Source organism: Teleopsis dalmanni, chromosome 2, assembly GCF_002237135.1.
Source record: "Teleopsis dalmanni isolate 2A chromosome 2, ASM223713v2, whole genome shotgun sequence".
Lineage (NCBI taxonomy): Eukaryota > Metazoa > Arthropoda > Insecta > Diptera > Diopsidae > Teleopsis > Teleopsis dalmanni.
Genome location: NC_051847.1, coordinates 165,513,593 through 165,585,681, shown reverse-complemented (window position 1 = coordinate 165,585,681; position 72,089 = coordinate 165,513,593). Strand labels below are relative to the sequence as shown.

The 72,089-nt window shown below is 30.5% G+C and overlaps 3 protein-coding genes across 4 annotated transcripts; 1 reads left to right on the top strand and 2 right to left on the bottom strand.

Annotated features, from left to right (window-relative positions):
* The first annotated feature begins 5,702 nt into the window (after positions 1-5,702).
* On the top strand, positions 5,703-7,273 carry LOC119682174 (synaptosomal-associated protein 25). Of its 2 annotated transcripts, none has more exons than XM_038095537.1 (2): positions 5,703-5,907; positions 5,968-7,273. In XM_038095537.1, the coding sequence occupies exon 2, from the start codon at positions 6,207-6,209 to the stop codon at positions 6,840-6,842; it is 636 nt and encodes a 211-aa protein (XP_037951465.1). In that variant the 5' UTR covers positions 5,703-5,907; positions 5,968-6,206; the 3' UTR covers positions 6,843-7,273. The 2 variants fall into 2 exon arrangements, with proteins under 2 accessions (XP_037951465.1, XP_037951466.1); XM_038095538.1 differs by having other exon boundaries at positions 5,965-7,273.
* Positions 7,274-11,372: 4,099 nt separating this feature from the next.
* On the bottom strand, positions 11,373-13,067 carry LOC119680274 (mannose-6-phosphate isomerase-like). The gene is made up of 3 exons (XM_038093010.1): positions 12,521-13,067; positions 12,148-12,463; positions 11,373-12,088 (listed from the first exon to the last, which is right to left on the bottom strand). The coding sequence occupies exons 1-3, from the start codon at positions 12,791-12,793 to the stop codon at positions 11,481-11,483; spliced, it is 1,197 nt and encodes a 398-aa protein (XP_037948938.1). The 5' UTR covers positions 12,794-13,067; the 3' UTR covers positions 11,373-11,480.
* An 11,832-nt stretch (positions 13,068-24,899) lies between these two features.
* LOC119685835 (homeotic protein labial-like) lies at positions 24,900-66,093 on the bottom strand. Its single transcript, XM_038100227.1, has 3 exons — positions 64,835-66,093; positions 25,788-26,098; positions 24,900-25,521 (listed from the first exon to the last, which is right to left on the bottom strand). Exons 1-3 carry the CDS (start codon positions 66,024-66,026, stop codon positions 25,189-25,191), a joined length of 1,836 nt encoding a protein of 611 aa, XP_037956155.1. The 5' UTR covers positions 66,027-66,093; the 3' UTR covers positions 24,900-25,188.
* Between the last annotated feature and the right edge of the window lie 5,996 nt (positions 66,094-72,089).

Here is a 72,089-nt window from a genome sequence, read left to right as displayed (position 1 = left end):
CTATCCCAACAAAAAAGCAAAGAATCACACATTCAAGTTTACTGCATTATAAGAGATTAAGCGTTCGTTTCGTAACCTCAAGTAAATTCTGTTAATCCCTCTGATAATTAAGAAACTGAAGCCACTTACACATAATCTCATCAACGATTATCATCAAGATGATTAAAGATCAGGTTTGTGGGCTAAAATAACTGTTAAAAAATATACAAATATTTGAACCTAGCATAATTCACCTTCTAAGTGACTATTACAGTACTTACGATGTACATTAATTATAGTTCATGCATTAAGCATGGGACCATTGACGTTACCATACAAACTCAATAAACTTAATGGTTAAAGTGATCATCGACAGTATATCAATCCTTATAGATGGACATAAATTCCTCCGTTTCTATTTTTTAAAATAACTATAGTTGTTTAATTGGGGATAAGTGTAAATAAACTAAAGAAAAGGTATAAAAACCTAAAGAAGAAAGAAGAGTAGGTCTCCAGACAATAGAAACATGATAAACGTCTTCGCAATTGAAAAAGTAAATATCTTTATAAAAGTTATACCGCTTCTAAACTTATTTTTCCTATACTCTGACATTGTCATTGTATGTGTTATACTCATTTTGGTTCGTAGACAGAATTCGAAATTAATATATACTCGAATTCGAACATATAATAAATATTTTGCCAAATTTTAGTAGTGTATACACTAAGATAATTAATATTATCGAGCTTATAGGTAGTGCTTCAAAGTGTTCGAACATCATAATATTGAAGCAGCTCTTATACACTTATATATATTCGAACATTTGTATCAAGTACTATATACTTATACTAATTACTAAATACTAAATAATGGAAATTGTTCGATGATGTATAAGGTACTCGGGCAGCTTATGTGCTGACTCGGCGTTTTCCATGGCTAGAATATAAGACTCTGCTTATATTCGAATACAAATGTATATTATTTTCGAATTTTGTTTGCTAACAAAAATTTGTATACATTAGTGACAAGATGAGAATGTATGTAAAAATCTTGCGTAAAACTCTCCAATGTAGACGATGGATGAAGAAAGGTTTGAATTAGCCACAACACTGACTAGAATTTAGAAAGATTTCATTTTATTTTAATTTTATTTAATACAAAAACATTTAACACGGAATAGTCGAACACAATACAGACTTCGAACTTAATGGAGAGATAAACCGAGTTCGAGAGAACATTTGGTATTTTCGAATATACTTCCTGGTGCAAAAGTGTGAGTCTTGATGGTTCCTAGTTTTCAATTTGTCAAAAAAGAGTTGTTTATAAACAAATCACAAACACTTGTAAAGCAATTTATATTATGAGAAATATAATAGATCCTTAACATGTCATCCTATGTTAGCATCAGTGTCCTTTTAAGTTCCTCACACTTATTACTAAGTTGACAACACTGAATTTTCTGAAAAAGGCCTCTGTCTTCGACTAGCGGAACAGATTTAAGAAAATTAAATTTGAAGAGCTTCATCCGTACAGCTGGAACTATATCTATTGAAATTCACTAGGTAAAGATAATTATAGAGTGAAACTATTAACAATAAACTTTGGAACGGAAACTATATGAATGCATGCTCTTCGGATTGTGAAACTATTGGAACATAGAAGGACATCAATATTTTGATTGAAACAAATAGGATATCCTACGTTTTTGTAAATACACAAGACGGAAGGATTTCAATTGTTTGGAAAAATAATAAAAACAACCGGTTTCCCGGTGTCCCGTTGTCCCTCCATGATTTCTGAGTTGCAAAGCAACAGCATTTGTTGATTCACCATGGAAAACCGAACTATTTCTCCAAATGAAACACACAAAGGGAGGACAAAATGTGTTTGGATATCGAGCAGAAAACTACACTACCGACCCACTGCGGACTGTGCCTAGTCAACCACTAATACGCAATGTGCAACTGGCGGCAAAAATTCCATTTAATTTCCGATTTATTGATGCTCCAAACTTTTAACATTTTGATTCGAGAATAGGTTTTTTCCCCTTTTGTAGTTTTTATTCTAAACAAAGCGCTGTGCCAGCTCAAGCGGTACTGAGTGCGACACCCCCAAGCCAGTGACGTGGGTACAAGCCTCGAACTTAGAATATTTAAAAAATTCGTTTGAAAAATAAAAATGTAAACTGAAAAATTGTTTATATTTGTTGCTTCGCGTCCAGGAGAACTTACTTGCTGCCTCTGCCTCTGGCTCTGCCCCGCACGCAGCAACAACTCAAACACTTGTTTAGGCTTTGTCACTAGAACGGTTTGTGATTACGGAGCGGGCGACGGGAGAACTCACATGTACGCGAAGCGACAAACACTACAACAATTTTGCACTTGACCAGTTTTGCTTTTTTGTTACCACTTCTTCTTACTTCTTACTTCATTTTTCATTTCTTTTTCCTCACTGCGCTTTCATGTCTTCTTCGCCATTTGCTTTAACAATTTTTATACCAACTTTAACAATTTTGTTGATTCACTATTTTGACCGTAATCAATCGAATTTTTTCACACAAGAAAAAGCAGTAATTTGTGTAATTTCGCAAAAGAAATATATTTGAAAAAATAAAGAATAATGCAGTAATAGGAACGCACGGCACAGAATTTTTCTACTTTAAAGAAAAATTACAACAAAAAATGACAACACATCCGAACGACACGACAAACTCGACTCAACTGAGTGTGAATAGGACAGCACATTTTGATATCTGGCAATTCTAATTGCCAACAACAACCATTGAGTAATAAAACTAGAAGCAATAAAATAAAAACTTTATACATTTTCTGAAACACTTTTGTTATAGATGTAGCACAAAATTTACACCAACATATAATAGTCAAATGCTTGGGGAAATTCTTTTGTATGTACAATTAATATTAGGCCTTTTCGGTGGCTCGCAAGTACGGCAAAAAATGCATGTTGGCCTATGTTGGCCACGTGAGGCATTGGCATCACTGTTGCAATCTGTCAAATATTTTGTTTTGACAAACAGCAAAACGGATTTTTTAAATGTTATGAATGTTCGTGTCAAGTAGCACTCTAGAAAACACTTCGTTTCCTTTGTGGTCCATAGTTTGCGTGTATTTCTATAAAAAAATTTTTTAGAAGAACTTCAAAAATTATGTTTGTTTATTAATTTTACGTATGTAAACTACAAATTAAATGAAATAAAATAAATGTTACTTGGTAATAACTAACATAATAAAAAATTCAATGTGCTTAATACTTACGATTTCTCCATTCTTATTATTTCTTCGTTACTTTTCAAGATTTTTCAAATTTTTGAATTCTGTTTGAATTTTTATTTCCTCAATTTTTGACATTTGATTGCACTATTCGTTGGAATTTTCAATGAAGGTTCACAATAGTTCGCTTATTGCGTTGGTAACATTTTTTTTTTTACTGGCCGATGTGGTTGGCCAGCATAACTATGCTGGCCGAGGTAGAGAAAATAGTGTTGTTGTTTTGCATACATTGCGGCCAGTATAGGCCTGCATAGGCCAACAACTTGCTGTTTTTTGCCGTACTTGCGAGCCACCGAATACGCCTATTGTTAATAATAGTTGCATATACAGAAAGTCTTTAAAATATATTATTAAAAGTGTTTATTATTAGAAATATTATTAAAATATGTATCCATGAAAATTTCTGTATTAATTATAAAACTAAATTTCTATTTCATATGTTAGGCCGTGTACGAGTTCAAATAAATTAATGATGAATTGAGGGAAATAGAAAATAATGTCGGTATGGCAGTGAATATTGCTATTTACCATAATTTCAAGTAGAGTAAATTATATAAGAATTATGTTAATTAGGTATTACCATTATTAAAATTTTATAAGATGTTTGATAAATATGATGTTTGATATATAAATAAATTTGAAAACTTTTAACCAAAAATAATAAATAATTGCAATAAATAAATAATTATATAATTGCTCTACAAAAAATCCCTAGGAAATTTGTAGTGGATCTTAAGTCAACAAATACCTAATACAACGAATCGCCTAAACAAAGAATGATCAATAATAGTAAATAAACAACGTATCGAAAATGTTTTACTTTATTGAGAAATGTTCTGTATGAAATGCAATTAAAATCACGAAAATTCTTGACATGTATCTTTCATTATATAGAAAGACTGCTATATAGACGTAAAACGTGTTTTTTGAATTTATGACATATACATACGTAATGTGAGATCAATCAATATTTTCTTTAATAAAATATTCAGCAAGTTTTTGTTATTAATGCAATAATTTTTCTGTTTGATTTGATATAACCAGAGTTCAATATATATACTGTGTGTTGCCAGATCACAGCAACAATATATTAGGACTGTTTCACGTACTACTCATAGTAAAACTCATATAAAACACAAGTAAAGTATATGAGTGCGCAACACGAATAAATGGCAAATTTCGCTCTTCACCACGGTCGTACTTTAGTACTAAAATTGGTACTTTTTTTTTCGTTTGGTACTCATGTTCAAAAAATGGTACAAAAAATGGTATATTTTGTTCATTTATAACACTATGAAAAACACAGAACGAAAAAATAAAAAGGTCCAAAAAAACCTTTTTTTACAGAAATGGTACCTTTTTAAACCAATTTTGGTACGAGAAAAAATTTTCAAGTGGCAGTTGAAAACACCAGTGCCGCGTAAATAAACAATAGAAATATTTAAATTCAAACCAAAACAGCTGATTCACACATCAACACAAATTTTATTTGAAATAAAACTTGTGAGTAAAATCTGTGTAGCATTTTTAAATTTCAACAGAGATGTTACGCTCTCTCTGATCCTCTCATTTACTCGAAAATATACTGGTGGAATGCACTTGTGAACACGGTTGCCACTTGAAAATTTTTTTCTGTACCAAATTTGGTTTAAAAAGGTACCATTTCTGTAAAAAAGGTCCAAAATTTTTCTATTGTCTTTTTATAAGAAAATACAATTTATATAAAATGTACAAAAAGTATAAAACAATACAATATCCACAATAAAGTTGGGTCGCCGAAAATGTACCATTTTTTGAACATGAGTACCAGAGTACCAAACGGAATAAAAAGTACCAATTTTGGTACTAAAGTACCATAAGTGGCAACCGTGCTTGTGAATACACAGTGTTACTCACAGTTACTAAGAGTAGCTGGGGAATATACCTATTATATGTTAACAACAGGACTTATGACACCGTTTTAGCATACTTTTAAATGGCTTTTGTATAGATTTTGTATCCAAAATGTCACATATTAATACATATTCTTTGATTTCAATACTGGTATCTATACATAGTGCAATATAGTAATATTTTTAGAGAAGTTTCCAAAAATAATTAATTAATTAATTAATTAATTATAATAACAAATTATAATTAATTAAAATAACAAAACCACTTTTTTATATATTATTTTTATTAAATGAATTTTTGGCTGACCATACTGTTTCCAGTATTGCTTAATACCCATCTTCAGTGGTCTTGAAATTATTGTTGAAGACCAATTCTGTATAGAATTTTTGTTTATGTAGTTTCACTACCTCACGAAATCTTTTTATTTACTGCAATAACTTTTATTAAGTAAAATAATCACTACTGTCATATTGATGGTAAAATTAAATTTTATAATAATGTTTTTTATTAATTCTGATATGTATATATTATTCCTTAAAAAAATACACAATTCAAAATTTTTAACAGTATGTTGTGTAATTGCGTCCTACATTTTAAAGATTTATTTTGAAATTTTTCTAAAATGCAACCCTGTCAGCATTGCATTATTGTATTATCAAAAAACAATTTTGCATGATATTTCTGGAGTGGGGAGTTAGTATACAACAAGAAATTGCCACTGAGCGGGAGTTGAGTAGGTGTCGGGTAATGTTTTCAAGTTCTTTGCTATTTTCACGCACTTAATAGATAAAATTTTTTCAGTAGTACAATAGCGGAAGGCTGTCCTATGATAAATAAAAGATAAATAACTGGAGAAAATTGTCTAAAAATAAAAATATTGTTTGCTGTGAGTCACGTCAATTTTCGTCATTGCCTAAATCTCAGAGATAATTGACAACCACTTGCTAACTTGTGAGATTTACTCGTGCAAAAACACAACTTCAGCAAATTAGAAAGTGCATTGTATTAATTAAACAAATAAGTTACATAAAAACACATTAAAAATGGCAACTGGCGAAGGTGTACCACGTAGTGAACTCCAAGAACTACAAATTAAATCTGGGCAGGTGGCTGATGAGTCTCTGGAGAGTACACGTCGTATGCTGAACATGATGGAAGAAAGTAAGGAAGCTGGCATACGTACGCTTGTTGCACTTGACGATCAAGGTGAGCAACTTGATCGTATCGAAGAAGGCATGGATCGTATTAATGCTGATATGCGTGAAGCTGAGAAAAATCTAAGTGGCATGGAAAAATGTTGTGGTCTTTGCGTGTTGCCGTGGAAGAAAGTGGCAATGAAAGATGATAGCGATAATGCTTGGAAGACAAATGATGATGGTAAAATTGTTAATAACCAACCGCAGCGAGTTATTGATGAACGTGAGCGTGGTGGTATGGGTGCTCCAGCACAATCTGGCTATGTTGCACGCATCACGAACGATGCACGTGAAGATGAAATGGACGAGAATATTGGACAAGTTAATTCCATGTTAGGTAATTTACGCAACATGGCGTTGGATATGGGTTCTGAGCTCGAAAATCAAAACAAACAAATCGACAGAATCAATGCCAAAGGCGATGCCAACAATATACGCATGGACGGTGTCAATAAACGGGCCAATAATCTACTCAAGAGTTAAACGCACACAGGGTAAATGGGCACAAATCACAAACGTAGTCCAAATTGCACAAAAATATATATATCATGCACAATTGAATCATAAGTCAACTATATATTATATACAAAAGCATATACATTTATTTATTATACGATATATGAATATACGTCAGAGACACTGTAACTAAACTAAACTAAACTGAACCCAACTAAACTACTTACGGAACTATATATATATATATATTTACTAAACGCAACTGAACCATCTAAGAGAGTACATAATTTATAATATTTATCTTGACTAATGTTTACAATAATGTTCGTACCAATCTTTACTATTATATATATTTTATGGATTTTTTTATATTGTGCCGTTGGCTATGACGTTTTTGAGCGGAGCAATACGCATTTTTAATTATAAATAAATACTTCAATTTCTATTAAAGTAAAAAATTGTTAAACAAAACAAAGCAAAGCAAAGCAAAACACTGTAGTCGTAAATTTTTGAGATTTTTTCTTTTATAAGAAATTTTTACATATTTACAATGTGAAGTTTTCTTCGTGTACGCGTAGTTTGATTGTATTGTATTACTTATTGTATTTTTAATGTTTTAAGATTTTAAAATTAAGAGTTGTTAATTAAATAATAATAATTAAATAAGTTGAATTTAGCCTCCAGCAAAGCAAAACTATATTTCCTTAATCAAAGAGATAATGAGAGAAAAGAAAAATTAAATTTTAAAAAGAGTTTGTTAAATTTATTACATATTGAGATTATATTATATTATCATATATACATACATAAAGATATATATATGTGTGTTTAAATTTATTGATAAAATTAGATATTAAAAATAATATACATACAAATATATATATATAAAACGTTTCATTAATGATTGCCGTTGTTAAAGTTTTATGAAAATCGGATTCCAATTATAGATGCTGAAAGCGATTAGAAGAAAATAAAAAATATCATAATCAAACAATTGAATTTTTAATAAAATTATTTAAATTCATATAAAACAATTTATTTATTTTATTGCTATATAGAAAAATATTTTGAAGATAATGGCGTATCTAAAAAAATTAACTAAGTTGGCCCTTATGGACGTGAGTCGTCCTTGGTCTAACGCCCCTAAATCGTTGGTCACCTGGGTCTTCCATCGAATATTCAGACGTTCTCTACCGCGTGTTCAGCCAGCGGGTACCGAATCAAACACCTTTCTAGCCGGAGCAATTTATCCATTCCCACGATATGACAAAGCTAGCGGAGCAGCTAAATTTTTATGCGCTTAACTATATTAATGTCGCTGTATAGTTTATATACCTCTTCAACACAAAAAAAACTATTATAGTTTTCCGATAATCAATGTCCGTTCTATAATGTACACATAATATCCATTGACCTTTATCGGACGTCAATAGTTTTACATTTTTCTATAAAGTCATAGTTTTACCTGGATTCGCGTCTACTAAGTGCAGCTTGTATGCCCGGGTTTTGTTGTTGTTGCTATGGTAGCCCTCTAGGACTTAAAAGTAGATAACATAAAAGGTTTTACAACACGAATACATGGGTTAGGATTTTGATCTTCTGTTATTTTACTTACTATACTACAGTATTTCATAAGTAATATCCTCTACAAGCATAATAAGAATGTGACCAGGTGACTTTTGTCGGTTTTTCTTTCTTAGAGAATTAGTGGTTACTTAGTTCTGAACCATAATTTGTTGTAAAACAGATAATACGACACTGACCCTAAAGTTTCATTCTAAATCTGTTACCGTAGATAAGTTTAGGTTGGGAGCACGTATACTGATATAACGGCCAGCATTTTCACTTGAACACATCTATTACCCATTGTGATGACCGCATAGTTACCTATTAGCGAAAGTTACTCTAACCGTTATTTACTTCTTGCATTGTCTTTGTTAAACCGAAGGGCCTAACAGATAAAGCTTAGTAAATACAACATTAATTGTTTATATCTGTCAGGCTAGTGAAGAGAAGTTCTCTGAGACACTGAACTCGGTTCGTCTGTAGCTTTTGACAATGATATAAAAAATGATTCAATAGATTGTATTACTATTAATTCATTATTCGATTACTACTGCTACCTTGGTTGGATTGTTGGTTGGAGTGGTAGGCCATTAGATAACTCCCATGTAGCTCAATCAACGATTTTTCGCCATTTTGCTACTACATACCTCTCGTTAACCCCTAGTATAGAAGAGCAAAGACTAAATCTTTCAAGTCGAATTTAGATAAACAGTCTGACAAACTATCAAAGAAGTATCTTTCTGAAAACGTATTTCTTCTGGATACCACAGTTGGGCATTCACAGAGAAAATGTGTTATGGTTTCTTTTTCCTACGGGTTTCCACAACTTCTGCAGTAATGATTATGAGGAATGTGAAGTTACTCCGCTTGGGTTCCTATCACCAATGAATTGAAAGAACTGCAGTGAGTTCTACCTTAGTTTTCATTAGTTTTTTATCGCATTTCACATATGCCTGCATCCCATTATGCTACAATATATATATTGGAGTTTTTATTGATTTAGGATCTAGAAAAGAATTCCATATCCGTATATATATCTTGCTAATGCTCACGTCGACGGTTTAATAATTAAAGATATGAACAATTATTTCATTGGTAGTGATACATAGATACACATAGAGTATCCCTGAAGCAAACTTATATGACGTGTATTATTAGTTTGGGCTCTGATAACATTTATAAGATCCATAGATCCATATAATACCATAGAAATATTTTGTTGTTATTCTAAAATAACACCAGTTTATTATTGTGGTGTATTATCAAATGATAATATTGAACTGAATTATTAATTTTTAATTATGATCTAAGAGAAACGTTTGAATGCTGTAAGCGATTCGAGGCTAATATAGTCGTGAATGCATCTCAAGCAGTATTTGATCACATTATTATTTATATAGATGAGATTAGCAAATATATTTCCATTATTACTTAAATAAAATATTGTGGAATTAATAAATATTTTTGATATATAAATATAAATATCTTATTCTACATATCGTATTCATAAAATAATTTTAATGATTAAAGTGAAGGAATTTTAATCTCACTATTTTTTTATTAGAATCTTTAAAAAAAATTTAAGCCATGAGCAATCAATGATCTCAGCAATGAGTAATGATGCTGAGGTACTTTTATTAAGCTTCAGTCAAGAAAACGATACTTGGTGTTTGTAAATATTAAGTTAGAATTCTTTGCTTTTATATATATATTTTATGAATAAAACTATTTTTTGATAAAGAATCGGTGTTTTTCTAATAAAACTTCTCCTCAAAATATAAACACATTTCCATGTTTTCGTTGAAAGTCTATTATGAAACTTAAGAATTGTGAAGTGTTTCTCAGAAGTCCACTAATGAGCTTTTCTCACAATTATGTCAACAATTAAAATAAATAAATGAGGTCATAATAAACAAAATTTTGTAATAAATATTTTATTGTCATAAATTTTAATCCACAATTACTAACAACAACATGGCTTAGAGTATCTTCTGAACTCTTATAGATATAGGTATATATATTTTTAAATGTAATTATCATTAAGTATATTATTATATTAATTATAATAATATATTATATCAACATTATTTATTTTCTATCAGTTCAGTTTTATCATAACAAAAGAGTCAGTGGAAAAAGTTGGTCCATAACTAAGTTCTTGCTAGAAAATTGATATGAAATAGAAAGACATCCCTAGCGACGCAGAAATTCGGTACAAGCGCCAACCTGTTTTGACCCAGTAACTACTGTAGGATGACTTTACTCATTAGAATAGACCTCAGGCTGTTGGCAAGTTGTCTGACTTCGAGAATATATCGAATCTAACCGCAATGGTACCACAATGGGCCATTATTTGTGCTTACAAGGCCGCCACTCCAACCTACCTACCGCAATAGATATGATATCAATGTTGTTGTTGATATGATATCAATGTTGTTGAGAATGAAAAGGACTTTCCATTCTCCATATCGAGGCAATGTTATTTTACAGAAAATGGTTATTTAAGAGCAAGTTTCTTGATAGGACTTTGGCAACTACAACAAAGTCCATTACAACAGGTTACCTAACAACCATTTTAACAATGAATCTGTCAGAGGTAAGAGAACCTGCATTACTTTATCAACAATATGACTCTGTCGGTGGTAAGAGAATGTGGGCTCTGTTTGGAAGGAAATGATTTCTGTAGTCACAATCCCTCAATATGGTCCATGAAGAAAATATTGGATTGTTGTTGTAACCTCCTAGGATCTGCTTGTGAAGTCCCTTTGTAAGTAGTTGATTAATAAAACATATAAATATATTATATTACTAATAGTGTAACTATCCTTTAATTAGATGTGATAATACAGTTTAACCGCCAATTTGTTAAACATTAACCGTCTCAATGTCCTCAGCTGAAGCAACAGGTAATGTCATTGTTCTTTCAATGCATCACAGCGCATGTTCACTTTTAAGTGCATTCAACTTTTGTTTTCGACTTAAACACGGCCATACAATCAACAATTTTTTTTTATTTTCCAATAAATAATATATTAACAAGAAATATAAATGCCTAAATATCTGAGTAAAATTGCTCATCAATACGTCAAAAGATCCATTTTACAATTTATATCGATAGCAGTTGAAAGTGGTAATATAAACGACTAAGTCTTCTGTTCCACAGACATCAGAAAGGAACTCGATTTCTGGTGCATTATCTGGCGGAATGTATATAATAGTACCACGTGAAAGCTCAAACTCAGCGTGTCCACTAAGACGCATCAAGCTTTTGCCATGCAAGGTCAACAGAATAGAGCTGTGTGGTTTCAAGGCCAGTTCATATTTTCTTGTTTGCGGAGGAATTCGAACTTTTATAATGGCAAAATCATCAACGGGTGGTGCGAAAACTTCGATATATTCATTAATACGTCTGGGCATGAAGAATTTTTCACTTGGTGGCAAGCCTTCGTAGTTAAGGCACGCTGTCAGCTCGCTAACGTCCTTAAACTTCGGTGTTAGTCCAGCACGTATGACATTGTCAGAGCGTGCCATAGCTTCGATGCAATCGCCAGATAAGTAAGCATGAATCTCATTTGCGCCCAAATAAATCGCATCGCCAGGCTTCAAATGCAATAGATTGAGAAAGAACAGCGAGAGCAAACCCACATCTCCCGGAAAATCATTTTGGACAGTAGTGAAGACGTCAAATAGTTTATGTGATTTTAACACTAAAAAAACAAATTAATTAAAAATAACAATAACAGTAATAATAACCAAAACTAATTACCATCTACGTAATTTGTGGAAATTTCATCTAAGCAAGCACTGATTGCCTCCTGTTCTGAGGTCATAAGTTTTGTGAAACATTTGCGTAATCCTTTTTTTGCAGCCTCTTTGTCGGCATTCTGTAGAGTTTCGACCTGCTCATCTCCACCGATTAAAAGCTTTAAGGGTGGCAAACCTTGACAGATTGCGTAAATTTCCTCATACGGGCGAAAGCCACATAGAGCCGTAAAATCTGTTATTGCTATGGCAAGTTCTGGCTTGTGATTGTCATCTTTGTATATATCGGGATGTCTTCTATGTAAGCGCACTGCTAGTTCCTAAAAAAGAAATAGTTAATACATGTTTCTACATGCATTGTTTTTTCCATTAGTTACCTTGTTTGGATGCACTTGTATACTGAGTGCCTTCTTAACGCTTAGCACTTTGAATAAAAAGCTAAGCGGCTTAGTCAGTATGGTACCCAAATGATCGCCTGTTGCCTTTAACACTGATGGGCCGCTTTCGTGATCTCCCATCCACAATTCGGCATATGGAGTTAGTGGTTCAATAACGAAGTCTTTATTGTTAATAGCCGCCAATTCAGCCACTACTGACTCACTGCCACAACGGCCCCATTCATAGGTTTTAATGTCACCTTCAAGTTCCATTTTGTGTTTTTTTTTGTAGAATTTTAATCTTGCATAAGGATTTTAAACTTGTACATAAATTAGTAATTATTGGAATAAACAAAATTTGAATGACATTCCCTCTGATAAGGTCAAACTGGCTCTTATCAACGAATTACGAACAGCTGACAAGTCTCCAACTCTACAGTGATATAAGCACAGTGGTGGCTAAAAATATTATTCCTGTAAAAAAAAATAGGAAGTATTGTTTAGTAGTAATCGTGTAATACACAACAAAGGTATAAAAAATATTTAAGTGTTTCAAATACTTCAAATTTAAAATTATATTGTTCAAATATTTTATAAATAGTTTATTAATTATAAGTTTTTCACAGTTAACTTTGTATAAATTATTTTATTACATCAAATAATTTCCCTGGTTAATCCCAATCTCAATAATCTCATACACTTATTTGTCGCAAATTGTTATATTAAATACTATTTACCTATAAATGTTGTGCGACGTAGGCTATGATGACATGGAAATAAAAAATGTTTGCAAAAAATATGATTAGTTTGTGAAGTAAATTATTAATTAACTATAAATTAAAAACTTTGTCTTGTACAGTACAAACTTATATTGAATTTACATGAGAGCTGTGTTTGTGATTTCAGCTGTCAATTGTTGTTGCTATCAATGCTAAATGAGCATTTTTCACAGTTAAAATTTTCATTTTCCATTGAAAACAATAACAATGCATAAATTAAATTACAAAGATGAGAGCTAAAACTACAAACATGACAGTTAAAATTACAAAGAAAATTCTTGTGTGAATCCTGTCTTAAGTATTGTATTTTTAAGTATTAATATGTATTTTAATAATGAATGTTGTATTTTTATACTACATCTGTAAATATTCTTTGTGCTCTTTTGGTGATTCCATAATCAATAAAAATCACGAATGGTAAACTGTTCTTATACTATGTTTTCACTGTTTAGGCAGTATTTAGGCAGTTTTGCTAATTAATAAGGATAATTTATCGTACAAAGAGCATTTATATAAATGAGCTCATTATAAACAAATCAGCTAATTTGAGGCGAAAAATGTCGAATGAAACCCTTAAAAATAAATTACCCATAAGGCAAATTACCAAAATTTGAAATATTTGCACTATGTTTTATATATGTAAATAAACAAGCCGTTTCACAAGCAGAAATTAGCTTGTGCTATGGAAATGATCAAATGTTGATTTAATTAACATAACTAATTTTATTACCAGTGGAAACATGATATTAAGCATTTCATACCTCAGGGTTTCCATTGTCTATAGGATTTATTAAACTTTCTTTGTTTGTTTGTCTTCTTCGATATGCTAATATTCCATAACCGAACAAAAACAGACTTTGCCTTGCTTAATACTTATTAGTAAAATGCTATATTTCAATACTATTTCTGAATTGAACATTGCGGACTTATTGCTTTTATTTTTGCCTGATTGTCTACAAAGAGTGTGGTACTTGAAGCTCGAATCCTACTTTTTTGTATTAATTTGGTCGCACTATCTATTTTATACACCTTAGCTTGAAAAACACCTCCAAAATCAAAGACATGATGTGGAGTTCTTACCTTTATCTCTCCCGGGTAGATATCTGTGCTTGCATTTCTCTCAATCCTTGAGTTGTTTATGTATATAGTGACTTCAAAGTAAGTTGATATATAATCCGATCCTCAGCTTTGCCTGATTAAGGGTTGGAGTTCTAATTTCAAAGTCTAGAATGGATGTCAAAAGAATTTAACATTATAAAGCATAAATATTTATATAGCTAACATATTTCAAAACAGGACTGCTAGCTTTACGTGCGATATAACCAACATTTGTATATCCTTAATATCAAATTTGAATAAGGTGAGGTATTCATTAAGGTTTTCAACTCGACGGTTTGATATTTTCTTTTTTATTGCAGTAGGGGGAAAGCATCGACAGCCACGATGTGAAATTTTACATTAATTGTAGGCTCTGTGACCGGGTCACAAAGGCCACGATTAAAGTGTGGGGTGATGAAAGGCATCTGAATTCTTTCATCGATGCATTAGGCAAATTTCTGTGAGAGTTTGTGGTGCATGGCTTACAAAAAGTCAGAAGAATGGATGTTGTTGGTTGAAACGTAGTGGTTATGCAGCACCATATGCGGAAGACGTAAGAGAGCACGAGCGGATGAGTTGCCTATCATAGAGGAATTTAACTTTACAGTTAATCTGATAACGCCTTTGTAGGAAATTTTTTAGTTGAATGTGCTTGAAAGTGTCGTTTTAAATGGCAAGGTGTAGAAAAGGTCTTGTCTACTTCTGTTTCAGCCGCAGAATTTTTCATATTACAGTTTCCGATATAGAGAGCAATAAAATAGATGACTCACGTTTGATTTCACAAGAAAGTACTGTAATGTGAATTCCAAACTTGAAATTTTAAGGATGCTGAGTAAAGAGAAATCAGAATGAGTGTATTATCTGAAAATACTTTTTCATATTACAACAACGTTAAATTATCTGCTATCAGCAATATGAGATGAATTGTCTTTGATTAATACTTATTGACTCTTCTTATTAACTATTGGACACGATTTCGATTTCACGAGTATAGATGTTAGTTAAGACACCAATTTTGACTCAATTTTCAAGTACTCTAATATGGTTTAAGAGAGAGAGGGGTATTAGTTTACTATTTTCAAATGTTTGTCATTTACCCAAATTATATTTTTTGCCCAACTCTCCAAGCCTCTCTCGAGTAGCTACTCTCTGATCTTTAATCTCAGTCCTTCCAAACATTTCTTCGAGTTAACAAATAGTATTAAGGATAAAGAGAGAGAGGGAGGGGTATTAGTTTACTTGATTTTCAAATGTTTGTCATTTACCCAAATTATATTTTTTGCCCAACTCTCCAAGCCTCTCTCGAGTAGCTACTCTCTGATCTTTAACCTCAGTCCTTTCAAACATTTCTTCGAGTTAACAAATACAATTAAAGATAAAGAGAGAGAGGGAGGGGTATTAGATTACTTGATTTTCAAATGTTTATCATTTACCCAAATTATATTTTTCGCCCAACTCTCCAAGGTTCTCTCTAGTAGCTACTCTCTGATCTTTAATCTCTGTCCTTCCAAACATTTCTTCGAATTAACAAATAGGAAGTAGTTGTGGGGAGATTTTATAGCGGATTATTCCATTATTTTGTTTTTCTTTTATATATTTTCAAATGATATAATGAAACGACGTGATTATCATTATTAATCGTTGGGTTTTATAAAAGTTAATCGATTTGATCAATATCGAATATGCATACACGAAATGAAGTTTTCTTATAGATTTGGTATTATTGATACTTAGTTTTGATTAAATTCAAGATGTTTATATTCCTTCATATTAATAATAAAAACAAGACATTCTTTGACTTAAGTATATAACAAGTATGGTGTATATTGATGTATTATTTACTATATATATATATATGTACTATATATGTACTATGTATATGCTGACAATCCAGATGGTTTCTAAAATATCAGTAAAGGTTTGTATTTAAATAAGTATTTGTATAGTCAATATTTAAGTATATATAAAAGATATATGACTTATAAAGGTTAAATATATGTATGTCTCCATCATTATATCACAAAGAACTTGATAAACTTAATGGATTCTCTATACCGATTGTATGAAGGGCACAAAAATTTTTTAAATCTTTTTAAATACTGCAAATTCATCATTTTTATCATCTTCCCTAAGCTGTTCAGAGTCGAAAACAAAAAAAAATCCATGCAATTATTTGAATTGAATTAAAAAGTAATTAATCAATCCATCGGCTTGCAATTTCTTTCAAATTACCGACCTGTGAAATTTGTTTACTTATGACTTTGCTTCACGTTTTTTCTGTTATTTTTTTTTTTTTTTGGCTTTAAAGTCTTAAGTTTATGAGATAAAATTCGCAGAGTCCCTTTGATTAATTGGATTGACATGTGACGTTTGTCAATCTCATTTCGTCGTCAGTGGGCTTATGTTTTGGAATTGGCCCCGATTTTTGGACTTAAGCTCCATGATTTTGTTATTTCCCACATTTAGTAATTCTCCAGTGTTTTTAATTTTTTGATTTTAATTATAAGAATGTCATAAAATATTTTATAGTGAATATTAAATTTTTTTTTGATATTAGGATAACACTTCAGATATTATTAGAAGTACAACTCATGGTCATAGGAATAACAGGTGCTCACAATTTCAATAAATAGGTTTTGCTGAGGCCCAGTTCGTATACTAACTGGAGTACTAACGGGGCACTGTGCAATTGCGCCTATGCTCCAACAGTGACGAGTTCCAACAAGTAGATTATGCAGGAGTTACTAAAATGAAAAGAATCTATCAACCACTTCCTGTGTCTCTGTCCAGGACTGCAGACAAGGCCACTTCAATGTCTTGGGGATCGCTTTTTCACTCTCTTGGAAGAAAAACCGAAAGCAAACTTATCGGATATTTTCAACTTCATCTGGAAAACCAAATGGTTTAACAAGGATAACAAAGGTTAGCAAGTCGACTCTTCCGGCAAAATATTTGAGGGCATCACAATAGGCAATATATGCCTCCGATTTGAAGTGCTGACAACTGTCGGCACGCGCCTTCTGAACCTGACCTAATCTATCATTATAAAAATTATACAATATACTAGTTGTTAAATTATTGTCTCTATAGGTCTTTAAAACATGATACTTTCGTTTTTGACTATATATTTTTTGGAAAGATGTAAGTGTCGGTTTTTCAAAAACATGTATAATATTTTATAGGTCTTTGTAAAACACTCAATATTCTTCCAGTTCCCTGTTCATTTTGGTTTAAGAACCTCACTGAAGGATACTATTTATAATGAAAGAAGAATTAATCAATTATAAATATTACTTTTTATATTGTAGATATATTACACATTGTATTTTCAGGAACTTAACATTTTTTTCCTTTTTCATTAGTTTTTGCATTAAGAAACTGCGTTTATTTTTTGGATGATATCAATACAATAAATCGCTTGGTCAAGCAATAGTAGTTCTTAAAGAATACTTTTACAATTCCATCAAACATTACCTTTTGAATTAACATTCGGCTGTCAATAAAGAGGTATCATCTATCTTCAATAGATATATGTACTTATTTGTATGAGATCAATTTAATGTCACCTACTACTATACGTTGAGAAAGTGGATTAATTTGATTTTGTTTCAACATAGATGCACAGACGTAAATTATATTTTCTGACGTTTTGTATCTAGATATTTTTTTTATTCCTAAATGCAGTTCCTTTTATAAAGCTCTCTATCTATTACTACATTAACTATCTCATTTATATAACATCTATATCTGTAATGTTTCTGTATCGTAACTTTCTTATGAACCTCTTTAACTTCTATATAGAGGAACATGTATAGAATCAGTAATCATCATTATTCAGACAGAAAAAACAGTTACAATAGGATCCTCTTATAAACATTTTGAATCTTTTCTTATATCAGTGATGAACAGAATTAGATGATTTGTAACCGCTCTTATTTACAGTCGATTTCTGTACTGAACAAGAAGAATTTCAATGAGTATGATGACTAAGTTATACGGTTTGGTCTTCTAGTTCCTCCTTCCTATACCACGGTTTTGAATTCTGGCTTAGATAAGCCTACATTTCTATTTACTAAACCATATAATCTTATTTTTTGCCCCCAATTACGGGAATGAAGTTTAACCCATTGCCATCCGGAACAGTGGTGGACATTTTCTTTATTCATTTCAACAAGTTTTAATGGGTTAAAGTCTCACATTGTCCCTGTCGATGCTTTCGATCTGTCGCAACAAATAAAAATTAAGTTTTCAAATTTGTTTAGTCCTAAGTATATATTGCATTCTAAAGGTCAGATTAACCTTTACATATCTCTGGTTTCAATAACAATTTTAATTTTCCATATACGGATATAAAGATATTAATTGTAAATTAATATATTTAATTAACATAAATTGTTACGCATTATAATAGAATAGTTAGCAGAAGAATAAGGTTATGGTTAGAAGACTCTTCATTGCAGTAAGTGGGGCTATATAATTTTTAATAACATGAATTTATTCCTCAAGGAAAACCAGTATTTTGTTATTAGGAATGTACTTGAAAGTTGAGTTTGGAAGTTGAACGAATTGTGATTTAATCTCCCCACTTGTTAAAGATAAAATTAAGTGTTTCCCACAACTGTTGATTTATATATACAAGGTGAGATGAAAAAACTGCAACCAACTTCAGACTGCTGTCATTTCTAAACCGCTCGTCCCACAGCTGTCAGATTTATTCTAGTGACAGCTCATTATATTGTTTACAAGCGCACAAAAGCATTTTGGTGGGAATTTTTCAGAAAAAAAGTTATTTGTGATGGAATTCAAGCGTGATAGTGTGATTGCTTTGCATTTGGCTGGAAAACCACAAGTGGCTATCGTTAGAGCCCTCCAGCATTTAAAAGTGAATAAATGTTTTGTGTCTCGTACCATCGCTCGTTACCATGATACTGGTAGCGTAGCCCGACGTCAAGGAAGTGGACGAAAAAAAACAGCAACATCGGCAGAAATGGTTCGAAAAGTGAAGAAGCGAATTGAACGAAATCCGCGTCGCAGTGGACGAAAAATGGCTCGTGAGCTGAACATATCGCAATATGCCATTCGGCAAATATTGAAAAATGAGCTTGGACTAAAGCCATTGAAGTTCCAAAAAGTGCAAGATCCATTCGTTATCCAGCAGTTTGTAAACAAACAAAATGATCGTGTTTACTTGCCAGAGAGGTCAGCTGAAAATTTGCAACTTCGGTTGGCCACCACAACTCAAAAGCCGGCCATGGTGATGGTGTGGGCCGCCATAACAGCCGATGGTCGCTCGCCGCTCGTATTCATCGACCGTGGGGTCAAAATAAATGCGCAAATCTATCGCGAAAATATTTTGGAGGGAGTTCTGAAGCCCTGGGCACGCAAACATTTCGACCGCAGACCTTGGACATTCCAACAGGACTCAGCACCATCGCACTCAGCACGCGCCACCCAAGAATGGTTAAGAAATGAGGTTCCTCGCTTCATTTCCACCGCTCAATGGCCACCAAAATCTCCGGATGCCAATCCATTGGACTATTGTGCCTGGGGTATTTTGGAAAGCAAGGTTGGCACTAAAAAATACCAAAGTGTCGATCATCTCAAGCAAGCGCTTCGCCGAGAATGGGACAAAATACCGCAGAGCCACTTTCGGGCAGCGTGTGATGGTTTCATTGGCCGTTTGAAGGCCATAGTTCGTGCCATAGGTGGCCAATTCGAACAAATCTAAACCGATTCTCAAATTTGATGTTATTTCCGACATTTTTTGCTTTCATTCAATAAAATTTAAAAAAAATGAAAAAATTATGGCGTTTTACTTTGTTGCAGTTTTTTCATCTCACCTTGTATATATACATAGCTATATAATCCCTAGTATTTATAGTTAGTGTGTTCTATATGTTAATCAAAGTGTTTGTTCATGTGGGGTGGGAACTTTGAAACTAGATGCAAAGACAGTATTTTATTCTATTAATTTCTATTTTAACTATTAATTGTGAATATATACATTAATTCGAGTCGTTTTTGAATCGTTGAGTAATAGAATAGATGAGTAGTATTTATTTAAAATAATTTGAAAATATTTTTTAGTTGGATGTTTCAAAACGTTTCAATCTTTTTAGATTTGGATATAGTTCTCATAAGAGAAGAGCTTATTTTGGGGGAAGTAATACATACTCTAATTGGTTAAATATTTTAATTGCACTTGTATATTTTTAACTAACATAATATATCATCATTATATATTGGACCAATGGGTTAAAATTTGCTTAGAGTGAGGTTTAAATCTTGTTCAAAATTCTTCTACAGATACTTGTATATTTCAAATATATTTTAAAATAAAGCTTATTGTTTTAATTGATGAGGTTTAGTTGTATAATTGAATAGAAATATTTCCATTTCGAAATTATACTATACGATTGTATATATACCGACAACGTCCAACGATCTGGCATCCTAAACCAAGTTGTTACTCTAAAAACCAGAAAATGATATTTTAAATTGTTTTCAATAACTGAAAACCTCAGAGAGAAATCAATCGTAATAGATAATCGATGTTTCGCAGTTTATCATTTTGACTTCAAATTTTTTTTAGAGAAATGAGTGCCCTTTTTATTTACAATCGATTTCTGTACAGAACAAGCAGGATTTCAATGAGTATGATTACTAAGTTATATGGTTTGCTCTTCTAAATATTGTTATGTCTCTACAAATCTTATAATGGGTTTAGGAAGAGGATTGTTGTGCATTACAGAAGTTGTCGCTAAAAATAAAATTGGTTCAAAACTTGTAGTTCTAAACTTATTTTCAATTTTTTTTAGTTAATTGATGATCAGACAACAAAGTTTATTTACAGATATTTTATGTATTAGTTTCTTGAAAAGATAATTGTAGTGTAGTGGTTCACGTCCAAAATGGGGTTTCCGTCCTACAACAGGTCAATTTGACTGCTGAGAGGATAAATTCTGTTTAGGGGGCAATATTAAATTTAAATAAATTATTGAAGTTATTTTAATAAAAATTTGTTTGAAATATTCTTTTATTTAAAGGATACAAATTAAGTTTTATAAAAATTAAATAAAAGGTTATAGGTGGCTATTAGGGACTTAGGTGGGACACAGCACAAAAAAGGTTTGGAAAACATTAGCACTCATCCTTATATCGAGTAGCTTTTATTTTCCAAAACACCCGTAATTAAAAATATAAATTAATGTTGACTTTAGATAGGAATTATCTCCGGAACTGGAGATATTGTCTGCAATTCATTTTTAACTGACCAATTATAAATAAATTTTGTGAGAAAAGTACACGGAGTTTATAATTTGAAAAACGCATATAAAAGATACCATTTTATATTTGAACACAATCCGTTACCCGGTTTACTCATATTAGCTATTTTTTACACATTTATACTTTTGAGTGTTGTGCCATGGCTCAGCGCCAATTGCTTGTAAAGCAATTTTTTTGCAAAAAACTTAACGACATCTGGCTCCCCATTTTTTTTTCTGTTTCCGAAGTTAAAATTACCACTTCGAAGAAAACCTTTCAAGTTCTATAATGTATACTATAAAAAAAATATTTGCCTGAAGAATTGTAGGGCATATTCCAATTAGCATATGAAAAATATGTTAAGTATTGTCTTGTATATAGTTACCTTGTAATGGATAGAACATACTTTGAAGGTGACTAAATAATATTTAAAACGCAATAAATTCAAGTATCTACAGAGAATATACTAATAGGGTAAATTAAAGAATGTGATATCGGGGACCCAAACTTTGATCAGTAATATGTCGTGTATTAGAGTTTTCGGTGTGCCAATGGATACTTCAATACTCTCGAAATTTATATTTTAATTAAAAATAATTTTTTTTTATTATGAGAATTCATCTATTGCATATATTTATTCTTTCCAGAGAGAAAGGGCGTGATGGTAAAAAAATTGTCTAAGAATTGTTTTAATTTTGAATCAAGTGATTTTATGGGCTAACCACTTAACTATTTCGGATACTACAAAACATAATTTATCTTTTATCATATAATTTTAATCGATCGCAATCTAATTTCCGATGGAGTGATATAATATTATCAAACTTATTTAAAAGATTATAGTGGCAACTAAATATGTTGCGGTAAGTCGTAGTCGTTCGTAAAATATGAAAGTATAGTTATTATGTGATGTATATGGGTCATTCTTTTAAAACTCGGACACCTTTTTGACATCATGATCTCCGATTTGTCTGAAATATTTCTTATGAGCACCTTTTATAAAATAAGAAGACTCGTATCTCGGGAAAAAATTTTGTGATTTTTTTCCTAGGAGATATGGACCCATGGGGTTTTGAGAATTGGCATTGTAGACACATTTTCAAATGGGTACATCTCAAGTTCTATAAAAGATAAAAATTTACAGCGTTTCAGAGATAATTGATTGTACTTTTATGAAATTGTTTGAACAATTAGAATTGTTTATAAAAGAATCACTCATATACAAATCATATATGTAGAAATCTATACTAAAACATTTCTAAAAAGCTTTAGTCCTTGATTGAATTGTAATCTAATAGGTTGTTTGTTTAAATCTATCTTATTTTTTATTGTTAATACTTTTTATTGTGAATACTGTAAGATTTACTGCAGTGCTCTCTGGTCTTTCCCTTTCAGTGAAACTGCGTCTTCTTTGTAATACTCATGGCAGAAGTTGAGGAATCCCTACAGAAAACAAAAACTATTGAAAATTTTTTCTGTGAATCTCCGACTTTGGAAACCCGAAAAAATAGATTTTAAAAAAAGTATTTTTTTGACAGCTTCTTAGACTGTTCACATATAAAGACAAAAGACCTACTGAATTATCTTAAGGTTTCTTGTGAGGAGTGTGATAGCAAAATCGCGAAAAATATTTAATGCAAAGTCAATGGAAAGCTATTTGCTGATGTGCCATTGCAACATATCTTTAACATCTAACTTTATAACATAACTTTATCTATTATTCTCACTAAAGAGATTTTTCGAACAGTAGTGAACTACAACAACAAAAATTCATTACATAATTTTTTAATTAATTGAATTTTTGGCTGACTCTACAGCTGTTTCGAGTATTGCCAAATATCCAACATCAGTGGTCTTGGAAATAATTGTTGGAAATAATATTTTGAGACTGCAAGTATCAGGAATCGAACTCGTGTCCTGCTAAATTTGAAGCTTAGTGTCAGTGCTCCTTAACTAACTGATCCAAAGTCGTAGTTGACTTTTATGTTCGCACATTTTATTGTAGTTTTGTTAATTTGCAGTGAAAGTTTTATTAACAAATTTACTTGGTGTGTTTATATTAGAATAAAATAATAAACCAGCTGTAGAATAATTAAATTAATTAATTATGTTTTTATTTTTAATTGTTAACTTTCAATACTATTCTGCTTGTAGAGACATTATTTGTTGCATGATTTATACTATATACTTTCTTATGCATAGTACCTAATCTAGGAACGTAGTACTGAAAAAGTCATGTTAATGTTACTCCACGAGTTCTCACTGGAATTAAATTATCTAGAGGCATGTGTGGAATTCTTAACGAGGCCTTGTGTAGTATTGAAGTATATGAAAGCCACTTTTACCTGTTATATTTATAAAGTTTAGAGAATTTATATACGAGTAAGGTAGGGTTTAGAACTTGTTCAATTAAAATAAGAGTTTTTATTTAAAACAATTTGATTTCTATATTTTTTATTAAATATTTACATTTCAATATACAATTACATTTTAATTAGACTAACGACTAGTTTTTTTCATTTTCAATTAGTGTATGTATGTCGATGCATTTATATAAATACGTATGTAAATACTTATGTGAATATATAATCACCTGGCAGTCATGATACTGCACTAGAGCTTTTTATTTATTTATATATTTCTTTATCCTATTTTACATAATTCAACAGATTGTTTTTTTTTTCATTTGTTATTAACTCAAAGGAAAACATACACGCCTACCAGTTTAGAATATAATCCGAAAATTGCTAATGAACAATTAATTATGTATTTACAAATAATTTATTTTTACAAACTTAATGAATAGTAGAGCTTTACTTTACTTAATTACTTTAAATATTAATCGAATTAATTATTATTTAATTTTTACTATTTTGATTATCGATTACTTTATAGAATTTCCGCTATTAATAACCCTGAGTTTGTGAATTACATTTATTTATGTTTTAATTTAATTATTTCTAAAAACCAACTTAAATTAATTAAAAATTACATATATATTATTTACTGCATATATATGTATATGTAATAGATGTAAATATATATATTCTTTTTTTTAAATCCATTGGTTTAATGAAATCAAAACTTGTAAGTATTAAAGTAGATTAATTAAGTCTAATGGAAATGGCACAGTTTTTCACGATTTTAATTTTTATATTATTTTAATTAATTTTTTTTTTTATTTTTTTTTGTTTTCTGCTTTTTTTACAATATTGAAAGTAATTATCTTTTACAGTTCAAAAATCATTTTAATTACGCAAAAATATTAAATAATTTTTATTTTTTAACATTTAATTTATCACAGCCAAATGAGCAAATGCCTGCCTCCCTGCCTGCCTCTTTTACGCTTTACGCTTTAAATGTTAACATTATTTGTCATTTGGCATAAAAATTGCTGTTGTTGTTGTTGTTGTTGTTTCTTCCTTACTGGCAACAACAATAACAACAACATCTGCAACAAACTGTAAACTGCAAACGTTTACAGTATGTATTGAATTTTGTAAACATTTTCCTCTCAAATGCACATTAATTTGATTCGCTGTTATCGCTATGTACTGCTGTTAAATTGCAATCTGTTAGCGCAGTGTTATTAACAGCAGAATTATGCATCGCATTTGTTCCGTTGTTGTTGACTATTGTTGCTGTGCTTCCGGTGTTATTGTTTGCGTTCGCGTTTGTGTTGCTGCTGTTGTTGTTGTTATTGCTTTGCGTTGTTGTTTTATTAACAGATGTTGCAGATGTGGCGGATGTTGCTGTAGTTGTGGAAACTGTATGTTGCGTAAGTATATCGGACGGAATAAGTCCTTCTTTTACACGTTTTTTCTGCTTCATGCGTCTGTTTTGGAACCAGATTTTAACCTGTTACAAAATGCAAAAAAAAAAAAATATATAAATAAATAAAAAAAAATTTTAAATAAAATTAAAATAAAATTTAAATAAAATTAAAAAAAAAATTATATTAAATTTAATGTTCATTAGCTGACAAGCTGTAGTATTAAAATGTATTAGCGACTTAATGACTCAAATTTAATTAATTTAAATTCGAATACTGAGTTCGTTGCGATTTTGTTGTGATTTTGATGTGATTTTGATGTGATTTTGTTGTAATGGCGATTTTGGCTTACCTGCGTTTCGTTTAGTTGTAAAGTATTTGCGATTTCGATGCGACGTGCGCGTGTCAAGTAGCGATTGAAATGGAATTCCTTCTCCAGCTCCGTAAGTTGCTTGTTGGTGAAATTGGTGCGTCCCGAATTGTTGGTTGCGTTCAGGTTGCAACTGGCCAATGTTGGGCCTAATCCTGGATTGTTGCTGCTGTTTGTTAGCAGCAGGGGATTTTGTGTTTGGTGGTGACCGGGCAATACGCTGCCGCTGCGGCAAATCTCTAACTGTTGTCCGTTGAGTTGATAGTCATGTATTGTGGCAGGTAGTTTCGGTGCTGCAAGAACAGATAACAAATAACAAATAACAATTAAAATATTTCTGATTTGTTTGTTAGTTTTGTGGTTTTCTGAGTGATTTTCAGTGATCATCGCTGCCAAAGTTAATCATTTTGTTTGATTTTTTCTTTTGTATTTTGAAGTCTTTTTTCTCTTTTCTCCTCTACTCAATACAAAACTTCTAAGGTGTGTTTGTATCTTTAACGAGTAAAGTCTGTTTTCTTTTATTGTTTTCAATTAATTCAATGTCTCGGATTTGTACAGTACATGTACGTTTGTACGAATGTTTGGCTGGTGTTTGTTGTTTTAACATGAGTTTGCATTTTATTGATAATTTGACGTGCGTCCCGCAGCTTAAGCTGACGATGATGAAAATAATATTTGGGTTTTCATAGAAGGATTTTATAGGATTAAATTAGTTTGTTTCAAAATATTGCATTAGGATGATTTTTTACAAACTGGCCTATTTGGGTTTAAAGCGGATTTGTGGGTGTTCGAATATATTAACTTCTTAATAATTGGAAACATTTAGGAAATTGAATTGCATATTATTCCTCAAGAAACAAGTATTTTTTAGTTAACCTTTTAAAAATTTTCCTAAATATAGTCTTAAGAATTATATGCAATAATCACTGAATGTTAGGATTATTAATAAATATTATAATTGGATATTGAAATAAAACATGGAATATATTGAAAACACAGAAAAAGTGCACTAAGGCCGTGTGCGAGTTGTAGTAAATTGCACTTATATGAATATTTATTTATTGTACTTAATTATTATTTTTGGTTAAAATTTTTCAAATAAATTTATTTATTTATTAAACATCTTATACAATTTCCATAATGGTAATACCCTATTTACCTATTTTTTATCTAATTTACCCCACTCGAAATTCTGGTAAGTATTAACATAATTTACTATTTCCTTCAATTTACCATCAATTTACTCGAACTCGCACACGGCATAAAACAACTTTCGATATTTATTAATTTATTTTAAGTATACCACTATATATTATTAAAACTTAACAAGGTTTAACATACTCATTTTATATAAATTAATGTTATTAACATAGTATATATTCTTTACTTTAACCGTTACATACTTGAATTTCAATCAGTATTTAGAGAAGAACAGAATTATAAGTTGCTATGGAAATAAATATTTAACTACTTATAAGTAATTAAAGCATGAAGAACCTCTAGTGAAAAACATTTTCGAAGCGGTAGTTGAAGGAAGAAGGCGTAGAGATAGACTGTGTTTCAGGTGGAGTGATCAAGTTAAGAGACTACAAACCAGATTTGATGTGCGAGACTGGAGAAAGCACACACCCAGTAGAGCTGCTTGGAGATATATGCTATGTCAGACCAAAATGTGATAACGGGTTGTTATGGCCATTTAAGAAGAAAAAGAAGAAGAAATCTTATTAATCTTAAATGAAGAAGAAAAAGAAAAAGAATAAGAAGAAAAAGAAGACGAAGAAAAAGAACAAAAAGAAAAAGAAGAAGAAGAAGAAGAAAAATAAGACTAAGAAAAAGAACAAGAAGAAAAAGAAGAAGAAGATGATGATGAAGAAGAAAAAAAAAGGAGAAGTGATAAATTTTTGCTTGGAACTCATAACAGTTTAAATTTAAAGTCTTTAACATTTTGACAACCGAAACAAAAGTCATTATGTGAGCTGACACTTGCAGCTCCAAAATATCTAATGATGGATATTTAGCGATATCCAAAACAGCTGTATGGTCTGCTCAAGAATTCATTGGACTTTTTTTGAATTTAAAAATCTTCTCGCTATTGCCACCCTTTTCCGTTCGGAATAGATTTCTTGTCATAGGACATTCAATTGTTATTTAAATTACTTGTTGCAAATGTGGAGATTTATAGATAGATAGATCTTGAAAAGTTTATGAACTATGTCATCACTTTACAGCATTCTTTAAAGATTATTGTGACAAACCCACTTTAGTTCCATGGGCAGTTAATAAGTATCAAACTTTGAGTCTGGTAAGACTATTACACTGACACAGAATGAGTTCTGCTGTTTGCTCTTCTTCGTGACAAATTCTGCAGTTATCGTCCCATGTAATATCTAAATTTGATAGATGTTTTTGACTTTGTAATGCCGAGTGAGAAACTCTGTAATAAGTCGGATACCTTTACTGTTCAGCATTAGTAACATTAATAGGAGATTTATATATCTAGATCACTTACATTTGATTACAAATGCTGGGATCTTAATAAATAAAATAAAGCATATATAAAAAGACTTGAATAAAAATATTAAAGAGGTTTAAAGAGGTTTTATGAATCACTCTGCATTGAAATTCTAAATTTAATGTAATTCCAATCTAATTTATTAGGTATTTAGTTAATCTAATTCTTATTTTGTAAGTGAAGAATATTTTTATTTTTATCACAGGCTAGATACATAAGTAGATCGCTTTAGTTAATAACGACATATCACTGAATTGATTATATGCTCTCTCCTGGCATCACCCCTATCCCGTGATAATTTCCTTGTGCGCATACTATAGTGACCTGTTCACAGCGACCCACTTATTCGAATTTCTCAATTAAGACGTATAAAATGTATATAATATTTGCGTGTGGTAGTAACTTTACCGAATGTCATAAAACAACCAATAAAAGGTTTTGATAATTACATATTTTTTTTCGATGTAATTTAATAAAATTTATTATTTCAGGCGATTGTCCACGAGTTACTAAGTATCCACAAGCACTAATAGTTTCGAATTCGGAACTAAACTCTACTTAAGTGGTGACATTTTTATGTGCTGAGTTTGTGTTATTTCGAGTGCAATTAAAACAATTTATTTTTAATTGATAAATAATTTTATTTGCTTGTATATTAACCAGAAGTTGTCGTTATCAGTCTCGGAACGAATGCAATTGTACTTCCCAAGCTGTAAACGCGTACTTCGTACTTCGGTAGCTCTACGCGCATTTAGAGTTCTTTTGGCGATAAATTGCTGGCAATGCCAGTAAATGAGGCTTTAAAACAAACATGGCGTCTGCCTCATTACATTGAAGTGGTTTGCAGACGATTCGATATGCAGACAGACAGAGTATTTGCTCCGTGGCGCGCCTGCTTACAATTTTATAAAATATTTAAGAAATTAAGACTTCAATAAATCCAGAAGATATTCGTTATTAACATTTCAGTAACATAATATTCTCTTCAATTGGAGTGCAAATAATAAATATAGAAAACTGGAAGAGAGGAAATATCATGTCTTGAATCAATGGTCAATCGCTAATTTAATCGTGTTTCAATAAATCTTTTTAATTTGTTCAATAAAAATAAAATAAAATGAAAATAAAATTTTTATTCAATTTTAGAGCACAATTCTCAAACATTATCTTACCATATATATAAATAACACAATTTAATCGTTAAACCCATTTGAAGTCTTTGTTAATCCTAAGAATCCAGATCTGAACAATTGAATGCAATATACATTAATATTAGAAAAGATGCTGGCACGAATTCAGAGCTGTATCCTTTTTAATATAATATAAATTTCATCAGAAAGATATAATTAATATAACATAATTAATTTAATTACAATTTATAATTATTTTATTATTATTAATCTTATTCTCTTCCAAATTAAACTCAAGAGAATATTTAAATTTTTTAAACAATGTTTTTAGTGGTTTAGGAAGATATTTTTAAATTATTCTCATAAAACTATGAAACGGGGAAGCTGAGTCATGGGAGTTTCAATTGGCTCTGTCTATAGACTTTTTCTACCTATATAATTAAGTTGTAGTTCTTAAAGTATTCTCACAGTATATTCATTAAAATTAAATATTTAACAAATTTAGCTTAGTAGTATTTTAACATAATATAATACATCTTCAATTTGGTTTCATTAATTGGCCATAGCCCTACGTTGAAAAAGATTAATTTACGTGTTAGACATTAGTACACATTACAGAATCGATAAAATATATGTAGGTATTTACCCAATGTGAATAATTACATTGATATATAATTAAAGACATGATGCTAGTGATTTTCAATCGGATCGAAAGGATAGAGGGGTGAGAAGGATGGTTGCAAAAAGTTACCAGAGAAAAAAATAACTTTGTTTGTTTCTTTTCGAACTCAATAAACTCAATCAACGATATAAAGTAACTCATCCGGTATATTATTGAATATAATTTAGAGGAAGTATGTCCAATTGTTTATATAGTAACTAAAATCATGCTTACAGTTCCAGTCAATACAGCTTCTGCTGAAAGAATGTTCTCAAACTTATAATTGATCAGGACTAAGAGAGACTATATGCATTGGCAGTTCTATTAATTGAAGCTAAAGTAGCAAATAGTTTAAATTATGATATAATTTTAAAAAAAACTTAGTGGGTCTAAAAGTAGTAAAATTTGATTAAAAATAAAATTATTATACATGCTTCAGCGTATTAGTCGATGTAAATTACTAACTGTTACAGCTCGGTAATGAAAGGGGCCTCGCAATACTGATGTCGCCAACGCCCAGAATTAGTCTAGCTCCGCCACTGACTTCAACACAGGTACTTTTAAGATATATTGCAATGAGAACTTTGAATATTTTTATATTTATAGGCTTCGTCAATAAATATAATAAATATAAATAAATAAATATATAAATAAATATAAATATAGCTGGTAAATTACAATTGCGATGGGGATTTTTTATGTATAGTCTATATAAGAAATAATTGCTTGTGTTTCGTAGAAAGAGTTTTAAGATATGATGTTGGTTATTAGAATATAAATGTGTTTACGATAAATGACAGTGGTTAAGTAAAGAGTAGTTATTATTGTGAAACTATTATTTATATATATGATCTTTTTGTTCTCTAAAGGCTTTTTTCGAACTTTTGAATAGTTCTATTCTTTATTAATGTAAAGTTACAGAATAAATGGAGAAGATCAAATGTAATTGTTACTGCTCATGCCTTCATTATCATTTTTTTTTTATAGTTGTACCAATTACATTTGGGGAATTTGGAAATTGATTAGTTCCTTTAATATTAAGTGCATATACCGGTACAGATATAGCAACTAAAATAAGAAAAATTATATTAGCATATATATATAAGATTTTTCAAAAGCCAAATTTCAATAAATTAAATAAAATTTTTGTCCTTGTCTTAAATAGTTTCTTTTTGTCATATAGATGTGTCACTCTCGGCAAGAAAAAATTAACATTAACTATATATAATTTACATTTTGATTTCAAAAATTAAAAGATTAGAGATATAAATACTTATGTTACATTAGGTTAATATTAATAATTTTTTAACAAAAAAAAATTTTCTGGAATATTTATATTAAATTTTGATTTTATATACTGTCACAGTTTGGTAAAGTCACAAACTATGTTTAGGTTTTTCAGAAAATATCTCTCCAAGTAAAAATCTTGCTTGTCACAGGTTCTTAATAATTGTGTATGTATGTATTGTGTATGTGTATGTAGAATGTTTATCCGAAAATGAGTAGAGAGCACTTAAATATTTAGAGAAATCAAATTGTTATCAATTAAAATGAAATTAAACTTTTAAGTCAACACACTTACGGTAAACCTGTAATTGTAATTAACAGTAGTTACGATGTTATCAAGTTACATATGCTGTCTGCCTATCGGCGTGTCTGTCTACAATGTTTACTTAGTCAATGCCACCTTAACATGGTGCCATGGCGCTTAAAGAGCAGCGCTACCTTGGGCATTCAGTTGCATATAATTTAATTCCCACCACCACCCCCGGTGTCAATAAAACCTAAGCGCTTGGAAAATATTTGAAAATACCTCCTGTTACTACACGTAGTACCTTTTTCAGTTTTTCAGTTTTTCATTTTTTTCTGCTTTTCTGTTTTTTATTTTTTCCATACTCCAAACAGAGTATTATTTCTTTTGGTATTATTTCGTATTTTAATTGAAATTACATGGAGTATGCCTTGCATGTCTCTCCAATGAAGTGGAAATGATCCCCGATAATACTCTACAAGCGTAGATATCATTGGCGCCGCTACAGTGCCGCCAAGTGGCCGCGCCGCAGTTGACATGAAGAAGCGATTGCAGTTATTGTACGATATGTACTGCTACTACGAAATACTCGTATAGGAATTGATAACTTGAAAATGACGATGGCGTTCAATGGATATTACATATTACATATTACAAATATTGTATAAACAGATTAATGCATGTCATATGAAAATAATATTGAATGAAGAGGTTCTCTGCACGCTTTTCTAATTGACAATCCTTTTAGTGGTTTGTAGAGTGGGGCCGCGCTCGCGAGTTTGCAAGACCGCTGCCAATGACAAGCCATTGCAAGCCAGTGAAGATAGTGAAGAATATTTAAGTTAAAGCAAATTTATTACTAGATACATATAATGCAGAAAACTACATTTCTCAGCTACTAAGAAAATGATATTTTGTTTGCTCTGTCACAATATTTACTTCAGCTACTGTGAGTGCAGTTTTCCACGCTTGTACTGGCATTTGAACCTACATACTATACGACACTATACGCTTGTACAAATAGTCACATATATAGGTAGGTATATCTGACTATTGTGTATATAAATATTGATACAGATTATTTACTTAGCTGAAGTATTGTTGGCTCATGAAGAAGGTATCATAAATTTTTCAATATTTTGATTGTTTATACCTTGTGACAGTGGGTTTATTTATGACACCCGCGATTGATTTACCCAAAAACCAGAACCATTCACAAATTTACTATAACTGATACCTACTGATATCAACAAACCTTAAATTATACTCATTCGTATGTATGGTATAGATTTCGTCGGTATATCATACAAGTATGAAATGCAGAATTATTTGATTATTTCTCAATAAATTTTCAAGTCCAATTGGCATTAAATTTAAACATTCGATTGCATATAATAATAAATTTTAATTTATTGCTAAATTAGTCAGTAAAGGCACGCGGTCCATTCTGTGCCCATATTATTTCTTGTCTCGAACCTGTAACTGGAAAAATAGTTATAAGTAAGCACCTGAGTGCAAGCCAATCTGAATCTGCACTTTAATGCTTAAAGTATATTTTTGTGCAATTTAATCGTTTTAGTGATAAAAGTGGGCTTTTTGCATTTCAGAAAAGCGGTTTTACTGCTTCAATGTCACTACGTACAGAGCAGTTGCAATAATTAAACCACAGCTTAAAATAATTGAAACTGCTCCAAATAGTTAAATAAATTCAAAACTTAACTAAAAACAAAATATTAGAAAAATTATTAGATAATTCCATATCCGGTTCAGAAATATGAGCAAGATTTTATGTATTATATTCTGTAGGTGCTCCAAATTGACTTTATCTAAAATAAAGTTGAAGTAATTTAATCAATTTGACAGTTTGATATTTCGGCATTTCGGTATTTCGGCATTTTTTTAATCAAATACCATACGTGCACTTCATGGCACATAGAAACATACATTATATGAAGACGGCTAAGGCTGGAATGAGGGGTTCATGAAAGCACTTGTAATAATTGTTCGCCTTCAATTGCAGAAGTTCAGCAAAAACTGTGAAGGCAAGTGAAAAGAATGACACATATTCGGTTTAAAAGACCCGTATGACTAAGAGATAGCATGAACCCAGATTTTTAACATTTTAAATTGGGAATAAAGTATTCGCTGATTACCTTTTTAAGCTTAAATCATTATTTCTTTATTATAGCATTCTAGAGTCAATTTTATTATAAAGGCCGTGTACGAGTTCTAGCAAATGGAGATGAAGTAAATTAAAATTTCCTAGTGATTTTTTGCACTGCACTTATGTAAATATTTATTTATTGCCTTTTATTATTAATTTTGGTTCAAAGTTTTCGAATTAATTTATTTATTTATTAAATATCTTCTACAATTTTCATAATGGTAATACCCAATTTACCTAATTTTTATCTAATTTGCCCTAGTCGAAATTCTGGTAAATAGCAACATTCGCTGCCATATCGACATAATTTAATATTTCTCTCAATTTACTATCAATTTAGTCGAACTCGCACACGGCCAAAATGTGTTAATATAATATATATTTTCGTTATAGTAACAAAAATAATTATTGAAACAGCAAGTTTATTAAACTTTAATACTGTTTTTACCCCGTTAATGTTGCGATTTTTAATTAACAAAAATTTTATTTAAATAAAATGTCTAATCTGCAATTAAATTCATTTTATTTCTTTATATTATCTCTTAAATTTAATTTTTTAAAATTAAAAAACTAAAAAATGTATTAAATTAGGCTGAATAAAATTATTATCAACTGATCAAATTAGATGATAATCTAATGAAGAAATGTCAGGATTATATAGTAAATACAACAAAAACTTGTGAAAGAGGAAGAGTAAAAAGTGTTCTGATTTTTTTTGCAACTTCCCTTTTACATGCCACTAAGTCTATATAATAGGTCGTCTTTATTGTATCATAGCGAAATTGTAAAAATTTTAATTCTCATTTTCTTTAGTTGTAATAAACTATTAATTTAAGTGTAAATTAATGGCAAATTGTGATTATATTTAATGTATTGCTATAGGTATATCTTGGTATTGTGCTCTTGCAATAAAATTGAAAGGATTAGAAATATCCGTGGTAAGAAGTACGTACATTATGTCATAAGAAAAACAATATTAAATACATCATAAACCTATAACGTTTTCAATAATGTTGTGCCTGAGATATTCTTAATTTATAGATATATAAAATAAATAAAAGAGTGGTAACTCTAATATAAATATATACGATTTTTTGTGTTACCGTATGGTATAATTCAACTATTGTACTCAAATCACTTTTAGGCTTATAATAATCTTACCTGTATTTTAACATATTCAAAAAATTATAATTCTCACTTTCTTTATTTGCATTTAACTTTATATATAAATGTAAACGAACTGTAGGTCCATTAAATTTAATATATTAATTTCGCTGAGGTAATTTTTACAAAATGCAAGTGAATTATGTGCTTGAAACTAAGTTTGAGGAAGTAAATAATCACCAAAAAAATTCCGTCAACCTATTATAAGATTTTCAATTTTGTTATATAGAAACCACGGTTGCCACTTGAAAATTTTTTCCTGTACCAAAATTGATTTAAAAAGGTACCATTTCTGTAAAAAGAGGTCCAAAATTTCTCTGGACCTTTTTGTTTTTTCGTTCTGTGTTTTTCATAGTGTTATAAATGAACATAATATAAAATAGTGCAAAGTTGCATTTATAAAAAAAATTAATTGGAAATATTTACAATAAAGTTGGGTCGTCAAAAATGTACCATTTTTTGAACATAAGTACCAAAAACGAAAAAACGAAAAAAAAAGTACCAATTATGGTACTAAAGTACCATAAGTGGCAACCGTGACAGGAACTGCTTTTGCGAAGAAAGTCAGAGATAAATAATAGAGTAGTTACTGGTGAAAGTACATTTTGTTTTTAAATAACTTCATAGACTTATGGTACTGAACTAATTGTTATAAATATTTTTCTCTATTTTTTAATAAGATTGTAAATGGAATATATTTAATGTAGTTCTATTACACTAAAAAATTAAGTTTATTGTGGAACTATGGCGGCAGGAAATATATACCTTCTGCTCAAAAAGTATCCGGATTTTGGTGTTTCTTAACTATTTCTTAAGTAATAGACCATTTTCAAAAATTTTTTTGTTATATTGATACACCCTTTCTTGACATATGGTACAAATTTCAGCGCCATCTGTCAATTAGTTTGTTTCCAACAGCTGTTAATGTGAGACTACCTCAAGTGCATTTTGCGATTTTTACTATGGAAAATTCTTGTTGTACGCGATTTTTTGACCAAACACTGCACCACTGTCATCGTTCAGGCACAATATTCGCCAGATCTGGATCCGTGCGACTTTTTCCTGTTCCCGAAACTCAAATTGTCCCTTCGTGGTAAGCGTTTTGAGTCGATTGAATCGGTAAAAGAAAATTCGCTGAAGAAACTAAAAGCCATACTTGCACGGGCCTACGAAAAGTGTATGAAAGATTGGTTTAAGCGTAGGCATATGTGTATCGCTTCAGAAGGAGTATATTTTGAAGGAGATAAAATAAATTTAGAATAAAATTTAAATTTGTATGTTTTATTTACAAAATAAAAATTTTTGAGCAGAAGGTAGTAGTTTTTAAAAAATAACTGATTTTCTTTTGTTGTACTGTTCGCTAAGCTATGAAATTTAAGGTGTAAATACTGATACTTAAGATAAACTAAGCACTAAGCATGGTATTAATATAGTATCTGAGTCAAGCAGCTTAAAAAGTTGTTAATATTTCTTTTAACAAAACCAAAAAAATACGGGTGAAAACAAAGTTATCAAAAATCGTACTATACATTAATATTTATTATAAATTTTTTTTCATTTTTTATAAAAGAAAACAAAATTAAAATTTAGAATAGGGCTATCCATTTTTTGGTCACGTTTGGGAACGTGTTCTCAAAAACTTTTAAAGCTTTATGTAAAAAAAGTGATAATTTATTTTATAGCATTTTCTAAAAATCATTGCATAAACTAAAAGTTACTATATGGTGCGAGATTTGGTTTAGAGATTTGATAGACCTTTACTTTTTAAAAATATTACCAGTACAATAGTACAATTATATAAATTATAATATATATAAATTATGACAGGCACGAGTTCTAAACCTGGGTCTTGCAGTGCAACAAATTGTATACGAACTATACACTAATTAAACAAAAATTCAATTATTTCCCGATATCATTGATGAAGAGTACTTGGCAATATCCGAAACAGGTAGGGCAAATTTCTATAAATTACTCAAATTTTTGTTGTTTCTTAAGTACCCTTCTTATATAAATTTCGTTTTGCTATTGCCACATAATTTCCAATTTTTCTTTAGAGTCTTTAGTTGAATATATGAGTATGAAAGAAATGTGGTTTGAATGGTATTGCTCATTACGTCAAGTTATGACTTTATTGTGTGAGAAGTTTTCTGAACATATAATTCTACGTCTTGATGATACGCCAAGATCATGTAATTTGTAATTAGTCAGCTTTTTGTGAGATTACGGAAAAATTGTGCATTTGAGGGCACTACTAAAATTCTTAACTTTTTGAAAACAAACATTCGATAGCTTATGGTTGAGCTTTACGTACAGTTTATAAAACCGTTTTTCTTTTTTTAAAACTATATCGGGAAGAGCTTTGATTTTTTTATGAATGAGTCTATTCATTTTTTGAGATGTTACTATTAAGGTAGACAGGTAAAGTAACTGTGACCTATTGCAACATATTACCTTTATTAATACCACCGGATCCCAATTTAGGAATATCTCGCATTCCCCCAAAAAACTAATCATATAGCGCTGTAAACAGCAAAATTGGTCAGATATGATTAAAACCATATGATGTTTTTAGATTTTTTAATATTGGAGTACAAAGAGTATATGTATAAAAATAAAGATAATTGAGAAAAATTATCTTTATCAATCTTAAAGATAATAGTACAACAGATCTGTAGCTCTATAGATGTAAGATTTTACAATAAATATTTTGGTTATTACCAGGCTTAGATCGTTTAGTTAGCATATAAAATATCATGACTTTTTCAGTATTACGTTCCTAGATTAGGTTCTATACATAAGAAAGAATATATAAATCATGCAACAAATAATGCCTCCACAAACAGAATAGTAATGAAATTTAAGAACTAAAAATAAAAACAATTAATTAATTTAATTATTCTACAGCTGGCTTATGAATTCGTTCTAATATAAACACACCAAGTGAATTTTGTTAATAAAAAGTAACAAAACTACAGAAAATTGTGCGAACATAAAAGTCAACAATGGATTTGGATCAGTTGATTAAAGAGCGCTGACTTCGAGCTTCAAATTTGGCAGGGCACGAGTTCGATTCCTGGTACTTGCCATCTCAAAAATAATTATTTACAAATAATTAAATATAAAAATTATTTCCAAGACGACTGACCACTGATTTGCCAATACGCGAAACAGCTGTATGGTCAGTCAAAACTTCAATTAATTAAAATAATGTAAAATGAATTTTTGTTGTTGTAGTTCCCTACTGTTCGAAAAATTTCTTATAAAAAATGTTTTTTTTTTTCAATTAAAAATTATACTTATTAATTAATTTTATTTAAAAGTCATTATTTAATGATTTATAATAAATGCAGAATTTATTCCCTTTATCTTAAATAGCTGTATGCAAAGAATTCACGAAACTGGATAGGGTCCTTTGATTTGGAAGTATAAAAACAAATAAAAGGATTATGTATTTTAGTTTGCTGATGTAATACTTGACCATTGCAGTTATTAGCAGATGGTCAGTTAATATTAAAATTTTTCTACTGGACATATATAATTTCAGAAGGGTGAAATTTTGCTTATTTTTCTAACAAATGTCCGTGATGCGGAATATTTGACGCAAATATCACAACGAAAATGCTTCATATGGTAACGCTGCTGAGTTTTGCTGTGTAGAATCCAAATGATGAGAAATTAACCCTTTAGTGGTAGTACAACTGCTTTTTATGGAATGAGAAAACAGAATTTAAGAGAATTTAATGCAATTAGCTACTTAAGTCAATTAGTAAAAGTCAACACATTAAGCAAAAGTATTCGTTTAAGTTTTGTTTGAAATTTAGTCTGTTTAGACTTATTAGGCTGCCGAGAGTTGATTTCGTATTTCAATACAATGACTTGACGAAATCGGACTAATCCATTTATACTGTCATTTTTATTGGTTGCCTGTCACTTGAACTTTTTACTTGTCATCTTGATTTAAAAAAGTCGATGTGCCCATGTAGTGCATGTAGTGTGTCTTTGGAACAGTGAGCACCACAAGAAGTTCGTCTGTGTAATCATTCTTCTGGATTTTTGTTTGGTTGTTGGCTGTTGGTTGTGGCTTCGGTGTAAATGAAATGCAACAAGTTTGTGTTATTTAATTTTTCATTTTGTATGATTTAAAGTTGCATTGGAATTCGATGTTGAAACTTGACTCCCTGCTGTCTTATTAGTCACGATTTGTTACATTATCAAAGCTTGTTATTTTGAAACAATTCAGAATCAGTTAACCCAAATAAGAGTAGAGTATCAAGGGACTTGATTATGCTTAAATCCACTAAAAGGCACGAGACAATAAAAATAAGAAATAAGAAATTCGACGAATGTTTGAAACTAATAGTGATATGATTTACAGAAATTCTATATTTGTTTTATATATAATTTTTCAACCATACTCAGTGTATGAATAAAAAAGACTAATTAATTTTTGTTTAGAATAAAAATTCAAGTTTTAAATAAAAAATATGTTAAAATGAAGATATCATCCATTTTAAGCTATTAAGTAAATTGTTAGTAAATGTGTTAATATTCACACAAAAATAATTTTATATTTACAACCTTTTATCTCAAACGTATCTTGTATCTTGTATCTCTCATTTGGTTTATTTTGTGCCGGAAATAGTGCCGGATTTTGTTCAACCACAACGTTTTGAAGTGCAAAACACCTTTTTTCTGTTTAACTTTCTAAACAATTTTGTATTGGGAATATTTTAAAAGTATTTGGGAATGAACTTTGTTGACATGGTGCAATGTTATCTCCACATATTTCCAACTATGTTTGCTTTAGAGGAATTTGAAAATCCAGTAGCTGTGCAAAAAGACGATAAAAGTAAATATTTTTATTTGAACATGTGTAAGAACGTGTCAGGCCTTGACTCAACATTGCGCACATAAACTGGGTTATTTATTTTTATACCCGCAAATGAGATTAGTGGTACCAAACTATGCTCGATTACATATTAATTTATGATCCGATAATATATTGTAGTTTTATTGTATTTACTAAAAATCATCATAAATTTAATACTATCAGAAAGAATCCAAAATCAGTTAGAATTAATTACCAACGACGATATGATTAAGTAAAGTTTGATTGTATTTTAATATGTTTTATTTACAAAACTGATTATCAATAATTACAATCAATAATCGTTTAGGATATGAAGTAATTAATAAAAAAGTATAGTTATCATGAACTTTAATTTTGATTGGAAAAGATACAATCAAAATATTATTTAGAACTTTTCGTTGAAATTATGTGAAATTGGGATTTGTAACTTTATTTTAAATAAAATTAATAAATTATTATATTTTATATAGTTATTATAGTTTAATAAGTTTAATATAGTTTAATACAGATAGTTTAATTTTAAACGTTGGTATCTTCAAAAAAAAACTAGAATTTGAAGTATAATGAATTAGCTCAAAATTTGATTGGATTATTGAACTCATTTTAAACGCTCCCAGTTGAACTTGGACTATTTTGACATTATATAGTCATGCTTACAAGTTATGACACACGTAGTAATAGACGTTGTAAATTTGCAGACAGATTGGTTTTACGATACATTTAACAGCGAAAGCTCAAAAAATTATAAAAATTGAATTGATACCAAATGAAATCGTCGACACCACACTGTGATGGAGGAGGAATTTTGCAAAAAGAACTATAAGGTTGCCTGTAAAAAAACCTCAGGGACACGTTGGAGACTGTCACCGAACGTAGTCTACAGTAGATACACAATTGTACGTAGTTCACGGCACATATACAATTCTCAACAGATCCATTACTAATTACATCTCCACTGTTTTGTCGCAGGTTTTAAATTAGAAACACAATAAGAACTAGAAAGAGTTTAGCTGTTTGCTATATATGTAAAACGACAGACCATCGTCCCAAGTGGTCTATGTTATACATAGATACTTCCATCAGTACTTATAGTCTGGTGCAAGGTCTTAGATAAAAAATGCAATTAGTCTAAGATAAGAAAAGCAGGTATTTAAAATATCAGGGGAAGCCTTAAAATCTTAATTGATCTCTTACAGTACAGTCAGTACAGTCTGTAAGTATCCAAGAGCTGTTTTGACAAAAAAACTCCCAGGTTATGGGAATCAAAGATGTGAAAATTGTTCAGGAACCTTCAAGCAGGTACTTTAAATATCGGGGTAAGCCTTAACATCTTAATTGATATCTTACAGTACAGTAAGTAAAGTCTGTAAGTATCCAAGAGCTGTTCGGACAAATAAATCCCCAGCTAATGGGAATCAAAAATGTGAAAATTGTTCAAATGTAAAAACAATATAATTTTGAACGATATCAAAAAGTGAGGATAGTGGTTTGATCAAAGATGTATTGAAATCAGATACAAACTAGAACCCTGAATTTTGAACCTAACACTCTACTTTTTATCCCATCAGCAAAAACTGAAAATTGGGAATTTTTACAGATAATTCTGAAGTTGCAATCTACTCGAATGGCTTAAAGACAGGAAGAGGTACGGCGGCAGATATCTACCCGAAGAACATGCACATAAAACAGTCACTTTGTATTCTTACAGTGCAAGGTAAGATATATGTGAATGAAAAAGAAACTAGTCTAGTTAGTTTGATAGTGTATATTTCTAACTACGAATAATACAATATTTGTTGTCAGTTACGTAGAAACTAAAGCAATTTCATCCAGAATGGGTAACTTAAGAGTTGTGTTAATATGTAGCATCTCAGTAATGAACACTGAACACCATAAGATCTCCTTTGTCAGATTTTTGGTCATAAAGAGATAAAGAAAGGAAGAAACTAACAAATAAGATGGCCAGAAAAAACCTACTAGGTGACACAAGCGAAGCCAATAAGTTATTGTAAACCTCAATATGTGAACTCTTTAGGAACAAACATGAATTCACCATTGTAATGACAAATAACTTATTAATTTATTATTTAAACTAGGAATCCAATGATTACGATTTGATTGGAAGAGAACTCATAAAAACTGTAGTACATGTACTCACAAGAGTATTAACAGAGAACTATGCTATTGCACTAATGCTTTTATTTAGGCGCAATTCCACAAACGGGTTGTTCTGAAGTTGTTATAATGGGGAGAAATGCAATCTATCAAACACTTTTTCATCTATACTCTGCCCAAGATTATAGATGAAGCGACTTTAACGTCTAGAATATCGTTTCTTCACTGTTTTGGCAGAGGTAACAAAAGTAAACTTTTATCTTCTTGACTTCATCTGGAAAACCAAACGGTTCAACAAGGATAACGCTTAGAGCGTTATAATGGTTATTTAAAAATAATGGTCAGTGCAGCTCACTTCATTTGGCAGCTTAAACGATATCACAATCGGTTGTCTTTGAGTGTAAATGTTGATAATCACACGTTTTAACCTAACCTAATGTAATAATTATAGTAAACTCATTTAAAATTTTATGATCGCATTATTTAAATGTATTTCCCAACAGCTCTTTCGATAGCTGCTGAAGACATAATTAATTTTTTTCACTTTATAGTGCATATAATCACAACAAGACACTTTAAGAAACTTTTCGTAATATTATTGTAGGTATATAGATAGCTGAGTAAATGGAGATTGGTTTCTATTCCATAAATTAGAATTTTTGGAAACTTTTGGAAAAAAGTTTTGCATTTTACAACAGCAGGATGCATTACGAATTATGATTTGACTGATTTCTGCTTTAAAGATGTTGCCAATTAGAGATATTAGAGTTTGAGAACCAGGCATATATATCGTTAAAGCTAGATGCAAATAAGACTAGAAATCAAAATAACTGATGTTCCGGCGCAAATTTTTCTACTGCTGGCGTACATGATATACCAGAGTCGTAATATTAGAGACTGAGGTTAGTTTCATGCCGTTCTATAATCGTGGTTAGCAGAAGATTATTTCTATAAAAGAAGATAAAGATATTTGATTTCATAAAGATCATGGTGATCTTCTGTAAATATCAAACTTACTTTATACAATAAAATAAAATAATTTCTAATCCTTGAAAAATATACAAAATTTGCATTTATGAAAATTAACAGTTAACTCATTACTAAATAATTAACTAATAAGTAATTATTAAATAAAATAAAAAAATTTTTTTTTTAATTTTTATTAAATAAAATAAAAGTTTTGCTTTGAAATTGAAAAATATTAATATTAATATATTTATTGGATATTCTTTGTTAAAGATTCATATTTGAAGAACTGTACATAGTATTATAAATAAATTCTATTATGACCCAACATTTTTAAAGGGTTTGTTCTATGGAAGTCAGTCCTTTTTTTTGGAATTATTTTTTTTCCGATTGTTTTGTCCCGAAAGAAAATTCCTTAAATAATTACATTTTAATTTGGCAGTATTTCAATGGAAAATTTTTACTCACATTAGAAGTGGTGAATGTATGTTATATATGTGAACATCAGTAGTTTTGGGTATTACTTTTCCCAGTTTTTCACAAATTTTTTTTCCGGAATATAAAAACGAAATTTTTTTTTTCATATGTATTATATATGAAGTACACAAATGCGTGTGCTAGTTTTGTGTGTTAGTTAATTCAATGTCAAAAAAGTAAAATCTTAATTCAAATAATACGTTCTGACAAGATGACGGATCACCATCGAAAATGCAATGAAAAGCATGTTCAATTTTTTATTCTATTTTCGCCACCGAACTATTTTTGTACAAAAATACGCATTTGTATATATAAAAGAAGAATAAAAGTATATACAATACATACTATAATAACAATAACACTCGTCCGTCCATATGTGAGGAGGTATGAAGTCTAACAGTTCCGCAGGCTGAATGTATGCGAGTGTTTTCATCCCATAACTAAGGGTGATTCCGTTTATTGAATGGGAAAGAAAAAAACAAATTGTATGAATTCCATTTTGTTTTATAAATCAATTGTTACCAGAAAAAGTATTCAACGTATCAGGGAGCGAGACATTTTTTATAGATACTCTGTCATGAACAGTGCAGAAAGTTTTATTGAAGATTCCATATTTGTAAGTTATAATACAAAGAACAAATAATAAATCTATCATATAAGTATTTTTATTATTGTATCTATAAGTTGACTAGACATGTTTGTCTTTCATTTTTATGTACATATACTTTTTGATTTTGAAATTCTTTCTCAGGATAGAATAGGATTACATATAAGATTATTTACAAAGAGCTGCTCATAGTAACAAAATAATTTTTTCAAAGTTATCTTCGATATTGCGATTTTGGTGGCCAAGGATTACCTCAAACGAAGATCTATTACAACTTGCAGGCTAAGAAAACATCAATACACAAATTAAAAGGCGAAGGTCCATACACTAAGAAAACCACATGACAAAAGATACCATGGTAATCTGGAATGGAGCCGCAGGATAGCAGAAGGCGTAGCAGGCCCAAGGTTACATGGAGGCGCACCATCTTTAATGAAACCGACAAATCTTTTAACGAACTACGACATTTACCTATAAACAAACACATTTGTAGATTTTATATAAACAACTCATATTTCTGATGGAGTACGGTCGATAAATAAATATCTTTGATGCTATGGCGGTATGTTTCGAAGATATAAATGAATATGTACTTTTAGATATTAAAAATCAAATAGAAAATTAATATTTTCTTAATATTTCTTCAAAAAATTATAATATAATAAAAGAAGCTAAAACGATTCTTATTCGTTGTAGATAATTCTTAAAAGCCCATCTTATCATGTTTATCATTTGCTCTGTTGATTGACGTGTGTTACACATTCTCCTATAGCTTTTAGATTGGCTTCAGTTACATCTATCGATGTCAGTAATCAAAAGTTCCAAAGTTGTTAAGTACAGACACAGTTCTGTATGATTAAGTAGTAGTTAGCAGTTAGTTTAGGTAGCAGTGATGATTTGTCCTAATAGACCTAACGTATACTATTCCGTGTCAGCAAATATAATTTAATTTTTTCCTATTATAAAATTTACTATCATCCACTTACTAACATTAAATAGCATTAATGGTGTTAGAATATATAAAAAACTTGCATTATTTCTTTGACTATAAAAAAGTATAAATAATAAGTAAAACTGAGATGCACCTTCAACTTTTATATCCAAATATATCGATTGTACTTCTCAGGAAGCAGGAAAATAAGAACTGTTTTTAAGCGGGTTTTAAATATTTAAATATTATGTCTGTAGATAGTATGTCACAACTTATTTACTCTGTTTGACACTTCGGCAGTAGGTCAAACAATCTTCGTCAAGATACAATAAAGGTAGTGACAAGGATATTCAAGGCATTCTGCAAAAACGTATTTAATTGGAGATGATTTTTACTCGAACTTTTTGAGCATATAAGTAAAAGCAGTCCATCTCACATATACTCTAAGTTATAAAATAAAATACAAATATTTTCATCGTGTGTAATATATTTTAAAACTCTAAATAAAACCCTTATAAGCCTTCCAAATAGCCACATCTAGCTTAATAAAAAATAGAAGAGTTGTCAGTACACAGTCTTATCGGGCACGGATATTATTCTTATAAAATTATGCGGTGTGTAAAAGGTCATGCACCTTTTATTTCTGAAACCATCTTATTCGCGATTAATAAGTCCATTTATTATTTCTTGAATTCTGTTTTATATCAGTGCGGCTATAATTTAATAAATCGTGTTAGAAAGAATATTAAAAATTACGCCGGCATTTCTGATTTTATGCCAAATGTTGTCTTTAGAGTTTTTTATTTGGAGAAAACATTGAACCCAAAATGCCTGCTATATCTTCCATATGTTGATATTGGGTAAAGTTAAGGTTTTTTCTATTGAAGAATTTATGTTTATGAAAGCTACTTTACTATATTTATAAGCTATTTGATGGTAGGCTTTTATCTGTCTAGATTCTAAATGTTTTTTTGAAGTCCTAATTCGACGAACTGTAATTATATTAGTAATGTTATTTGAACATTTGTGTGCCTTTAAGATATAATTCAGAAAATCTCTTGTCGATTTTTCTCTGAGTACAGATACAATACTTGTAAGTGAAGTTGAAATTGTTATATTATAAAACTTTTTACTCAGGGAGATGTTTAAAGTAATTTCTAACTCAGTATAAATATCTTCTCTTAGTTGGAATATTATACAATATTTTATATAGACCGTTATAATAACTAAAAATATTTCATGATATGGACCTTACCTACTCATGTATACAATATGTACATAATATTAGGAAAGAATTATTCGTAAAGCGGAATTATATATATTCACGACTGACATATTTTATAAACTTAGCATACCACACATACATATTGTATAATACAAGCTTTACTCCTACGACGACGACCACGACCCCATACGATATGTATTATAGTATGGCGCCTATGTATTAAATTTTTAGCTTTTTGAATCCGATAAAAATATTTGACATTATTTACTTAAAATTTGTATATAAGAGAAAAGAAGAACATAAGAATGTTTACCAATTTCTAATGTCAACTGAAAAAGTTAAGACTGTAAAATTCTAGTGTAAACTATTTACTTTATTTTACGACGTGTAAGGAAATGAAATTCTAAACGTCAAAGTAAAATTTTGATCCCTCGATATTTGTAAATTAAAATATTGGCAAAAAAAAAAAGAAAATAACACAGAAAAAAATTTTTTTTTCTTTTAAAACGAAGGCACTTAATGTCTTATCAAATAAGTTGTCTTTTTCCTTAACTAATTTTTTTTATATTTTTTTTTAATTTTTTAAAATTTGACAATGATGCTAATGTCATCATCAATCTTAAGCGAAAATTCACAAATATTCGAATATAAAGCGAAAATGTCAAAATAAAAGCCGTCTTTGTCAATAGCAAACGTCACAGTGGGGTTGTGGCAACGGGTCTCATGGAGTAGGACAGGCCATGTTTTTTTTAGACGATGAAAATTTTATTAGACAAATTAGCACTTTTTGCCTTGATGATTACAAGCTTTTTCTTTGGGTGTAATTGAAAATGTGCTTAAGTTGCTCGCCTGAGGAAAGTGGAATTAACATGTTTTATTGGAAAATGACTTGTTTACATAAGATAATTCTTGTAGAGTATATCATAAATCATTTTTATTCAAAATTCAATTAAATTAATATTTTAAGTGCGCGGGGGATTTAATTGGCAGTAAATTAACAATTTTGTTGATTTATAAATCAGACTAAGCTATAAAGTCAAAGGATTGATATGATACAATCTAAAAAGTACGTATGACTAAGATATGAGTTAAGTTATAGGTACATTTTGAGGTGAAGCATTGATTCACGTACAGTACAACTTTAATATATATTTGTTGTTAACGGGTTTCATTACAGGTCTGAAATATCACTTTCATAAACTACAATTATCTGCTAATTTGGAATGCAGATTATACCTCGAAAATGAGGAAACCACTATGCATATTCTTTGTGACTGTCCAGTTTTAATAACACACGGAAGAAACTTATATCATATGGAATTTCTGTCACCAGAACAGTTTAAGAACTCTTCAAAGTCCTCTAGGGCTTTGTGTTACCAATAGAAAAATTGGTACAATAGCACTCTTCTGGTCGCAGTACCGGCTGTTGGGCGATTTCATGTCTAAACTTTTAATAATATATGTAATAATATATTCTTAACTTAATATATATTTTTACCAATACAACACCAAAAGGTGTTTTTGGCAAAATTTTTATTTTATTCGAATAGTACCTCTTCAGCGATTTGCATGGTCCATCTTCAGTGATTTGCTTTGACATCTAGTATAAGTATACTAAATAGTTTTTATGTCCAGAAAAACTTTTTTTTTTATTGATTAATATTTTTCTTGCAATGGGAAAAACTACGGTGTCAAATCCATTGAATAAGGGGAGTGCTTGAAAATGAAAATGCAAGTTTTAGTCAAAAATTCACAATTCGATAATGGAATGACACATTTTTGGGTAATAGATGCCAACATTCTTCTCTATGGTATTAGGTCTGAATACTACAAATACGATAAACTAAATGCTTTAAAATTCAAAAATAAAATGGGTTAATAACACGCTTATAATTAAATTCCTTCTGGCAAATGCAACCATTAGGATTCTATTCGAAAAGGCTGACAGAGGCGCAGAAGAAATATAGTCGTATGACCGCAAGTTCTTACTGTATATTAGCGGTTAAGTACTTCAGGTATATGATTGAAGGCAGGAACTACACTATATTAACGGAGCACAAACCAATTGCATTCACTTTTCTATAAAGACCGGAGAAAGCATCCGAACGCTAATTACATCATCGGGTAGCTGACAATAGACATCTTCAAACGCTTGTTTCCTAAGTTTGGTTCGTCTGGTATATTCCACTCGGATGTTTTGTGTTTAATTTCGGGATCATGTTGAAGATATTACGTTTCATCACCAGTTATAATGTTATGAACAAAGTTTTTGTTATTTTTTGTCTTCTTAATGGAATAGTGCGGGTATTGAATTTTTGGTCGTTTTTAAACTTGTGCGGAAGAAACAGTAAACATCCTAAATGTGTAAAGAAATCGATGTTTTCAGTTGCTCATATTCGACTGATCTTTAGCATTATTTCCATAGGCTCTGTGGTGATTACAAATATCGGATATGTTCATCATATTATATGTTGTTTATTATTTATGTTGTAACGATTTTTTTGTAATCACGTGTACCACTTATAAACTTCAGTATAGAATAAACAATCATCTCATATTTTTAGGTATTTATTCATGTTTTTGCAGTGCATTCTCTGTAATCTTCATTTTTCCTCTTTAGATTCATCAATGCGTGACGTAAACGATGACGTCTGTATATTATATTATCCAGAAGGAACCTATCTTCTAATCTTAACTTTTCTTCTCTAGATACAATAGCAAGTTTTGGTAGATATTTATTAGTTTTAGACATTTATTTGAAGCTCATTCTCGTACCGATCGTACGAAAGTACTGCCTTCGATTTTTTTCTTATTTTCAAAACCTTTTTCATTTCTACCTTTTCTATCTGTTCTTGACAAATCTAATATAATTGTCACTAGATGGCCTTACGAGAAATAATCATTTTTAAAAAGTTCTATTTACTTTCAAGAACTCCACATTTTAAGCGAATATTACGAATAATATATTCAATGCAAGATATTTTAAAACTTATTGAAGGATGTTACATTTAATGAATGAAATTATAAATTATAATTCTTTGGAACGAATATTTCAAAAATTAAAATAAATTTGTTAACCTAATAAAAAAAATATCGTAGAGTTAATCTATTTTAAAAAATTGTTTCAAAAATGGAAATGATTCACCCATACAATATATATAGACTTAGTATTATAGTTTATATATAAAGCTCATTTTGCTGATGATAACAGTTCAAGTGTGTTTCCAGACAGTTGTCTACGGCTTAAATGCAATTTTATATTTTTCCTCAATCCATAAATAGTAATCAGTATAAAATTAAAATTTATGGAATAACCCATATGTACCACGCTTATAACTTCATCTTGATACGTTAGCAGTTATGATCGATTTAATTAAGTTAAAATTAAATTACAGATACGAAATTATCTTACCAGGTTAAAAATTGCAAAAAACACCTATGACTACATGTATATAATTAAATATGAATATCAGTAATGATAATGATATGAATACAGACATGTAGGACAAAAAAACAAAATGAAAGAATGAAAAAAAATAATAATAAACAGTGAATAAAGTGAAATGTTCGAATTGACAGTTTCGGTCAAGAAAAGTATTTCTTTCTGGTTTTTATCTCTTGTATCGCCAGCGATATCTGTTGTTGCCGTTTATATCATTGTTGTCCAACAAAACGTACCTCAGCGTAATAAGCGTGTAAAGTCCGCATACATTAGCTATAAGGCAATCTACGGCGACGGTTTATTGTTGTTCTACTGCTTTACCAAAAGCATTTTCGGCTGCTCTAGAAAAACCACCACCTTCAAAACAACAACAAACAGCTCAATAATAATAACAACAACAAAAACAAAACAATAACTATAATAACAAAACGCTCCAGTTATTGGAAAAATTTCAAGTTTCTCTTAGATACTCAAATTTTGGACAGTAGAGCAGGCGTCGCGTCGGCATTGCTAATAAATACAATATAAGACAATTGCTGCGGTATGGTGACATTACCGTATTCATAAGTACCCTTAAGTCAAAAAAATGTTGTTGGAGAGGCGCGGCACCTTTGATTCAAAGATCATATTTAATACAAACGATTTATTCCGTCAAATTGAAATTAAAGTAAAAGAATGCCGAATAACTCGAAAGAGCGAAGGTTGTTACTCGGACTTTACACGCTTTAATAAAATAAATAAATACTCATTTGCTATATACATACCTATATGTACAATATATAATGCGAGTATATATAGAAAAATATAAAACTATTATCTGATATTAGATATTAAATTTACAAGTGATACTGTTTGTTAAATGATTCATCAAAAATAATTTTTTTTGCTACGGAAACATTAGAGGTTCTTTGTTTTGATGAAAATTTTTCAAAATTTGAAGTTTTTGCAGATATTTCGGTTTGGAATTCATACTTGAAGATATTGATTTTTAGACACATTCAATTTCAAGTTAACTATCATTTTAAAATAAATTTTTGAGGTTTCTAAATATGAGTAAAGTCCACAAAGTCTGTGGGCACGTGTCCAGCAGATGTTTGGTAATAATAAACAATGTATTGCCTATATATTATAATATTTAAATTAATACATATTTAATATTATCTAAACTGGGATTGCGTAAAAATGTTTGATGAAAAGATTCTGAGATTGAAAAAAGTAGACCTTGACAGAAGACAGCTGGAGTAAGCAGTTGTATCACACCAAGATGAAGGGCAAGGCTAATCATCTGCAGCAGTAGCGAGGACTGGACGCAGGCCACATCAATGAAAGTCTTAAATGACGAATGGGGACCCTAATGGGGACTCGAAGTAATACTAACGTAGTCCCGGAGTAGGACAATGTCTCTAGGAATGAGGGGGAGTGATTTAGTCCATGCGAGTTGAGCACTCACTTGCCGGGGCGATGAATTGTGGTCAGTGCGTAGGCACTCTACTCCTCCTTGCCTCAAAAAAAAAAAAATATCTATATTATTTCAAGAAGCAGAATCACGCAATCATTAAAGATTTCGCACCAAATAAAGTTTTTTATAACGACATAATAGATCAATTTACAAACAGACCTCGTAATACAACAAGTATATATGTACACATATAACCTTTGATTTTGTAAAATTCATTTATTATATTTATATATATATTTAAGTATTATTAATACATTCTGAAAAATGTAGCAATATATAGCAATATATTAAGCCTAGTTCAACAACTAGTCCATTAGCTCACCATTAGTTCATCACTAGCAACTAATGATGCTTACTTCAACGTATATCAGAATGCAGTGATATTATTTTTTGGAAGTGTTAGCGGCAGGTCCATAACTAGAAATTTACTTTGAAAAGGGGTATCATATAATTTCCGTAATGTAAAAAAATACAGTCATTATGCATGACAAATGAGTACACATAAATATAGTACTTCCATTAATGTCAAGCCCATCTTCCTCTGCCTACGTGACTGGCTAGATTTATCTTATAAAGATTTTATTTTTTAGTCTTCATAAATATAGGTATGTATATTTATCATATTAAAAACGTTTATGTTCTGTAAGCAGAAATCTATTTAGAAAAATAAAATGGACTCATAATAGAAAAATTTTTAAATTCAAAAAATTTATTCTAAATCAATTGAACTTTTGTGCTCACCACACAGCTGTTTCGGATACCGACAATTACTAACTAAATTATGATCTATATTGCAAAATTTCAATAAAATATATAAAATTATTAAAACTATTTTAAATAGGTTAGTTTGTATTCACAGTTCTATCACTAAACTAGATGGTTTGTATATATCATTCACTGCGGTTAAATTCATTTAATGATACTTGAATTCACAAGCAGTAATACATGGAGAAGCTCCACTTAGATAAGATTAATAAGTTGATAATGACTAATAATGGCCATGACAACTTATGATTAATATATTATTTAGATCGAGTTAAATTTTTAAACCGAACCTTTAACTTTTCCAGTGCATTTGGGAAGCAAATAAACATCAGAGCACAAATCATTATACAGAAGAAATTACCAGCACAATTATAATCCGTCTTAAAATTTAAGACCTTTCACGAACCTTGTGGGTTCCATTCTAGTACCATTTTTTTTATTCTCAACATTGAGAACTCTCTTGATGAAGGCAAAATCGAATTTGCCGAAACACTTATGGAAATATACTAAAAATATCATTCGAAATAAAATTTAAAATTCTTAAAAAAATAAAACCGAGTTTTAAAATCTATTTTCTGTGCTTTATATCTTGTTTGATGGACTTCGAGTTTATAATTCTCAGAAAGTCGGCGTTAAAAATCACATTTCACCAGAAGCATCTGCAGATAATTTGGCATCTTTAGTTACTCTCAATTTCTCAAACCTATATAATAACACGGACTTAACACTCATATAGTCGAAATTAAGTGCCTCGAGCAATTTCTCGAGACCGCACGCTTTTTTATTTTTGTTGTAATGTCGGATTCTGTCTCGCCGTCTTTTGATACTAGACTCTCGAGTGGCAGAATATGTGCACGTCCTCTAACAAAAATAATACAAAACTTGATAGAACGAGAGTAAATCTAGCACGATTTCAAAATAGAAATTAGTCGAAATTTAGTGCCTTGAGCAATTTCTCGAGACCGCGCGCTTTTTTATTTTTGTTGTAATGTCGGATTCCGTCCCGCCATTTTATGACACTGTACTCCTAAGCAGCAGAATATGTATACGTATTCTAACAAAAATATTAGATAACTCTAAAAATTTTTGATTGGGCAACAAAGCTTGACAGAGCGGTAGTTAGTCTAGATTGAATCAAGATTTAACAATTGAACACGTCATTAATTTAATATATATAATAGTAACTTTATTTTAGTCTTCAAACACTGGAAATTATAGTTTGTACGCTTTCAACTCTATGCTAAATTATTAAAATCCATATATTTGTGTTGACTAGTTACTATATTCATATTTCATCATATACTCGTATATGAAAATTTTGTCTTTTTATTTTATCTTTATTTTTTATTATTATTATTTCTTCTATATTTATAAGTGAACGTTTCGCTTCTTCAGTAACTTCCAATTAAATTACTTTTGTTCTAGTAATTTAATTAAAAAAGCAACTGATTCCGATTCAGAGAGAATAAAAATTGTATCGTTCATTTCTCGAGGTAATATGATGACTATCTTATACATACACTGAAAGTATATATTTATTTAGTAAAATTTTTTTGTATGCAAAAGTGTGCAGGTCCGACTTGATATAAGTATATAAGTCTGAAATATGATATAGACCTAAAAATCTCCCTCAATATTGAATATTAAGAAAAATATTGCATTAATCGACCACAAAGAGATATTTATTAATATTTTGCCTATGTAAATAGACGGACGATAAGATATGCTTGGGCATGAGTAAGTAAGTAGCTTATACCTCAGAATGCATAGAGCTCAGAATATTTCATATGAAAATTTCAAGCAAAATTGGGTTCACTCGTACTTTTGGCTAATATTACATAATTCTGTGTGAAACCCTTGTCTGTTTGCACTCAAACATATCCTTTAGTCTCGGTAAATAAATCGAAATAACGAAAATGGGAGCAGCTAAGCGCGCTGCCAGTAGCACTTGCAGATTTTGTGTTAGCTAAGCTAATGCGGTTTTCTTGTCCGCAATAGCATAGTCAGAGGCGAATTTATGAAAAGTGACATTTTAGGTGTGTAAATATGACAGAAGTCCCTGTCAGCTTGTATCAACTACTACAACTTACGTGTGAGCGCATTGGACATTGAAATATGGCAGCGAGTGAATGTAAAAGTGCATATTTTGAAATCAGTAAAAAAATTTAAAAAATTATGTACTGCTTAGTCTTTTTTCTTGAAGATTTTTTCTTAATTTCTTTAACAAATTACTTTTCGATAAAAAAAGTGTAAAATATTTGTGATATCAGCACAAAAAGTCGATTTTTCTCTTTAATTAATTGACATAGACGTTAGATTTGGAAAGCGTATGTCATCTTAACATAAAGTTGGGCCAACATTGCCTTATAAATTGGTTGATTTTCGAGAGCAAACTACGGGCTATGTCTATAGCTCGCTTGTTGCCCTTTTGATGAACATAATGTATTTAATATATAATAATATACCTTCAAATATGTTAGCTCAGCGAGCATAAAAAATTTGTCACGACAACCAAAAAACTTATTTGAAATTGGTTTTTTTCTTTTCGTGGATGAGGTATCAGCACAACCTCCGTGCAAGCCCAAGTCGAAACTATTACCAGCTTATATTGTGGCACCGATGTTATCTAACATTGCTGGTGGTCACTTTTCTATTCAAAATATCATTTCACTTCACTTTACTACTTTTCGAAAAATGTTGGTAATTAATTCATTTTTTATTTTTATTTTTACTTTTGTTTCTACTGTAGTTGGTTCTTGTTTGTTGGACAGTGTTTGGTGGCACAGTCACAAAGAAAAAAAAAAAAACTTTGTGAAGTAACATCGCGTGATAGTGTCAAAAAATATCAAAACATCACATCAAATAAATGTTAAATATGCGGTTATAAAAGTGCTATGAGCAAGTAAAAAATAAAAAATTAAAACGGTGCTTTTACTTTACAGGGCGACCTAGTATATGTTAGTAGTCCTATAGACGCATTGTCTACAGAACTGCAGATATTAAATCAAAAAATGCATGTTTCGAAGTCAGAAGCAATTTCCAATTGGAATTTAACCATGTATGTTACTCTAGTTGACCCTCATTTGAGAGCATTTCGGGTAGTACTGCGTTTTTATCGCATTCACTCAATTTACACTTCATATTTCACTTTTCCAAACTGGGTTCGCTAAAGGGTACAAGTTCGAGTTTTTGTCGAGCGGCTCGGAAAGCGTTGCGTGTTTAATGCCAAAATTGTGGAAACTATCGTTGTGGCCAAATGGTATAACGTTTAAAAAACAATAAAATACACATTTTTAGGTGAAAGCTATTAATTAAATTATAAATACAAAATATATTCGAGACCTCATAAATGAATGACATTTACAAGCGTCTTTTATTTCATCGAACTTAAGTACATAATTATATATACAAACCTAAACACTTATTGCATATTTTAAATTTTAAATTTTGCCTCTGAGATAATTTTTTAAACCTAATTAATAATGTATGTATCTGTGTAAATATTATACAGAACTCATTTTAGAATAAATATAACTTTTTATGCAAGAAATACTATCTTAAAATTATTATATGAGAGTCATGAGAATATAGAAGTTCCAATTTTTCTGTAAAGTCTAGGTAATATTTCACAAGTTACTTATATGAAAAAATGATATGCTGAATTTACCGATGCATAAAGCATCTCCCAAGTTCAATGAGCATATTATAAAGCCGTATTCCATTAGGAATACGAACATAGACTATTTACACAAAATCGTCAGGTATTTCTGTTTATTACTAAATATCTTAATTCCTAAAATAATTTATAAGTTTATGCCGGATTGTTCTTCTCCAGATGCTTTGAGGATTCCGTTGTTGGGCAGCATGACAGACCTCTTCGTAGGGTTTTCTTAATGTGTGCCCAATCCAGTTGTATTTTCGTCATTTTATTTGCACGTTGATGTTATCTTGGCTTGTGAGTTACAGCAGCGTTTCATTGTCCACCATTTGGGGTCACCAAATTCTCAATATATTTCGCAGACATCTGTTGGTAAAAGACTGCAGCATGCGGCTAGTTTCAGTGCTCACCAACCATTTTTCAGAGCTTTACAGCAGAATTGATTTGACACATGCCTTATATGCATTAATCTTGGTCTCGGAGATAATTCGCTTAAGCTACAGATGTTACGGAGACTTGGAAATGCAGACCTTGCTATGTTAATTCTGATCATGGTGCTATAAAATTTCTTATTGGTGATCGTAAGAAAATTGAAAGCAATTTCCAGATTTCAAGATTTGTTCAAACAAAACATCTATGCCTGCTTTATGTCACTCGGATGATTACATAGATTGAAGATTATTGAAAAAATCACACAAAATGAAATGTTAAAAAAAATCATCAAAGCGACCGGTCTATGTCTCAGATATTGTTCAGACAGGAAACTGGAAGACCAAAAAACATAGTCTATTGAATTTTGACCAAAGATCTGTTTAAATAGAATATAAATGCATGCTTTATTCACATAGCTGAATAAAATTACTCGCCAAACTACTCGGAATGGATAAGTCAAGATAGTAAAAATGAGTTTCTCAAAGCGAACATTCTGTGTCTGTGGCGCTGTTCAAAGAGGAAACTGGATTATCAAAAGACTTTTAAGCTTAACTAAAAGTTTGTTCAAATAGAAGATCTATGCCTGTTTTATGTCACACGGGTGACTAAAAAAACTATACAGTTCGGTACGAAAGAGACCTTTTTAAAATAGACCGACGAAAACCGTTCAGTCTGTCAACTATTAAACTTAGTGATGAAACTTGGTATTGTTAATATAAGTAAAAAACAAATCGTTAGTGCGCATCATTAATCATTAGATGAATCATAAGAGAAAAAATTACGGTGTTAGAAGACCAACATTCCAACACTTCTTGATCTAAATCAGAGCAATTTTTGATTATTTATCTAATTCAAATAAATGATAAAATAAAATTTTTTCATCACTATCACTAAACTCGTCGAGCAACATACTAAACACGATTCCAGATGATGATTATAAAAGTTATATCCAAAAACTTCCCTGAACGTATCATACGCTGTTTCAATTCTGAATGAGATTATTTCGTGGAAGCATGGATATAAAATCAAAATAATACTTATAAGATAATAAGAATATTTTTTTTTGTAATTATTCTAATTGTTTTTGGGACAGACTGTGAATGAAAAAATTAGTTTTGGTTATTAAATTATTATTATATTACAAACATTTTTTCTTTTAACTCAGTTTAAGCTTAAAAACCATTTTATTCAACAAATAATTAATAGCCTAAGAAAATTCTATTATTAATTATTCTAAATAAAGTAACAAATTTAACATAATGTTGAGAATCATATATACAATACTTAAATTCCTGTTAACTGATTGACGGCTGAATCGACTTTATCACGCAAATTCTTTGTGACAGTGTCAACTACAAATGAAGGAGTATAGTAAACCATTACTCCAATAATATTGTCTAATCCACGCCCACAATCTTGGATATCGTGATCATTAGAGTTTATTCATAACCATCCTTTAAAGATAACAAGTGGGTACTACCATACCACCATATCACTATATTTATAAATTCTTAAGACCCACCAATGAGTTACAGTGTTCAATTGTAATATGATATTTTGTGCGTTTAAGGATCCGCCAGAATGCAGGACGAAGATCCAAATAGACATACAAAATACAGTGTAGTTATACAAAATTCCATAGTTTTAAATTCCATATTTGAAACTCTAGTCTTGGTTAAACGTTCCTTAAACGTTCCTTTTATACCGTCATACTGTACTAAAAAATTTATAACATCGTGAAAGATAAATAAACTATATAACAGTTGATAGAAAAGGTAATTAGTTATAACGAAGTTTATCTTGGCCACTACAATTTATGACCTTTTGCCATTTTGCAGATAATTTTATAATTCCATCGGTGTAACACTTCTGCGGTTTATCGGCGAAATATAAGCCAAAGAATTTTCACGGCTCTTCGGTCAGTCAACTTTAGCCATTAAGAGAGTTTTACAGAGATCAAATAAATTATTGATGGTGCGAGGTCCGGTCTATATGATAGATGTATCTAACCCTCTCACCCAAGTTGTGTCAATTTGTTGCCAATTATAGAGGCTTGGCATTGTGATGAGGCAGCAGACCGTTTTTTCTGTTGGCCAATTATAATTACTTTTTCTTTACTGTTTCATTCAAAAGGACGAGCTGTGAACAGTAAACTTAACCGAATTAACCGTTGCACCAGTCTGTTATAGTACTTAATAAAATATTTCTTTTCAATCTATTAAATACTTAACATAAGTTTATTTGGCGTCGATCTAGGCCTTCAATTTGTTTGACCATGACGTCACGTGCCTTTGACAATAGTCACTTGTTTTAAACATTATCATATTTACCTAAACCATTTTTCATCGCCTACAATGATTTGATTTCATTCGAATGTTGATAGTAAAATAAAGAGTATAGGCTGCTCTATATAATTCTTAAATGGCCATGTGGTTGACGTTTATTGCTTCTACTAGCTTCTAACTGATGGTCTTGCTCCAACAGTTGTAAAATATATAGACTCCAGAAAAATATGCGAACGTAAAAGTCAAGTACGGCTTTAGGTCAGTTGGTTAAGGTGCGCTGACTCTGAGTTTCAAATTTAGCACGACACGGTTTCGATACCTGATACTTGCAGTTTAAAAAAAAAAATTATTTACAAATAATTGAATACAAGAATAGAGTTAGCATATTTAAGCAGATTATTAAACCTGGACTACTTTATGACAGTATTGCGTTTTGCCTAACGCCAAACTCAACTTTAAAAATTCTTCAAAGAGGGCAAAATATTGCCTTAAGAAAACTGGTTAACGCCCCATGGTACGTAAGAGGAGCGGATATTCACAGAGATCTGAGAGTCGATTCAGTCGAAAAACACATTTAAGATCGTGCTCTGAAACTGTTCAATATAATTGACAGTCACAATAATCCAACTCTCAGCATCCTAAAAATACAGCGAAATTTGATAAAGACAGGCAGATACAAAGACATCAGATCCATCATATTATAAAGCCCCGTATTCAGTTATTCTTAGTGTGACTTAAAACTGTCCACAGATAAAATAGAGTAAAGGTGCTGATTCACCAACTCAGACATCTGAATATCAAATAAATAAGAATTATTTCCAAGACAACTGATGATGGATATTTGACAATAATCGAAACTGTTGTATGGTTAGCCAAAAATTCAATTAATTAATATAATATATAATGAATTTTTGTTGTTGTAATTCACTACTGTTCGAAAAACCTCTTTATAGACTTTTTAGTTACAAAATCGACGAATAATTTTTATGTTACCCAATAAAATATATTCTAAATTAGTCTTCTTCTTCTTTGATAGATAAACGGGAGTTAAAGTCTAAAGTATTTTTACTCAAAAGTGTCTGTGACCACTTGTATGATTGACTGAAATAGATGGCGTAGCATCGTTTTAGCGTTTGTACACGTCTATATCTATATGGGCGAGATGGACTTACTAACAGATCTAATGGAATGAAAATTTGAATGAAGAATAAGCCTAATCTTGATTTTCAATACAAAATAAACATTGAAAATGAACTTGACCTTTAAACTACGTATTATATATATATTGAATCAAACTAAATTACCAAGTACGGATAATTTCTTAAATTTATGGAGTATAGTAATTTTTAACAATCAGTTTTTATTATCATCAAATTTTTCTTTCACTTGACTGAGAGACTGATTTTAAAATTGACAATTGGTTTGTCAATTTAAAAATTAATGTAAAAATCATTGATTCAGTAGCTACTTTATTAAGTGTATTCCTTCTCAGTATTTGCATGTGTATAAATCGGAATTAATTTCTTAATCTCCTTCTTAAATGAATATCTATAAAACCCGTTTCGTATAATAACGATCAATTTCTTCACAAAACTAAGTTGGATTCGTTTAAAGGCAGGGTTAATGAAAAATTCTGATTAAGCGTACATGCAAATGCCAATATGTCCAATGCTACCACTTATTATTATGATTGCTGATTATGCTGTTTTTCTGCCTGAGAAATGGATGACATGACAGATGGACCATGCTTACAACCACATCCACAGCTACAGACACCGTCGATCGTATACACGCTGTGACAGTTTGGTTGCGCGCTTGGTGCTGCTTCTGCATAACTACAAACAGACAGACATACGGACATACAGACATATAGACATATAGACAGACAGACAGACATTCGTTCATATTCGTAGAGATAAAAAGATACAAACTAATATGAGTATTAACGTAACGTAAAGCATACAGCGGACTGGCTATATAGTATAAAAAAAATATACATATTTCAATAATCATTTTTTATGACAAGCAACTTGACTTCCAGATCAGTAAAAATTTTAAATTGTTTCTCTGACTGGCATTCAAATTGTGATCTTATTCTGTATCTGTATCTGCAAGCTTCTACGTCTGCGGCTGCATCTGTGGCTGTAGCTGTAGCTGTAGCTGTGCAAACGTATGAATGAGAATCAAATTAGCTAAATTTCTTGTGTATTTGTTCTGTAGTTTGGAGTGCCATACCCATTCCATTCTTTGCCCCTGCTCAGTAGTGGGTTTTGTGATATGATGGCGTCTCGTTAAAGATTTAAATACTTGTAAGTGGCACTTTTCAACAAATGAAATATTTTCAATTTAATTGTTGTGGGCACGTTTCGGCTGCAGACCGCGCAACTACATTGTACTACACACTTCATGGGTCATTTTAACATGTCTCGGAAACGAGTACATTAATACTCCTTTCTTGATGTAAGGTATCTACGTGATACCTATAGACTTTAGTTGACTTGTACAACTAAAATATATCTAAGACCAAATAAATTTCAAATATTCATAAAGTATTCATAAAATTTCTTGCCTTTGTCGCTGTGCTCAGTGCGATGAGTCCGCAAGTGACTCGTACTCCGCAAGACGACTGCTCTTTTTTCGTTTTGGTTGTCTCAGTGAGCTAATTCAAGAGATATGAATTCCTGACAAGTGACAACCTGACTGCACAAAATTGACAAAATTATCTGAAATATGCAAAGTCTAAAATGCAAAATTAATAAAAGCGATGCTGCAAAATTATGACTGCGCACAACTTGGCATTTCGAGACATTTTTATTTTTAGGTGACATTCCCTCGGTTGGGCGTCTGATGCTTAGTTGAAATATCAGGCATGTCAATCAATTCTGAAGTTGCATATTACTTTATTGTAGCTTGAAGCTTATTTATGTTTTGGATATTATCTCGAAGCATAAATAAAACAGGTATTTGCTATACATTCGCAGTTTGTTTATTTAATTAAATTATAGGATGAAATCCATATCAAACAAAGAACAGAACTCGGCTCTAAACTCATGTAATAGCCATGAGGATGAGTAAACAGATATTCCATTTATACTTGCTCTTGATTCTGTTTATGAGTAGGAATTATTGAAATTCTATGAACCTTTTTGTTATGTCAAATACGAAACCACAGAGCTAATGTCAAATCAAATAATCGCATCTGTAATTCCCATTTAGTGTTACCAATACCTTCGGGAGACATTTAAGTGCTTAAGTATTTAATCCTTTGTTTTGAAATTTGATACCATTAATGTTTCGCCTTTATTTGCTTCAAATTGTAGCCGTCTTGGATTTGGCCAAAAAGGTGAGGCTTAGCACCTCATTGGGAAATGATGCGCCAACGTCAAAATGAAATGTGGTGCTTTGGGATTATTTCATAATTTATTTCATTGGCACGTGCCAATAATTTCTTCTTGAAATTAAAAATTGTGTAAAAATATTAATTTAAAACCACTTTTAATTAATTTAATTAAATTAATTTAGTTGAATAATTAAATAAATTTAGTTTAACAAATAATTAAAAAGGGATTATACAGATATATAATGTGTTCAAATTAACGAATTAAATAATTAAATAAGGGATTACTGAATAATCAAATGTTCAAAAGTTTTTTATTTTTTATATTAAAATATTTTTAAATTGATTTTAAATAACTAAAATTAAATATAACCACAATATAATTGTACATAAATGATCCTTTAGGTCTTTTGAAGAACCAAAGTACAGGTTCTTTAAGAAGTATTCTTAAGTATTTGATGACAATTATTCCCATCCGAATTTATATGAAACATATAAATTACTTATATATAAGAACGATTGTAATGTTATTTTTTTTGGTCGAAAATGACACGTCTTATGACGAAAAGATGCTACTTAAAAGTTAAAAAGGTTCGAATAGAAATAAAAAGACAATAACAAAAATTTTAGTTAATTTATTGAAATTTGACTGACCATTCGAGTATTATCAAGTACTCATCATCAGTGCTCTTAGGAAATATTCGAATTATTTTATTTTTTTTTATTATAAATTAGTTTATAATCCGTATATAATTGGCTTGGCATTTATAGTTGCATAGTTTATAATCAATGGCCATTATAAAAATTATTATGATTTAGTTCCAATATAAACGATTATATTTATTTTACCTTTCATACATGTATATTAATACTTGTATAACGCTATATTTATTTTTAAGAATCCAAGTTTATATGTTAGTTATATTCAAAAATTTAAATTTTACAAAATGTTACTAGTCTTGAAAATATTAAATTGATACGGGTTTTGAAACCCGTATTCGTATCAATTAAATATTCTAAAGACTAGTTTAACCTAGTTAGACTGTCTCAGTAAAAATGAAACAAAGCCCACGATTTTTTTTAAATTAATATCAATAATAATGGAATAACCCTATGCTATGGACGGGTAAGATAAAGGAGATGTGTCTTCACTGAAGGGGCAAAAGATTATTAAAAGCAAGCAGATATATAGAAGTAGTTGAGGCTTCTTAAATCTAATGTTGAATAAATAATGATTGAGTACAGTACCACTTGAGTACCTAAAAAAGATAAGTAGCAATAATGTACAAATATATAAAACAGTAGTTACTATAGATCAAAAGTTTTTGAAAAAGAAAAGTAATTTTTCATATTATTTTTATTATATCCAATTTATTATATGTTCACACTATTTTTTACCAGATAGGGATATTGAGGTGTATTATGTATATATTTTATTTCATCCGAAATCTCATCTCTAGTGCTTCAAAACGTTAAATCATTTTGATATTTGAGAATGTTGGAAATATTGAATCAGACATATGGGTTTAACACTTTACGTGTTCGCTCATTCTTGTCCTTCTGGTCCGAGCTATTCAAACAACAAGTCTGTTTAATATTTAGTTCTATTTTTTATGGTACATAGTAGGTTGCTCGAATATAATATGATGTACGAACGATTTGGAGTGACTTGTTGTAAGCGAATTAAAAATTTGTATAAGGTTATTTCAACATCGAAATACTGAAAACTTCGAATAGATTGAACAGCATGTGAAGCTTTAAATATACCCCAGAGTGGTTATAAGAAGGAGGTGATAGAAAATCGTGAAGATGATAAATTTATTCTTTAGCAGAGTAGTAAAAGAAACTAATATTAAACATATATAATATATTTTATGAAGACAACTAGCAGAAATAAAACAAAATGGAAAGTTGAAGTCTTAAGTCACAAAATTTTACTACAAATCAAAATTTTTAAGATCTATAACCTGGAAGAATAAACCATGTGTAAACAACGGTTTAGAATAAACAGAAAACAGGAATATTAAAAAAAGTCTATATAAGGGATTTTGCATTCTATATTACTCAATATATTGTATTTTATATACAAGCATACTGCATGAAGTATAAATAGACATCCTATATCATTTATCATGTCAGAAGTATGGATTGTCTAATTTATAATCAGTATTTAAACCACTAATACGGATCTTAGCCTCGAGTTCAAGCTAAAAATCATATTTGTTAGAAATAAGTGTTGCTAGAAATTCTGTAGGCAATGGAGGCAAAATATAACACTACATAAGTTGATCCATTGACCTATTCTGTTATATGGTATTTAAACATAGACGATGAAAAAATTAAATTATATGTATGTAAGAATGGTGGTCATTATAGCAGCAAAAAGTGAAATTATTTATTAATTTTAATTTATGTGGTTTTAAATTACAACGACAAGATATTTAAAATCGTAAAGGAAAATATAGTAAATATCACTCAACCAATAAAACGGACGTTTAGAGCATAAACTCAATGCTAGAATTCAGACCAACCTTAAACATAATACTATATTGTATATAATGTAGACGATTAATGTCATATATGAATAACATCATAACTTCACTAGATGTCTACTATCTACATATTACATACTCGTATTTGAAATAAAATATATAACTAAAATAAGACACCAGCTTTGTAATGATTCATATAAGATAGGTACGTGAATACAAAATATATTGAAATTTTTAGGTACTATAATCTAGAAGAAGAAACTGTATTTAAGCATCATAAAACAAGAATAAATAAAAATGTAGAAGACATTTATTTGTTAGAAGTATATGAACAATAAAAATATAGGGACTGTCGGTCTTTAATCTTTAACCAACAATTAAAAGGTTTGTCCTCTGTATCAACAATGCTTTATAAGATATGTTTTATGAGAATATATAAGTATAATATTGAATATGTAATCTGTAATAATTATCATTTTAGTGTTATTGTTATGAGCTAATATATATTGATTCCATCGTTCTGAAGTCTTATAGACATCATAAAATATCATCGTCATAAACTCAACATACTGGAATAAAGTCCATATTACATCCGCTTTATTCAAATTTAAATGAAGTTTCGGATATCACGAAAATAGATGAACAATTATACTCCCGATGTTTTTGATTGAAAAAATAAAACCATTGAATATTTTTAAAATGATAAGTGTTAAGGGAATCTAGAGAACTACTTAACAATTTTGAAGAATATAATTCTGAGAATATATGGTATATGAAAAAAACGTTTCGTGAACAAAACTCACCTTGTGGTTTTGGTATATTTCGTTTGACTTGCATCCATTTATAGGTTGGCAAATTACTAGAATGATTTGGAGACTTGTTAGTTTGTGGACTGTTTTGGTTAGTAGATATTGAGGACGAAGAAGCTTGACTTGAACTATTTGGTGAGATGACATGTTGGTGGCGAGAATTATTGCACGTACCGCTCGATGTGGAACCGTGGTGTGAGAGTTGACTCTGTTGCTGTTGTAAAGATTGCTGCGCCGCTTGTTGCATATGTGGATGCATGTTATGATGTACATGGGAATGCATGCTAGTTAAGGATTCCATTGTTAGTCCACCATCAATCGTAGGCGGATAAGGATTATTTATATGTTGGTGATGCCATATTTGTGTTGGTGAGTGTTGTTGACCAGCTGACATTTGCATGAGTGGATCATCAATTACCAAACCAGCACCACCATATGCAGAGTGCAGTACTGCAGCATATTTTTCCTCCACATTTGTGCCAGTATTAACTGGCAATGCTGGGTAACCATGTTGTTGTTGCGCTACTGTTTGACTTTGATTATACAAACAATCTAAATTAGTATAACTTAGTCCATTTTCCGAACTTATTATAGGCGGATCAACTGGAGCGGTTGGATTATGTGCTGCATTTGCAGCTGTTACAGGGGAGTTCGTTGATGGCGGCACAGTAGCCACAGCCGCTGTAGCATAATAAGATTGGACAGAATCGCTTTCATAGTACGATTCTGTTGGTGAATGACTAGTGGGATGGAGTGGAGTATTTGATGTACCACCACTAGCAGATGAGGATGTTGTGATGCCATATTCTGCTGCACTCGGACTAAACAGGTGTGAATGATGCGAGTATAATGATTGTTGTTGTTGTTGTTGTACATTGTTAACAGCGGTTGTTGTTGATATTTGCACTGTGGTCGGTGGTGGGGTTAATTGATGTTGATGTTGCTGGTAGTAATTAGGCGATGCGCCATCATAATTTGTATATCCAAAATGATGTCCATGCTGGTGCTGATTTTGGTGGGAGTGTGGGTGAGTTGGCATAGCTGCGTTAGCTGGAAAGTAAGTATTCGTGTAACCGTTTGAAGCGGCAGCGGTAGCAGCTGCAACGGCAGCCATTTCAGTGCTACTGCTGTGATAATTATTAGTATGATGGTGATGATTTCCGTACATACTGCTTACGTCCATCATATTGATTTGGCAAAGTGGAAAATGTGTACAAGGTGGGAGTAGCTTTACCGACTTATACCCACTTGTTTATTTTTTGTTTTGTTTTGTTTTGGTGTTGTTATAAAAAAAACATATACAAAAAAAAATTAATTTATATTAATATTGCAATCACTATAATGTGTTTTGATTAAATTTGAAAAGTATTGATTAATTGAAACAATTAGTAATGGTGGGAGCAATATTAATGCTTGGTTGTTTTTATTTTAGTTGGCACATTTTCATAATAATTTCACTGTTAGCATAAAAACACTGTTTAATTAAGCACATTTGTCGTCATTTTTATAGCATTTTCACAAATAATTTAAATTAGGAAAAATTTACAGTTTCAAAATTAATTATAATTAATTAGAATAATTTTGTTAAATACCGTCGCTCGCGCGTTCATATGCGTTTTTGATAATTTATTCAAACGTTCAATGTTTATTTACTTTCTTGACGTATGCGCGAACATTCAATCATTCCCGCGTTACCAGGTCGTCGTCGTTACTGATTCGTATTACGACTGCGAACGTTCACTCAAGTCACCACTAGTTCATGTGCCGCAGAAATGTATCTACGATTAGCCTGTTAGTCGGGCAAGTAACGCCTACCAATGTGTATATGCAGCTCTTTCACGCAACACCTACTCGGAGTACGAGTATGGAAGTAAGTGAGTCTGCGTCTCTTTCTACTCCATGGAAAACGACATTCAATACTCAAGCCAAGTATGAAATTTTGACAGTACAAGTTTTTTCCAATTGCCATATCAATTTATAGTTCTTTTTTTTCACATTTTTTTGTCAGAAATTAGTCACTGTTGCCGATTTCGGATTGTACCTACTAGTTTTCATTGTTGTTGTTTAAGTTTTCGGATGGCTTTAATTCCCCCATTTGCAATCTGTATGTACTTAAGGTTGTATATATAGTTTGAGAGAACGATTGTGTGTGCCTGGCAATGGCAAAAGAACACAAACTTCGTTCACAATTGTGTTCTGTTATAAAATTGCAAATATGTACGTCGATATCCTATGGCGTTGATTGTGGTCACGAATTCTTTCCGTATCGATTCCCATTGGATTTGGATTTCGAATTGTTTTTTCTTTTTACCAGAACATATGCATGTGTTTAGGTGCATATCTGCTTGTGTACTACATATGACACTTTATGCTGCAGATGCATTTCTAATTATGTTCAGGTAAATTAAGTTGAATGCAACTCTGTTGAGTTCTGTGCTTGAGATTCTTCAGAAAATTTGAAGGAATTTAAATTGTCTTTCGTTGCTCAGTGGGAAATAATCTTGTAGGAGCTATGAACTTCTTTCTACTGACATTTTCTATGAAGGAACCTCTTTCAGTTGCGGATTTATGTCTTAACTACAGTTCTGTGCTGCACCCTTGTAACGTAATTGAGCGATTTACACTATTCCGGTGCATTGCTCAATTATTAAATATTCACATTTAAAAAATATTTAAAAAAATTGGAAATTGATTGACACATTCGCAGTCTTATGTCGTTGAGTTCCACTCTTGTATGACGAGTTTATAGTTTTCTTTTATTTTGAAAATGGTATTGATTTGCTTTCCATAAAGACCAAATTTTCTTAGTCGGAAAAAGTGGTTGGTAATTTATTACAATTTTGGACAGGAGCAATTAATATAAACAACATGTTGTCTTTATTCCGATTATTTTAGAAAGCAATGAGTGAATTAATAAGCAACATTTTGCCACAAATAAAAATATAAAAATAATTTAATTTTGCTGTTAGAAAAAAAAAATATTTAACTTAAATAAAAAATTGGTATTATTTTGATGACCAAATTTAATTTATATATGTGTATATATACTAATATTAATTAAAAAACCTCTTGTTAGTCAAAATGTATAGTTAATTTAAACTCTACAGGTCGTTTAAATATAATATAAAAAATGTGTAGATGTATAAATTTGTGTTGTTATTTCTTTATTATTATTCGAACCGTTCTAGTTTCTTTTCGTCATAAGATGCGGTGTCACTTTCGCATCAAAAATATATATATTTACTTACATATATTTTTGAACAGTCTGTAGACTAGTCGAAATATCGGTGACAATAAAATATGTTTCTTTAAACTAATTTAAAAAGGTGTATATTTTTTAACATTGACCAATTAGCCCATTTCAAAATATTTAAATACAATATTGATTGAATTACTGAGTATAAATAATTAATTATTCATTAATTAACAAAGTTGAGATTAACATGATCTTGTGATTAGTTCAATCTGATATAGTGCAAATATGCAGTTCGAGAAAACATTTTGTATTTCTATACTAATCCTATTATAAGAGCGTTAAGAATGAATTTGTAAATACTTCTAGAAGTATTTAAAATATATTAAATGAAAATATATTAAAAACATTAATTACAAAAGCTAAACCGAAGCAATTTTATTAAATAGTTGCTTTTTAAAGTGTATTTATATTAATCTTGTTTAAGATAAGTGGTTAGGTCACCGTCAATTTTCTCAGTTAGGACAAAGTAGGCCAGTTAAAAAATCCACATGACCCCAGTAAGACCACAAAATCATTTCAGCGTTGTTGAACCAATATTTTAGAGTAATAAACCACAGTAACTTTTGTAAAGAAACTTTGGCAACAATAAAATGTTCACCGGCTGACAATAACCCAATATTATAATCCATTTGATAAAGAAATTCACTGAAAAACTACAGATTATATACTAAAAAAATAAATGAAACTGATTTTACAATATAGTATTTAATATATGTTGGGTGATTTTTCTTCTTCCCTGAAATTCATTTCACATCATTCTTATTTTTATAACGAACTGTGCAAATATGAAAAAAATAACTATGGACACTACTCTCTCCTCTTCTACGTAATACTCCTTGGATGTAGCATCCAATTTTAACATGTGTCTATAAGATATATTGATGATACCTAAAGTTTTCTTGTAGTTATAGTTTTACATTTCATTGCTTCGCATCGAAAGAAAGAGCCACCGTTTTTAAGTCCAATTTTGATCAAATAAACTTTGTGTGATAACATTTTCTTCGATGCAACCGTTCATATATTTCATTTAGAAACAGTTTTCTAATTTTAAAATTGCAGTTCATTAAATAAACACTAATCTGATTTTTTTGTCATGAAAATTTTTTTCAATGAACAGAAATTTCGATTAAAAAGTATATAGACTCCCACACTATAACTCTACAAACTCTATATCCTAGTTGTTAGTGTCCGAGCCTATATTCTTTTTAGTCTACATTTCTGTTCATTGAAAATTTAATTAGTTTATTTTCCTAAAATATATAATATATCTAGGTCCATATCATGGCCAAATTAGTAAACAACTGTAAATTTGTCATATAAGTACGATTTTTGTTGTTATTTATATTTTTAGGTGTGTCCTTTTCTTTACATTTGTAATCTCAAGCAAAACATCTAACTATCTAGAGTCTATCTAGAGTAAGATAATATCTAGAACTAAATACAAATTAAATATGTTATGTTCATGAATCTGAACAGATTTTTGTGAACAAAATTATACTAATCAAAAAAAAAATATTAGATATACTATTTTTAAAGCCACTGATGTGTCGAACTTTTTTTAGCTTCTCTCTCAGGGCGGATTGGATTAATATCAATGAGTATATATATTTTATATCAAATTTCATACATAAAACAATTTTAACAAGATCTTGAACTGTTTATTAACTAGTATATAACATAGTTAAATTCAAAGTTGCTATTGATATATGATATTGGGTGAACGATTTCTACCTTTCAAAACACATTTTATGAAGGTATCTGCTACTGGTTTTGTGCTTATATTTAGAAAAAAGGCGATATGTTTGTCTAGGCTAATGGCGCGGCAATGTTTTGTGATAATTTCTGGCCCGAAACAATGCCGCCGGACAAGGAATTCTACTCCGGCAGCCATCAAATTAACGTTCAGATAAACGAGCGTGACATGTCGCTTATTAGCGACGTGTTACATTTCGTCAAAGTTTTCCATCAATTCTTTGTTCAATTCGTAATTAAATTTTGTAAATTTCAATTTCAATTCTAATAAATACTCGCGTAAATGCTCGAATACAAAAAGCCCCGCTACCGGGCGCAGTGCCGTTCAGCGCCGCGTCGCGCCGCACCGCACCGTATACCGCGACATTCAGTTAATAAGACTTCGCAGCGATAAGTTCATAGAGTTTTCGTTAAGCCACATGCTACGGTTCGCGATACCTTCTGACGACTTACAATGGTAATTTGTGTTACAATAATTGATGGATTAAAGTTTATGGCGCCGACTTCGCTAGCTGCGCCGACAAGGGGCAAAAGTTGGCTTTGTTGCATTGAGTTTCTGGTCAAATTTACAAATTGATCAATGTTTCTTGCCTTTGTGAACTAATTTTTGAATGTGATACGAGTATTCCGAATTGGAATTTATTGGCTTTGGGTGTGTATGAGGTGTTCCCTTGCCAAAGCGATGTCGCCTTTCACCCCACAATTATGGATTTTGTCAAACAGTAGCAAGTAGGTTAATTAAATGAAGCTGAAGAGTATTTTAAAGCACAATGTTAGTAATATTGAAATAATTTAGAATCCTTAGACATATAAACTAATATTAATTTACAAAAAATTACGTTGTAATGGGTGATATACATTCAGATACAGGTGTTTTGATGCACTATTGCATAAAAATTTTATTCATGGAAAAGTAGTTTTAATCAACTATATGTTCGTCATTATTATTTATGATTTCTAGTAATTTTTCGGGTACTTTCTTAATTCCATCGATGTAGAACTTCTGTGATTTATCAGCGAAAAACTTTGCCATTTGATTATCAGCGACTCTTTAGTCGATCAGTTTTTTAAGAGAGTTCTTCAGAAACCGATCAAATAATAGTCAGATACTGTCAGATCCCTATTATATAGTGGATGTATCCATACCCCCCAATCAAGTTTGATCAATTTGTTCCGAATTTACAAAGATGTGTGCGCTGCTATTGTCAAGCTGGAATATAATTCCTTGTCTGTTGGCTAATTCCAGTTTCTTTTTATTGTTTAATTCAAGCGTAATAGTAATATACAATTTCTAATCCTGCCAAATAGTTAATATAACCTTATTTACCGTCCATCAAGGATTTTCATTTATTTGTGGACGGTCACTGATTTTTGACCATGTTCGCTTGCGTTCGGTATTCGTATATTTAATCCAGTTTTCAAGGTTTGTAATGCTTCTCTTAAAAAATTACTCGCATTCATTATCTTTTATAACTGGCAGCTATTCGGTTAATAAAATTTTAAGAATATTTTTGAAAAACTTCAAAGTGAAATGTCACTTTTTGAACATGTGTTCGTTTGACATAATCGGATTAGTGTCGCCAGATAAATGGTCACTACACCATCTAGTGACAAAAAACTGTAGATACTTCTTAGTCTTTGTAGGAGTCTTCATCAAGAAAATTCGAAATTTTCTATCGTGAAAACAAAATAATTCTGTAAACCACACTAACAAAATCAACTTGAGAGTCAGTGTGGGTATATATGTCCTAAACATCAAAATTATGGTATTACCGTCATTATTCTCAGTTATAATGCGTTGAAACTAGTTCTGAGCCAAAAAGAATGTTAAATTGAAGTTGTTAGTAATGAAGCTGCAATTTAACTTATAGAACACGATAAACTTTGCAATAATAAGAACCAAAATCGCATTAAGGAATTTGTTGGTTTAGAAGAGTCAATAAAGAGCCCCGGTGTTGATATGAGATTCTTGATTAGGGAGCTGATTTCTGTGATTTCTTATGTCACAAGTCATTTCTTCAGCACAATATATTTATATATATTTACCAAGAAATCTTTGTCAGCATGGTCACCTTAACAAATCTGGGTTTGTCTGAATTGAAAAAATACAATCTTTGCCTGAAATGAAAGCTATGAAACCTTTTCTTATATTCTGTTTGCACATAGATAATCAGGTACTTCTTGGATCTAATTATTTTATATTGTATATACATAATCAGTATCCTTTCAGTTTTATTTACT

Excerpts from the sequence above, each read along its gene's own strand:
- LOC119680274 (XM_038093010.1), bottom strand. The coding sequence starts at position 12,793 with ATGGAACTTGAAGGTGACATTAAAACCTATGAATGGGGCCGTTGTGGC. Across the intron at positions 12,464-12,520 it reads TACAAGTGCATCCAAACAAG|GAACTAGCAGTGCGCTTACA; the intron begins GTAACTAATGGA and ends TTTCTTTTTTAG. Across the intron at positions 12,089-12,147 it reads TTCCACAAATTACGTAGATG|TGTTAAAATCACATAAACTA; the intron begins GTAATTAGTTTT and ends TTGTTTTTTTAG.
- LOC119682174 (XM_038095537.1), top strand. The coding sequence starts at position 6,207 with ATGGCAACTGGCGAAGGTGTACCACGTAGTGAACTCCAAGAACTACAA.
- LOC119685835 (XM_038100227.1), bottom strand. The coding sequence starts at position 66,026 with ATGATGGACGTAAGCAGTATGTACGGAAATCATCACCATCATACTAAT. Across the intron at positions 26,099-64,834 it reads AAATATACCAAAACCACAAG|CACCGAAACTACCTGCCACA; the intron begins GTGAGTTTTGTT and ends CTGTTCTTGCAG. Across the intron at positions 25,522-25,787 it reads TACAACTAAACGAAACGCAG|GTTAAAATCTGGTTCCAAAA; the intron begins GTAAGCCAAAAT and ends ATTTTGTAACAG.